The following is a 72,089-nucleotide window of genomic DNA, read 5'->3' as shown; positions in this document are numbered from 1 at the left end:
TCCCAAGTGGCTTGGATTACAGGCATGCACCATGGTGCCTAGCAACAATTTTGAGTTTTATCAGAATTTTTATTGGCTTAGAAGTAAATGGCTTTATGTGAGCATTTAATAATTTTTCCTAATGAAAACTGCAGTGAAGAAGATATTAGATTATCTGTCCAATAAATTCATTATATACATATTATATACTCATGAATTCATGTGAGAATGAAACAGATTAATCTTTACATTTATATTAGAGTTTTGTTCACTGATTGCACTTTTCCTTGTATTTTGATGTTCACTAAATTCATTTGTCTACTAATCAATTCTATCAGTTGGAAATATGATGTCATATATTAAAAAAACATTAAAAGGATTGGGAGTGTAGCTCAATGGTAGAAAAGTTGCCTACTATGCATCAGGCCCTGGGTTTGGTTCCCAGCATCACACACACAAAAAACCCCTAAACCTATACATTTAACAAGTTTAAATGATAATCTGTGACAGTCATAAACACATATTAACTGTGATAAACTCTGCTCATTTAATAATAGTTGAGACTAAACTCCTATTAACACACAAACAAGTGAAAGAATTGATCTTATATTTCAGCTGTTGAAGTCTATGTAGATAAAATATCTTTGTAATTTTCTAATCTGAAATGGCTAAACTCCCCACGAGCCTTTGTACACAATCATGAAGTAATAGTCTTCAACATATAACACTTGGGAATGCATTGGAATCTTTTTTTGTCTAATACTTTGGAGTTAAAAATCTTGCTATGAAATGTATTAGAATGGAATTAAAATGATTGTAGATATTTTGGTAGAATTTAGATCATGTTTTTCATAAAAGCTTTAACAGCTGTAAAAGAGAAACGCTGGCAGAAAATTTTCCAAGCTTGGAGAAAGATATAAATACCAAAGTACAGGAAGGTCAAATGTCTCCAACTGGATTCATTCCAAAGAAGAATACCCAATGTATATTATAATCCAATTGTCAAAAATCAAGGAAAAAGAGAGGATTCTGAAAGCATCAAGAGAAAAAAACAAGTGATTTAATAGGGAAGTTCCGATACACTTAGCAGCAGAATTCTCAGCAGAAAGCTTTTGGAAAGAGTAGGATGATATATTCAAAGTACTAAAGAAAAACAAATTCATATCAAGAATACCGTACCCATTAAAGCTGTCCTTCAAAAATGAAGGTGAGATAAAGACTTGTCCAGACAACCAAAAAACTAAATGAGTTTCTTACCATCTGACCTTTTCTATAAGAAATGTTTGAGGAGGCTCTTCCAGCTGAAACAAAGGGATGCCAGTGAGTAACATGAAAACATCTGAAAATATAAAACTTACTTACAAAAACACACAGTCAAATGTAGAATACTTAAATACTATAATGGTAGTGTGTAAATAACTTGTATACCTAGTATAAAGGTTAAGTGATAAATTAAAAAAAAACAAGTACAATAGGGCTGGGGCTATATAGCTCAGTGGTAGAGCACCTGCCTCGCATATGTGAGGCACTGGGTTTGATACTCAGCACCACATAAAAAATAATAAATAAAGATATTGTGTCCATCTGTAACTAAAAAAATTAAAAAAACAAGTACAATAATTTATTAAGTTATATGCAATATGAAAAAGTATGAATTGTGATGTGAAAATTCAAAATGGGGGCTGGGAGTGAAGTTCAGTGGTAGAGCACATATTTAGCATATCCAAAGCTCTGGGTTCAATTATCAGCACCCTCCAAAATTCCAAAATGTGAGGTGAATAGAATAAAATTATGGAGTGTCACGAGCCATCCATGGGTTGAGTGTGGGTCACCGCACATCAAAACTTTGTGGATAGAAACATCTGGTGTCTGGCAACGACGACCAGTGGACATTTTCTCTGGTCAAGTGCCCAGGGACAGTGTGAATTTCCATCCATCTCTGTCATGACCCACACAGCACCTGAGATGGGTGTGACCTGCCAAGATGTCAATCAACCTGTTGACTACAAGACATCATGAAGCCAGACTCCACCCTTGAAACCTTGTCCCTGCATTTGATGTACCCCCTTAAATAAACCATCTTTCATTTGTTTAGTTCCAGCATGTGGACTAGATCTATCAGGGGCTCTGCTTTTTATAAATATATTTCTGACTATTTGTGTTTTGCTCTTCACTAATTGTTTGAGACTTCAAGTTTTCAGGTGGCTTACACCCTCCTTGGGAAGGAAGAAGAACCTCACAATGAGAGTCTGGGCATTGCCCCTGTTAGTAGAGGTTTTTTAAGGTAATTAAAAAACCTCTCAAAATACAGTTAAAAATATAATTTTTGGTAAGGCTCATGATAACCATGAATAAAAAACCCATAGTATACACAAAAAATAAAAAGTAAAGAATCAAAATCTACCACTAAAGAAAATCACATAGAGGACCACCCCCGATGACCAGAAGACAGACCCACACCATAGCCCAGGCCCAGGCAGAGGATGGCCCCCACCAACCCTTGCAGGAACCCAGGCCCTGGCCCAGGATCACCACTGCTGAACTGCTGACTCACACCAGAGCCCAGGCTCAGGCCTACAACGGCCCCTGCCAACCCATGTAGGAGCCTAGGCCTAGGTAAGGCCCAGGACCACCCTCCTTCACCTGTGTGAGAGCCCAGGCCCAGGACCACCCTCATGCAGAGCAAAGGACCACAGTGGGGCTCCCCATTTACCAACATGTTGATCCAGAAGCTCGCTTCCATCTTGGGACACTGCAGTCATCCTATAGCCCTGCCCATATAGTAGCCTCTACCTTGGGACAACAGACAGGGCCTGGAGGTAGCTGCATCTCCCAACAGGAAGCCCAAAGCCATGGTAAGGTCCACCCTTTCAGTCCCATCTCTGAAAGTGGTTGCATCCATCTTGGGACACCCCCCACTGCTATTTTGAGTTACCTCCACTATAGCCACCAACAACTTTAGTTGCAGTAGCAGCCATCTTGGGACACTGGCCCAATACTAAGGGAAGGTACAGGTAATTTGCAAGTACACTACAAGATTACAGGATAGAAACTGTAATACTTCAGATCTACACTGCAAGAAAGGAAGACATAGACAATATGAAAAACACAAGAGAATAAAGTGCTCCAAACAAACCAAGATACTACAATAATGGAATCCATTGACAGTACAGTTGATAAAATGTTAGAAGGTACATAATTAAAATGATCTGTAAATTAAAGAATGACATGACAGAGCAAATACAGGCAAAAATTGATCACTCTAACAAAGCGATATAGGAGCAAATACAGATAGCAAAAGATTACTTCAAGAAAGAGAGAGAGAGATTCTGAAAAAAATGAGAAATCCTAGAAATGAAGGAAACAATAAACCAAATAAAAACTCAATAGAAAGCATTACCAACAGATTAGATCACTTGGAAGACAACATCAGATAATAACTGAAGACAAAATATAGAATCTTGAAAATAAAGTTGAGCACATGTAAAGATGGTAAGAAACCATGAACAGATCCAAGAAATATGGGATAGCATCAAAAGACCAAATCTAAGATTTATTGGGATAGAGGAAGGCCACTAGAGATTCAAACCAAAGAAATGCACAATCTTGTCAATGAAATAATACCAGAAAATTTCCCAAACGTGAAGAATGAATTTGAAAATCAAATACAAGAGGCTTACTGGACACCAAATGTACAAAATTATAACAGATCTACACTAAGGCACATTATAATGAAAATGCCTAGCATACAGAATAAGGATAGACTCTTAAAGGCTGCAATGCAAGAGAGAGGAATCAGATCACATATAGGGGGAGAACAATTCAGATCTCAGCAGATTTTTCAACCCAGACCCTCAAAGCCAGGAGATGCTGGATCAACATATACCAAGCTCTGAAGCAAAATGGATGCCAAACAAGAATCTTATATTCAACAAAATTAAGCTTTAGATTTGATGACAAAATAAAAACCTTTTATGATAAACAAAAGTTAAAGGAATTTACTGCAAGAAAGCCTGAACTACAGAACATTCTCAGCAAATATTCCAAGAGGAGGAAATGAAAAACAACTATGAAAATCAGCAAAGAGAGTAACTACACTAAAGGAAAGGCCAATCAAAGGAGAAACTAAGTCAAATTAGAAACCAAAAATACCCCAAAATGTCCAGGAATACAAATCGTATTTCTATAATAACCCTGAATGTGAATGGCCTACACTCATCAATTAAAAGACATAGACTGACAGAATGGATTTAAAAAAGACCCAACAATATTCTGCCTTCAAGAGACTTATCTCACAGGAAAAGACATCAATAGACTGAAGGTGAAAAGTGGGAAAAAAGTCCCACTCACATGGACTGCATAAATAAGCAGGGTTTTCCATTGTCCTATAAGATAAAGAGGACTTCAAACCAAAGCTAGTGAAAAGGGATAAAGAAGGACATTTACTGCTTAATGGATTCAAATATCAACAAGAAATAAGAATCATAAATATCTATGCCCCAAACAATGGGGCATCTATGTACATCAAACAAAACCTTCTTAACTACGAGAATCAAATAGACCACAAAACAATAATACTGAGTGACTTTAACACACCTCTCTCACCACTAGATCTTCCAAACAAAAACTAAAAAAACTATAGAACTCAATAAAACAATCAATAATTTAGACTAAAAGGCATACATAGAATATTCCATCCATCAATGAGTGAATACACTTTCTTCTCAGCAGCACATGGATCTTTCTCCAAAATAGACCATATATTATGACACAAAGCAACTCTTAGCCAATACAAGAAAAACAGAGATACTACCCTGCATTCTACCAGACCATAATGGAATGAAATTAGAAATCAACGATAAAATAAAAAATAGAAGCTACTCCAACACCTGGAGACTAATCAATATGCTATTGAATGATGAATGGATCATAGAAGACATCAGGAAGGAGATAAAAAAAATTCTTAAAGGTAAATGAGTACTCCAATGAAACTTATCAAAGTCTCTGGGACACTATGAAGGCAGGGCTAAAAGGAAAGTTCATTGCATTGAGCTAATTTATTAAAAGAAGAAAAAGTCAACAAATAAATGACCTGACATTACATCTCAATTCCCTAGAAAAAGAACAAACCAACACCAAAAGTAGTAGAAGACAGGAAATAATTAAAATCAGGGTGGAAGTTAATGAAATTGAAACAAAAGTAACAATTGGAAACATTGACAAAACAAAAAGCTGGTTGTTTGAAAAAATAAATAAAATTGACAAACCTTTTGCCACCCTAAGGAAAAGGAGAGAGAAAACTCAAATTACTAAAATTTGTGATGAAAAAGGACATATCATGAAAGACACTGTTGAAATACAGAAGACAATTATAAACTATTTTGAAAATTTATACTCCAGTAAAATAGAAAACCTTAAATACACCTACAAATTTCTTGAGGCATATTGATTAACCCAAACTGAGTCAAGAGGATGTACAGAATTTAAACAGATCAATTTCAAGCAAGAAAATAGAAGACACCACCAAAAGCTTTCCAACCAAGAAAAGCGCAGGACCAGAGAGATTCACAGCTGAGTTCTACAAGATCTACAAAGAAGAATTAATACCAATACTCCTCAAATTATTCCATGAAATAGAAAAGGGGGATCCCTTTCAAACTTATTCTATGAAGCTAGTATCAACCTGATTCCAAAACCAGGCAGAGATACATAAAGGAAAGAAAATTTCAGACCAATCTCCCTGATGAATATAGATAAAAATATTCTCAATAAAATTCTGACAAATTGCATACAAAAACATATTAAAAAATAGTGCACCATGATTAAGTGGGTTCATTCCAGGGATGCAAGTTTGGTTCAACATATGGAAATCAACAAATGTAATTCATCACATCAATAAACGTAAAGATAAGAATCATATGATTATATCAATTGATGCAGAGAAAGCATTTGACAAAATACAACACCCTTTAATGTTCAAAATACTAGAAAAAGCCAGGTGTGGTGGCACATGCCTGGAATCCTAGTGGCTCCAGAGGCTGAGACAAGAGGATTGTGAGTTCAAAGCCAGCCTCAGCAATGGTGAGGCGCTAAGCAACTCAATGAGACCCTGCTCTAAATAAAATACAAAATAGGTCTGGGTACATGGCTCAGTGATCAAGTGCCCCTGAGTTCAATCCCTGGTACCCACCCACCACCTTCCCCCCCCAAAAACACTAGAAAATTTAGAGGTAGTAGGAACATACCTCAACATTGTGAAAGCTATGTTAAACCCAAGGCCAACATAATTCTAAATGGAGAAAAATTGGAAGCATTCCCTCTAAAAGCTGGACCAAGACAGGGATGCCCTCTTTCACCACTTCTATTCAACACAGTTCTTGAAACTCTAGTCAGAGCAATTATACAGACTAAAGAATAAAAGGGATACAAACAGGAAAAGAACAACTCAAACTACCATTATTTTCTGGTGACATGATTATATACTTAGAGGATCCAAAAAACTCTACCAGAAAACTTCTAGAATTAATAAATGAATTTAGCAAAGTAGCAGGATATAAAATCAATACCCACACATCAAATGCATTTCTACACATTAGTCATGAATCCTCTGAAAGAGAAATTAGGAAAACTACCCCATTCACAATAACCTCAAAAAAATACTTGGGAATCAATTTAACAGGAGAGGTGAAAGACCTCTACAATGAAAACTACAGAACACTAAAGAAAGAAATTAAAGAAGACCTTAGAAGGTGGAAAGATCTCCCATGCTCTTGGATAGGCCATACTAACCAAAAAAACTACACAGATTCAATGTGATTCCAATTAAAATCCCAATGTCATTCCTTATAGAAATAGAAAAAGTAATCATGAAATTAATTTGGCAAAATAAGAGACCCAGAATAGCCAAAGAAATCCTTAGCAAAAAGAGTGAAGCAGGTGACATCACAATACCAGACCTTAAGCTATACTTCAAAGCTGTGGTAACAAAAAAGGCATGGTATTGGCACCAAAATAAACATGTAGACCAATGGTACAGAATAGAAGACACAGAGACAAACTCACATAAATACAGTTATCTCATTCTAGACAAAGGCACCAAAAACATACATTGGAGAAAAGATAGCCTCTTCAACAAATGGTGCTGGGAAAACTGAAAATCCATATGCATCAAAATGAAATTAAACCTTATCTCTCACCATGCACAAAACTCAAAGTGGATCAAGGACCTAGGAATTAGACCAGAGACCCTACACCTAGTAGAGACAAAAGTAGACCCAAATCTTTATCATGTTGGGTTAGGTCCTAAATTCATTAAGAAGACTCCTAAAGCTCAAGAAATAAAATCAAGAATCAATAAATGGGGTGGATTCAAACTATAAAGCTTCTTCTCAGCAAAAGAAACAATCAATGAGATGAACTGAGAGCCTACAGAATGGGAGCAAAATTTTACCATGCGCACGTCAGATAGAGCACTAATCTCTAGGATATATAAAGAACTCAAAAAAGTTAACACCAAAAAAACCAACCAAACAAACAAATAACCCAATCAATAAATGGACTAAGGAGCTGAACAGACACTTCTTAGAAGATATACAATTGATCAACAAATATATGAAAGAGTGTTCAACTTCTCTAGTAATTAGAGAAATGCAAATCAAAACCACTCAAAGATTTCATCTCACACCAGTCAGAATGGCAGTTATCAAGAATATAAACAACAATAAGGGTTAGCGAGGATGTGGGGGAGAAGGCACACTCATACATTGCTGGTGGATTACAAATTTGTGCAACCAATCAGGTAGCAATATGGAAATTCCTGGGAAAACTTGAAGTGGAACTACTATTTGACCCAGCTATCCCACTCCTTGGTCTATACCCAAAGGACTTAAAATCAGCATACTATAGTAATGCAGCCACATCAATGTGTATAGCAGCTCAATCCACAATAGATAAGCTCTGGAACCAACACAGATGCTCTTCAATAGTTGAATGGATAAAGAAACTGTGGTATATATACATGATGGACTATTATTCAGCATTAAAAGAGAATAAAATCATAGCATTTTCAGGTAAATAGATGGAGTTGGAGAATATCATGCTAAGCACAGTAAGCCAGTCCCAAAAAAACATAGGCTGAATGTTTTCTCTGATAAGTGGGAACTGATCCCTAATGGGGGTGGGCATGGGAAAAATGGAGGAACTTTGATTGGGGAAAGGGGAGGAAGGGGACTAGAGTGGGGATTGGGGAAGGAAAGATGGTGAAATGAGATGGACATCATTACCCTAGGTACATGTATGACTATACATGTGGTGTGATACTACATCATGTACAACCAGAGAAATGAAAAGTTGTGTTGCTATTTTGTAGAATGAACTAAAATGCATTCTATTGTCATATATATACATAATTAGAATAAATAAATTAATTAATGTAAAAAAACAAAATCACATTAACACAAAAGAGCACAATAAGAGAATAAGGAATGAACAGTGATCTGTAAAACAAATAGAGAGCAATTAACAACATGGTGCAAATAAGTCCTTACCTATGAATAGTTACCTTGAATATAAATGGATTAAACTGTCCAATCAAAAGACATAAAGCGGATTCGCGCGGCCTGCCCTGCGGCTACAGAAGGCGTGGCGCCTCAGTGAAGCCATTAATTAGCAAGCAGGGAGGTTAGGGACTGCCATTAGGTGGAATCCCGCCAGCCAAGCCTACACGGACCCTTGGGCCGAGCACGGGATCTCAGAAGGGGAAGGAAGCGGTACAGTCCCATCCCCCACAGCGGACACTCCACCGAGGCAGTCAGCGGCCACCATCCGGTAAAGCTGAAGGATACACCGCCACTCTCCTTCAGAGTGCAACATCAAAACAGGTTGGTGTCATTCAGCTCACCCCCCAGACAGCGGGAATTCGCATAAAATCTCTCCTAGGCTTGCCGGGAGAGGGAGTATCAAGCTGAGCCTCCATAAAGACTAGGGGGAAACTAGAGACACCTGACCTCCAACCCCTCCTCCCAGAAGTGGCCAAAACGAAACCTGGCTAGCCAGCGCTGGGGGAGGGGCAAGCAGAAAAAATCAAAGTGATAGAGTGCCAGGGATCCCAACAGCCTGCAGCAGGACCCGGGAGATCCAGGCCAACTGATTCGCGCGGCCTGCCCTGCGGCTACAGAAGGCGTGGTGCCTCAGTGAAGCCATTAATTAGCAAGCAGGGAGGTTAGGGACTGCCATTAGGTGGAATCCCGCCAGCCAAGCCCACACGGACCCTTGGGCCGAGCACGGGATCTCAGAAGGGGAAGGAAGCGGTACAGTCCCGTCCCATCCCCCACAGCGGACACTCCATCCAGGCAGTCAGCGGCCCCCATCCGGGAAAGCTGAAGGATACACCACCACTCTCCAACAGCTTGCAACATCAAAACAGCCAGCAGCAGGACCCCGGAGATCCAGGCCAACTGATTCGCGCGGCCTGCCCCGCAGCTACAAAAGGCGTGGCGCCTCAGAGAAGCCATTAATTAGCAAGCAGGGAGGTTAGGGACTGCCATTAGGTGGAATCCCGCCAGCCAAGCCCACCGCCCACGCCCGGAACAGGCCCAGCGACCTGCCAGCATGGTAGTCACGACCCCCCAATTGGAATAGGGACAGAGCAGAGCCGCCTTCCACTCCCGGAACAGGCCCAGAGAGACGCCAGCGTGGTAAACACGTCACCCCAATTGGAGTAGGGGCACAGCCGCCGCCCGCACCTGCAAGGGAGACTTTTCAACTATACAAGAGCAACATAAATAAATAGGGGGTAAATTTCAAAAACACAACAGTTGCACCAAGCAGAAAGAAACGCGAGCAGTATGAAAAGACAAGGAAAGAAAGGACCACAAGCAATGCAGGTCAACTCAACTTTAGAAGAGGTAATAGCTGCAACAGATGGAATATCAGATAAAGAGTTCAGGATATATATGCTTCAGATGATCTGGAGTCTCAAGGAAGACATGAGACAGCAAAATCAGACAATGAAAGATCACATTGACAAACAAATCCAGGAAGTAAAAGATCAATTTCACAGGGAGATAGAGGTAATAAAAAATAAACAAATAGAAATTCTAGAAATGCAGGAAACAATAAACCAACTTAAAAACTCAATTGAGAATACTACCAGCAGAGTAGATCACTTAGAAGAGAGAACATCAGACAATGAAGACAAAGTATTTCAACTGGAAAAGAACATAGACAGCTCAGCAAGTCTGCTAAGAAACCATGAGCAGAACATCCAAGAATTATGGGACAATATCAAAAGACCAAATTTAAGAGTCATTGGGATACAGGAAGGCACAGAGCTCCATTCCAAAGGAATAAACAGTCTATTCAGTGAAATGATACGAGAAAACTTCCCAGAATTGAAGAATGAGACAGAATCCCAAATCCTAGAAGCCTACAGGACACCGAATGTTCAAAATCATAAGAGATCCACACCTAGACACATTATAATGAAGATGTCCAACATACAGAATAAGGAGAGAATTTTAAAAGCTGCAAGAGAAAGAAAGCAGATTACATTTAGGGGTAAACCAATCAGGATAACAGCTGATCTCTCAACACAGACTCTGAAAGCTAGAAGATCCTGGAATAACATATTTCAAACACTGAAAGACAATGGGGTCCAACCAAGAATCTTGTATCCGGCGAAATTAAGCTTCAGGTTAGAAGATGAAATTAAAACCTTCCACGATAAACAAAAGTTAAAAGAATTCGCAGCTAGAAAACCATCTCTTCAAAAAATCCTTGGCAAAATATTACAGGAAGAGGAAATGGAAAATAACATTGAAAACCAACAATGGGAGGTAGGACAGTAAAGGGGGGAAAGTAGTCAAAGAGGATAACAAATCAGGTTTAGTAACATCAATAAACAAATATGGATAGAAGAACAAACCATATCTCAATAATAACCCTAAATGTTAATGGCTTAAACTCACCAATTAAGAGACACAGGCTAGTAGAATGGATCACAAAACAAGACCCAACAATATGCTGTCTACAGGAGACGCATTTGATAGGAAAAGATATACATAGACTGAAGGTGAAAGGTTGGGAAAAATCATATCACTCATATGGACCGCGGAAACAAGCAGGAGTGTCCATACTCATATCTAATAAAATAGATTTCAAGCCAAAGCTAATCAAAAGGGATATAGAAGGACACTTCATACTGCTCAAGGGAACCATACACCAACAAGACATAACAATCATAAATATATATGCCCCAAATAATGGTGCAGCTGTGTTCATCAAGCAAACTCTTCTCAAGTTCAAGAATCTAATAGACCACCATACAATAATCATGGGAGACTTCAACACACCTCTCTCACCACTGGACAGATCTTCCAAACAAAAGTTAAATAAGGAAACTATAGAACTCAATAACACAATTAACAACCTAGACTTAATTGACATATATAGACTATACCACCCAACATCAAGTAGCTACACTTTTTTCTCAGCAGCACATGGAACCTTCTCAAAAATAGACCATATACTATGTCACAGGGCAACTCTTAGACAATACAAAGGGGTAGAGATAATACCATGCATCTTATCTGATCATAATGGAATGAAACTGAAAATCAATGATAAAAGAAGAAAGGAAAAATCAAGCATCACCTGGAGAATGAACAATAGCTTGCTGAGTGATCAATGGGTTTTAGAAGACATCAAGGAGGAAATTAAAAAATTCCTAGAGTTAAATGAAAACACAGACACAACATATCGGAATCTATGGGACACATTGAAAGCAGTTCTAAGAGGAAAATTCATTGCTTGGAGTTCATTCCTCAAAAAAAGAAAAAACCAACAAATAAATGATCTCATACTTCATCTCAAAATCCTAGAAAAAGAAGAGCAAAACAACAGCAAAAGAAGTAGAAGGCAAGAAATAATTAAAATCAGAGCTGAAATTAATGAAATTGAAACAAAAGAAACAATTGAAAAAATTGACAAAACTAAAAGCTGGTTCTTTGAAAAAATAAATAAAATTGACAGACCCTTAGCCATGCTAACGAAGAGAAGAAGAGAGAGAACCCAAATTACTAGCATACGGGATGAAAAAGGCAATATCACAACAGACACTTCAGAAATACAGAAGATAATCAGAAATTACTTTGAATCCTTATACTCCAATAAAATAGAAGATAGTGAAGGCATAGATAAATTCCTTGAGTCCTATGATCTGCCCAGATTGAGCCAGGAGGATATAGACAACCTAAACAGACCAATAACAATAGAGGAAATAGAAGAAACCATCAAAAGACTACCAACTAAGAAAAGCCCAGGACCGGATGGGTATACAGCAGAGTTTTACAAAACCTTTAAAGAGGAACTAACACCAATACTTTTCAAGCTATTTCAGGAAATAGAAAAAGAGGGAGAACTTCCAAATTCATTCTACGAGGCCAACATCACCCTGATTCCGAAACCAGACAAAGACACTTCAAAGAAGGAAAACTACAGACCAATATCTCTAATGAACCTTGACGCAAAAATCCTCAATAAAATTCTGGCGAATCGGATTCAAATACATATCAAAAAAATTATACATCATGATCAAGTAGGATTCATCCCTGGGATGCAAGGCTGGTTTAATATACGGAAATCAATAAATGTTATTCACCACATCAATAGACTTAAAAATAAGAACCATATGATCATCTCAATAGATGCAGAAAAAGCATTTGACAAAGTACAGCATCCCTTTATGTTCAAAACGCTAGAAAAATTAGGGATAACAGGATCATACCTCAACATTGTAAAAGCAATCTATGATAAGCCACAGGCCAGCATCATTCTGAATGGAGAAAAATTGAAGGCATTCCCTCTAAGATCTGGTACAAGACAGGGATGCCCTCTCTCACCACTTCTGTTCAACATAGTCCTCGAAACACTGGCCAGAGCAATTAGACAGACAAAAGAAATTAAAGGCATAAAAATAGGAAAAGAAGAACTTAAATTATCACTATTTGCAGATGATATGATTCTATACCTAGCAGACCCAAAAGGGTCTACAAAGAAGCTATTAGAACTAATAAATGAATTCAGCAAAGTGGCAGGATATAAGATCAACACGCATAAATCAAAGGCATTCCTGTATATCAGCGACAAATCCTCTGAAACAGAAATGAGGACAACTACTCCATTCACAATATCCCCCCCAAAAATAAAATACTTGGGAATCAACCTAACAAAAGAGGTGAAAGATTTATACAAGGAAAATTACAGAACCCTAAAGAAAGATATAGAAGAAGACCTTAGAAGATGGAAAAATATACCCTGCTCATGGATAGGCAGAACCAACATCATCAAGATGGCGATATTACCAAAAGTTCTCTATAAGTTTAATGCAATGCCAATCAAAATCCCAGCAGCATTTCTTGTAGAAATAGATAAAAGAATCATGAAATTCATATGGAATAATAAAAGACCCAGAATAGCAAAAACAATACTAAGCAGGAAGTGTGAATCAGGCGGTATAGCGATACCAGACTTCAAACTATACTACAGAGCAATAGTAACTAAAACAGCATGGTACTGGTACCAAAACAGGCGGGTGGACCAATGGTATAGAATAGAGGACACAGTAACCAACCCACAAAACTACAACTATCTTATATTTGATAAAGGGGCTAAAAGCATGCAATGGAGGAAGGATAGCATCTTCAACAAATGGTGCTGGGAAAACTGGAAATCCATTTGCATCAAAATGAAGCTGAATCCCTATCTCTCGACATGCACAAAAGTTAACTCAAAATGGATCAAGGAGCTTGATATTAAACCAGAGACACGGCATTCTGATAGAAGAAAAAGTAGGGTATGATCTACATACTGTGGGATCGGGCTCCAAATTCCTCAATAGGACACCCATAGCGCAAAAGTTAACAACTAGAATCAACAAATGGGACTTACTCAAACTAAAAAGTTTTTTCTTAGCAAAAGAAACAATAAGAGAGATAAACAGGGAGCCTACATCCTGGGAACAAATCTTTACTCCACACACTTCAGATAGAGCCCTAATAACCAGAATATACAAAGAACTCAAAAAATTAGACAATAAGATAACAAATAACCCAATCAATAAATGGGCCAAGGACCTGAACAGACACTTCTCAGAGGAGGACATACAATCAATCAATAAGTACATGAAAAAATGCTCACCATCGCTAGCAGTCAGAGAAATGCAAATCAAAACCACCCTAAGATACCATCTCACCCCAGTAAGATTGGCAGCCATTAGAAAGTCAAACAACAATAAGTGCTGGAGAGGATGCGGGGAAAAGGACACTCTTGTTCATTGCTGGTGGGACTGCAAATTGGTGCAGCCAATTTGGAAAGCAGTATGGAGATTTCTTGGAAAGCTGGGAATGGAACCACCATTTGACCCAGCTATTCCCCTTCTCGGTCTATTCCCCAAAGACCTAATAAGAGCATGCTACAGGGACACTGCTACATCGATGTTCATAGCAGCACAATTCACGATAGCAAGATTGTGGAATCAGCCTAGATGCCCTTCAATAGATGAATGGATAAAAAAAATGTGGCATTTATACACAATGGAGTATTACTCTGCATTAAGAAATGACAAAATTATAGAATTTGGAGGGAAATGGATGGCATTAGAGCAGATTATGCTAAGTGAAGCTAGTCAATCTTTAAAAAATAAATACCAAATGACCCCTTTGATATAAGGGGAGTAAACAAGGACAGGGTAGGGACGAAAGTTTGAGAAGAAGATTTACATTAAACAGGGATGAGAGGTGGGAGGGAAAGGGAGAGAGAAGGGAAACCGCATGGAAATGGAAGGCGATCCTCAGGGTTATACAAAATGACATATAAGAGGAAAGGAGGGGTAAGACAAGAGAATACAAATGGAAGAAATGATTTACAGTAGAAGGGGTAGAGAGAGAAAAGGGGAGGGGAGGGGAGGGGAGGGGAGGGGGGATAGTAGAGAATAGGACAGACAGCAGAATGCATCAGACACTAGAAAGGCAATTTGTCAATCAATGGAAGGGTAACTGATGTGATACAACAATCTGTATACGGGGTAAAATTGGGAGTTCATAACCCACTTGAATCAAACTGTGAAATATGATGTATTAAGAACTATGTAATGTTTTGAACGACCAACAATAAAAAAAAAAAGACATAAAGCAGCTGAATGGATATAAACAAGATCTGACTATATACTCCCTTCAAGAGACATTTGTTTTAAGGACACACAGTCTGAAGGTGGAAAAATATACCACTTGCAAATGCCAACTAAAAAAATATCTGAATAAGTTTACTCAGATAAAATAGACTCTAAATCAAAAGATATAAAATGAGAAAAATGTCATTATATAATAAAGGGATCAATTCAGCAAGTGAATACAATTTTAAATATATATGCACCCAACAATGTAGCATCTAAATATAAAAAGCTAATATTAAAAGATATAAAGAGAAAGTTAAGCTGCAATAAATTAATAGTAGGAGAATTTAATACTCAATATTCAATAATGGGTAGATCATTCAGACAGAAAACTAATAAGGAAATATCAGAGCTAAAAGTATACTCTATACTGAACAAACCTATATATTTGCATAACATTTCATCCAAAAACTGCTGAGAACACATTTTTTTCTTAAGTACACTTGGAACAGTCTCTTGAATAAATCATATGTTAGGCCATAAGACAAGTCTTAATAAAGAAGAAATTTCTTCTTAAGAAGAAATTGGAATCATATCAAGTATCCTTTCTAACCACAATGTAGGAACGTGCAAATACATAAGAAGAGGAAAGTTGGGAGATTTACAAATACATGGAAATTAAAACACATACCTCTGAATAACCAATATGTAAGTGAACAAATTAGAAAGAAAATTAAAAATTTTCTTGAGACAAAAATGGAAATAGAACATACCAAATCTTAGGGGGGTATGGCAAAATAAGTTCTAAGAGGGAAATTTGTAGCAGTTAAATGTCCACATCAAAATAGAATAGATTTCAAATATCCAACTTAATATTACATCTCAATAAAACAGAAAAACAAGAAAGTACTCAGCCCAAACTTAGTGGAATGAAGGAAATAATAAATATCAGATCAGAACTACATGAAATATAGACTAGAAAAATATTAGAAAATGTCAAGATAAGAAAGAGTTAGGGTTTTTTTAAATGTTTATTTTTTAGTTGTAGTTGGACATAATACCTTTATTTATTTATTTTTATTGATGCTGAGGATCAAACCCAGGCCTCACATGTGCTAGGCGAGCGCTCTAGCATTGAGCCACAACCCCAGCCCCAAGAGTTAGGTGTTTGAAAAGATCAACAATATAAACTTTTAAGTAGTATAAGAAAAAGAGAGAAGACTCAAATAAAAGAGATGAAAAAGGAGACACTATAACATACCACAGAAATATAGGGATTCATAAGAGATTATTATAATCAATTATACACCAACTAATTGTGTGATCTAGAAGAAATGGACGACATCATTGATGTATACAACCTGCCAAGATCTAATCATAAAGAATTAGAGAGTCTGAACAGACCAATAGTGTTACAGTAAAGAGATTTAATCACTATTAAAAAGTCTTCAGATAAAGAAAATCCCAGGACTTGATAACTTCACTGATGAATTCTATCTAACATTTAAAGAATTATTACCAGTCCTTGTCAATATATAAAAAAAACTGAAGAGAAGGAAATACTTCCAAATTCCTTTAATAAGGTCAACATTATCCTGATACTAAAACCAGATATATCCCAAAAGAAAGCTTCAGGCTAATATTCCTGATGAGTACAGGAGTGAGAAAATTAATACCACATAAAATACCATAAGGGAAAATGAAACTAGCAGGGACACAGAAAAGCACAATATGTTGTTATAAATGTGTAAAACCTAAGAAACATGACAATTCCATTGCTGGAATTTCATGTATTTAAAATTCCAGCAGTGGAATTTCAAATACATGAAGCCAAAATTGATAAAACTGGAAGAAAGAAATCCACAATTAGGATTAGAAATTTAAAAACTCCTCTATCAACAACTGACACAAAATCAGCAAGGTTTAGAAGTACTAGACTATACCATTGATCAGCAGTATCTAACACACATTTATAAAAGCATTCCACCTACCAACTGAAAAAAAATCTTTTAAGCACACATAAAACCTTTATCAAAATAGACCATATGTTGGTTCATAGAACAAGTTTCAACAAATTCAAAAGAACTGAAATTATACAGCATACATTCTGATAATAAATTCAAACAAAAATCAATAGCATAAAGATGAAGAAAATTTCTTCATGAATTCAATACCCATTCATTATAAAGTAGCTCAGCTCATTAATATTATAGGATAATCCCTTCAACTTGATGAAGAACATTTACAAATACCCTACATGTACTATCACATTGTTATGGTTTGAAAATGTGGAATCCCCCAAAAGCTCATGTTTGAGACAATGCAAAAATGTTCAGAGCTGAAATGATTAGATTATGAGAGGTGTAACCTAATCAGTGGATTAATAATTTGAATGGATCACTAGATGGTGACTAGAGGCAGGTAGGATATGGCTGGAGGAAGTATGTCATGGCTGGGGATGGGGGTATGTGTTTGAGATTTATATTTTGGGTCTGGTTAGTTGAGTTCTCATGTTTCATGTTCTGAGCTCCTATCCTTTGCCATGCTCTTCCGCTCTAATGTTCTGCCTCATCTTGGGCCTGGAACAATGAAGTCAGCTGACCATGGACTGAATCTCTGAAACCATGAGCCCAAAATAAATTTTTCCTCTCCTAAGTTTTTCTTGTCAGGTTTTTTGGTCACAGCAATGCAAACCTGACTAAAATACATACTAAATGATGAAAGACCGAATCCTTTTGCTCTTAAGATCAGGAGAAAGAAAAGGATATCATCTCTACTGATTTTTTTTTGAGAGAGAGAGAGAGAGAGAGTTTTTTAATATTTATTTTTTAGTTTTTGGTGGACACAACATCTTTGTTTGTATGTGGTGCTGAGGATCGAACCTGGGCCTTACGCATGCCAGGCGAGTGCGCTACTGCTTGAGCCACATCCCCAGCCCAATCTCTACTGATTTTATTCAATATTTTGCTGGAAGTGCCCTCTAGTAAGGTAACAACAAAATAAAGAAAATAAGATGAAGGCATATATATTTGAAAAAGAAGAAGTAAATCTCTATATTTGAAGATGACATCTATGTGAAAGTTTCAAGTAATCTAAAACACATCCTTAGAAATGACAAATGAGTTCATCGATGTTGCAGGATAAAATATAACCATACAAAAATTATCAATACGATTAAAATTAATTGTATTTCAATACATGAGAAACAAATACAAAATTTAAAACAATATAATTTTTAAATATCTTGAAAAAACACTTAAATTTATATGTAATAACAGATGTATAGGATCTCTGTAAAATTAAAAAATTCTGATGAAAGATATAAAATGATTAAATAAATGAAGACATACTTGTTTATATACTGGAAGAATCAAAATTGTAAAGATGTAATTATATCAGAATAATCTATAATTTAATAAAATTACTATCAAAGCTCCAGAGAATATCTTGTAGAAATACATTAGTATATTCCAAACTTTATACAGAAATTTAGCAGCCCCTGGATAGCTTAAACATTTTTTAAGAAGAAAAAAGTTGGAGGAATAATTTTAGCTCCTGTAAGGCTTACTGTATCCCTACTTTAATTAAAATATCATGTAGAACTGATACATGGATAATTACATAGGTTAATGTAATACACAAAAATTCCCCAAATATTCATAAAGATACACCTCCTATGGTTTGAAGGATGGTGTCACCAATATATGCCTGTTTTGCCTATTGTGCGGTATGCTTATCACTAAAATGATGAATTTTATAAAAGAGAAAGGGTTTATTCATGAGGCAGTCAAATGAGAAGATGTGAGAGCAAGTTTCAAGCACACTTTGCTAAGGATAGGTTTTGGAGATATGGGATAAAGTAAAAGGGTAGTCTCATACGTGGGGAAAGGTGATTGGAGGAAAGGAAAAAATGAAATAATTGGTTGTCTGTTGCATGCTTATAGTTATTCATATGACACATTTTTTTTAATTTTTTTTAAAGAGAGAGTGAGAGAGGAGAGAGAGAGATAGAGAGAAAGAATTTTTAATATTTATTTTTTAGTTCTCGGCGGACACAACATCTTTGTTGGTATGTGGTGCTGAGGATCGAACCCGGGCCGCATGCATGCCAGGCGAGCCCGCTACCGCTTGAGCCACATCCCCAGCCCGACACATTTTTTTTTAAATGGCAATATCTGCATAATCTGAGGACAGAGTTTTCAGTCCTTTGATATAAAAAAGTTACCCATCAGACACGTGTGCAGGGCCACATAAAGGGTCAGTGGTTTGAAGTAGTTTGAGATAGGCAAAAGTGGTCTCCAAATTACTGAAAAACAACTTAGGCAAATATTAGCATCATGACCCATATGTCAGAGTTGTTATCTAAAACAAAGCTAGCAGGAGACTAAAAACATATCACTTGACCTCTCAAGTCAACTGAAAGAAAGTTCAGCAAGGTAAGTTTATGGGGTTTGTTCAGCTTTTCCCTTGGTCTCAGTGGTATTCTATCCATTTGTGTTGAAAACCTAACCCCTAGTGCAAAGCTATTAAGAAGTGGGGTCTTTGGGAGATAATTAAGTCATGAGCATTCCACTCAAAATATGGGATTAGTATCTTTATAAAGGGGGTCAAGTTTGAATGGAGATATCTCATGCTCTTTATTATTTTTCCATGTGAGAACACAACTCTTTGGGCCCTTCCATCTCTTCTTCCATGGGAAGACACGTGGATAGTGCTGTCTCTGAGGAACAGGACTTCACTAGACAATGAACCTACCAGCAACTTGATCTTGGACTTCCCATCATTGAGAACTGTGAGAAGTAAATTTTTACTGTTTACGGATTACCCAGTAAATGATATTTTGTTATAGCATTCCAAAGAGACTTTTAGAAATTGTTACCACAGAAGATGGGTGTTGCTATAACAAACATGTAAAAATATGGAAGCAGCTTTCAAAATGACTAATGGGTAGAAGAAGCTGGAATAGTTTTGAAGTGAATGCTGGAAAAAAGCCTGAATTGCTATGAATGGAGAATTAAGAACAATTTTTGTGAGATTTGGGAGACGAGAATTGTAAAGAAAACTTGTCTTACAGAATACCTAAGTAGTTATGAACAAAAATTTGGTAGACATATGGACAGTAAAGGCATTTTGAAATGACATTAGACAGAAATGAAAAGGAATATCTTAGAAACTGGAGGACTGGCCTTCCTTGTTACAAAGCAGCAAAGAACTTGGCTGAGTTGTATCCATGTTAGTCAACTTTCCATTATGGCAACAAATTGCATGTTATAATAAACTTACAAAGAGAAAAGGTTTATTATGGCTCACAGCTTTGGTAGTTCCAGTCTGTTCAATTGGGCCCAGTTGCTTTTGGGACTGTGGCATGGCATCACATTATGCCTGGGAGTGTGTGGTAGAGCAAAGTTGTTCACCTCATAGCTAGGAGCAAAAAAAAGAAAAAAGAGGAAGGGGCTGGTGTCCCACTATCCCCTTGAAAGACAAGCTCCAATGATGTTAGACCTCGCTTTTTTGAACCCAGAAATTAAACCCAGGGTGCTTAACCTCTGAGCCCTGGCCCTTTTTAATTTTATTTAAAGACAGGATCTCACCAAGTTGATTAGGGCCTCACTAAGTTGCTGAGGCTGGCTTTGAACTCAAAGTCCTTCTGTTTCAGCCTCCAGAGCTGATGGGATTACAGGCATGCCCCATTGCACTCAGCTTATACTCTACTTCTTAAATTACACTCCACCAACTCCCAATAGCACTGTGGACTGAGGGCTAAGTCTTTAAAACATGGGTCTTGGGTGGCATTCCAGATATAAACTATGGTAGTGTCCATTTGAGTCCTACTGCTTTGTGGAAGACAAAATTTAAGAGTGATGATCTAAGATATTTAGCAGAACAAATACCTAAGGAAAGCACACAAGGTGCTGCATGGCTTCTCTTAACTGCTTATAGTAAAATATGAAAAAAAATGTTTTGGATGGAAGTTACAATCAAAAGGGAAGCAGAATGTAAATATATGGAAAATACTTAGCCTGATTATGTAAAGAATTTTAAAAAAGTGTTTAGGAGGGAAAACCTAGGGTGTGGCCAAGTGACCTTTTAATAAGAAGATTAGAAAGAATAGAAGGAAGAGAGATGCTACACAAGACAATGGAAAAAGGACCACAAAGGCATTTTGGAGATCTTTTGTTGTTGCCTTGTCCAACACAGGCCCAGAGTACAGAGTCCTGAGGGCAGAATGATTCAAAGGGAGGGGCCCAGAGCACTGGAGGAGTTCAAGGTTATTATGTGACCTTTTTACTCACTGCTCAGTGTTGCCTCATGTCTCTGTTACCCACATTCTGTGGTGGTGCTCTTTGGCTACCATAGCTGTAGTTCAAGTAGGCCCAGGTAGTTTCAGCTATTATACCAGAGGGCCCAAGCCATAGACCTTCATGGCATTCACATTCTGCTAACTCTGCAGGCACACAGAGTACATGAGCCATGGAGGCATAGCTACCTTCACTGAGATTTCAAAGGATGCCTTAGAAACTTCTGGAGCTCAGACAGAGAATGCTGTAGGGGTGGGGTTATTACTCCAGAAATCCCCTATAAGGTCAATTCCTAGAGGAAACGCTGGATCAGTATTACCAGAAAGAGATCACACAAAGGCAATGCCTAGGGGAGTTGTTGTATCCCAGAACTCTACAACCACCAATGTGCAACTGCAGCCTGAGAAAGTTATAGGCATGAGACTCCCACCTGGGAGAGCTTTGGTGTGAACTCTTCCCTACAAAACTGTGGAGGTGGGGACCCTTGAAGCTTTAAAGACCTAACCCTCACCCCAGTGTATTCAGAAGGTGGGATACAAAGATTATTCAAGACTTAAGACTTATTTTGCACTGTTGAGTTTTGGACTTGTTAGGGACCTGTTCCTTTATTCTTTCTTTTATTTCTTTTTTAGAATGGGGATGTTTATCCAATACCTGTAACACTGTTGGAAGTATTTCGGAATATTTTGGAAGTATATAATTTATTTGATTTCATAGGCTCTCAGCTGAAGAATTTGTCTCAGGACAAACTGGACCTTAAGTTTCATCTCTGACTTTTATATTTAGATATGATTTTGGACTTAGATGTTAAAGTTGATGCTTAAACAAATTAAGGTATTTTTGGAGCTTTTGGGATAGAATGAATGTATTTTCGATGTGTGAAGGACATGAATTTTAGGGAGTCAAGGGTGGAATGCTATGGTTTGAATGATAGTGTCCCTTCAACATTAATATTAAGACGTAATCATGTTGACTTTCACAGATATTTTGTCACAGCAATAGAAATCTGACCAACACATCTCCCTTCTGCCATGTGAAGACACCTAGGCAGTGCCTTCTGTGAGCAAAGGGCCTTCACCAGACATTGAACTTACCAGCACTTTTGCCTTGGACTTCCCAGACTCCAGAACTGTGAGAAATAAATTTTTGTTCTTTATAAATTGCACAGTTTATGGTATTTCATTATAATAGCACAAATTAAGTAAGACAAAATGATTTTTAAATTTTGAAATAATTATGCTTTCATGGGAAGTGGAAAATATCCTAATAGAAAATTTTTATATAAACTTTGCCCAGCTTCCTCCAATGATAGCTCTTGCCTAACTATAGTACAATATCAAAGCCACCAATTGATATTGGCAAGCTCCACAATTTATTCAGGTACCATCAGTTTTACAAATGCACTCATTTGTTTCTGTGTTATGTATATATTTCTATGAATTTTATCACATATGTAGATTATTATAACTATATGATAAGATACAGAACTGTTCATAGTGCACTACTTATTTCCCTCATTACCATCCCTTTCCTAAACCACTATTTTCTCCATCTCTAAAGTTTTTCAATAAAATTATATAAATGGAATCATACAGTTTGTAATCATTTGAGAATTTTTTTCCACATAGTGTGGGGACAAGTGCATGGAGTACTGCATACATGGCATATGTTAGGGGTGCCTGAGTGGCAGATGACTCTCCTTGTGCTAGGTGTATTAGTGGCAAACTGCTCAACATGTACGCACAGCCCTGGGCATAAGACTACATGTTATATTCACAGCACTGTTCCATGGCTCACTCCTTGATTGGTTGACACAAGGACAGTTGGCAAGAAATTGTATTAATGGCTATGTATAATCTGCTTAGCTACTGCCCAAGTATATATAGATGGTAACTTCGCAATAAAATTAGACCTGCTTCCACCTTGGTCTCTGGAGGTCTTGATTTGCAACTCTGCAGCCACACTCTCCTCTATGCTGTTCTGTGGACCTTCTTGATGGACAAGAGAGAGCCCTTGCAGCAGCACCTGAACAGGGACCTGAGGTAAGCTTAAAAGACAGGGTGTGGCCCCTCACAGAGTATGAGGAAGGGAAAGATGGGGAACCTACATAGTTCCACCAAAGACTTGCAGTTGCAATTACTACGTACTTTTCTGGAAACTAGAGGTTTAACCCTGAATAAGAGAGAAGCCCACAAATTTTGGAACCTAGTGGGAGACACTAGCCCATGGATCAGTACTTCTGATGTTTTTGATCCTACTGTATGGGTCAAGATAATGGCAAACATGTGGTAAACTGAAGTGAGACAGGGGTATACTGAACCCCTACACCTTTTCCCTATTGTGACTGCCATTCAGCAAACCTTAGGGGGGCCTGTGACAGACCCTTGTCAGGGGACTAGACAATGGAAGAAAAACAAGTGGAGGAAATCCAGGGTGAAAATCTACTTCAAAGTAAGCAAATATAACAGGTGCAGGAGGGAGAAAAATAGGAAACGGTACCACTAGTTAGTATGGTACAGGAAGAGGTGATCACAAATGGTGCAAATGTACCTTCTACTGACTGGCAAAGATTATATCCTCCCCTAAGTCAATGGAAACTGCCTCCTTATGAGGCAATGCCAAAGCCAGCAAGGGACTGTGACAGCTTAGAAATAACCAGGTTGCCAGACAGGCCCAAGCCATGGTCTCCCAGAAACCCATTCCAAGAGACCAAAGATCCTTTTGAAGATCTGTGTAAGGTAAGAGATGAAAGTTGGTATAAGGGAATATAAGCCTTCCCAGTTGCTGCAGTCTGGCTAGACACAAAATCACGAGCCACTCAAGCAGGAACAAACTTTATTATTTGAAAATGCCGCCAATGCCCTGTACGCCCCCGGGAACAATCCCCATCGACCCACGCGTGTTCTCCTGGCACCCCAGAGGAAGTTCCTTCCCCCCCCCAATTCCCTCCTACTGTACTTCCCCAACCAATGGGAACTCTCCAGGAGTCCCGTAGCAGGCCAAGGTGAACAGCAGGAGTCCAATATCCATATGAATGCAAATCTTAACATAATCATATCATCTCAATGGCTAGCTGGCATCACCCTTCAACCAAAAATGCTATGCATCATATTACTTGGCTGTGGCTCTTAGCACCCAGTCAACCTGACCCCCATGCCACAGTGCCCAGATGCTTGGTATCTACACGCTGAAAGAGTTAAAAAAGGCAGTAAAAGAGGATGGGCCTCAGGGGCCATTTATAGAGCAAATGCTCGAATCAGTCTTGAACTTAATTGCCCTCAAGACTGGAAAGACCTAGCCAGAGGGCTCTTGAGCCTGCAACATTCTTGAAGTGGAAGGCATTTTTCTATGATGAATGTGAATAGCAGGGGGATTGCAACCACACTGCAAATGTTAACCTCCCAACTGAGTGCTTGCAGGGAGAGGGAATCTAGTTTCCCTGTGGTACAAGTTATAGGTCTGCCAAATTATTTCGATCAGGTGCAACTCTGTGCTTTGAGAGCCTGGAGGAAATTGCCAGCTGGGGGAGGTACAGTTTCTTAACAGGGTCTAAGGCAGAAAGCCACTGATGACTTGCTGCAGTTTATTGATAGAGTAAACAAGGCAGTGGAAAGGGAAATGTTTCAAGTAGGAGCTAGGGAAGCCCTAGCCAAGGAATTAATCTGGGAAGGATTAAACAAGGAGCATAGGGCTGCCATTGTGCACAGGCACAATGGCACCCTAGATGACTAGACTTTGGCCACCCAGGACATAGGAATACAAGAAGCTCAAGCTTCTCTGCTGGCCTCAGCCATGGCAATTGCATAAAAGCAGGACTAAAGAGGCTTTCAAACAGCTAGTAAGAGACTTCAAAAAATGTGCACCCTTTGTTTCCATTGTCCCTTTACAATCTGCTGGAATGAATCCCTAAGAGTTAAAATATAATGCTTTATGGCAAATGGATGTCACTTATTATGCACATTTTGGAACTTTAAAATATATTCATGTAGTCACTGATACCTATCCAGGCTGTATAATGGCCACAGCCTCCACAGGAGAAACCACAAAAAGGTCATCTCCCATCTATTTAAATATTTTGGAATTATGGATGTTCCCATGTCTATCAAAACTGACAATGGGCCAGCCTATACTAGCAAGACATTTCAAGCAGTTTTCAATGATTGGGATATACAGCACTTAACTGGGATCCCCTATAACTCTTAGACTCAAGGCATCATAGAAAGAAAACACAAGTAATTATAGACCATGCTATAAAAATAGAGGGGGGGGAACTATACCAAGTCCCCTCGCAATGTCTTGAACAAAACTTTATTGACTTTAAATTTTCTTTCAATTTCAAAATTTTCTACAGAAATAGCAGCCCATAAGCATTGGGGTCCCCTCATGGGGCCTCCCATCTACCTATGGTCTCATGGAAGGATCCCTTAACAAATGCATGGGATAGTCTAGGGTCCCTCCTAACACTGGGTTGAGGGTTTGCATATGTTAACAGGAGCCTCATACCATCTGGATGCTTGCCAGAAAGTCAAGCCATGGACCCCCAGAACCATCAACCAAGAAGATGAAGGAACTAACCTTGGAGGAGAAACCTCACAAAGGACTCAACAATGCAAACAAACCTCCCATAAAGTAACCTGGGGTGATATTAAAGGTCTTGTTGACCAAACCACCGGACTGGCCCCTTTGCCTGGTGGCAACCTCATCCCTGGGCCAATGGTAGTGGTTCTATTGTGTGTGGCACTCACTGCTAACAGTGAAGCCTCTCATCATGTAAATTGAGCTTTGGTCACTAGGCCACCACCTTTAGCAGTGGCTAATTGGGAAGGAGCCCTATCTAAGCTCTTTCCAGTAATTCCAACCTTATTTAACCTGAGTTATCCATCCAGGAGGTGACCATATCCTGGAACACCAGCATTCCCATGCCTACTCTGTCCATTTGTGTCTCTGTGGTTGATAATGAGACCTATAATCAAGGCAACCCTCTTTGCTTTGCTCTTGCCAATGAAACTATTGTAGATAAATATAACAAGTCATACATTGGTCTGTTTCTCACTGACCTTAGATTTGTAGTTAATGCTACCAATAGCTACAGACCCCTTCACAGCAAATGCAAAAAACCCTTGCTGCCGACATGTCCTAAGATGCTTTTTGGTAAGCCCCCCTCAGATAATGATACCATTCCCTGGAATCAATGCATTACTTCTGGCCTTATCTCCTTAATAAGAAGAATATCTCTGGGGAAGAACAATATTTATGCACCTGGGCAGGTGCAGCTCCCTGGAATCTCTCTGATGTGCCCACCCATATGGGCTATTGCAGTAACTGTGATACAGGACAATCTGTTACCAACCGTTAGTCAGGAAATCAATATGGCATGATGGATATCATGCCAATATTGCTGGCTGCTAGACCCATCAAATGGGCAGCAGCCGGCTGGATGAATGGGTCTATATTGAAACAAGGCCCTAACCATGGATTTACCTTTGTCCCAAATTATACCCATAACCACTATGCACAGACTTATATTATGCCATCATTTGCTATGATAATAATCAATGACACTGATGTCATAAATAACACTCACACAGAGGTCCCTTGTGCAGTCAATACATCCTGCTGGCTCACAAATTTACTAACTCCTGCTATAAAAGCTAAACATACATTTATCCTCAGAGTGCTCCCAGCAATCTGGCTTCCAGTGAACCTGTCCAGAGAGTGGAGAAGTCCATGGGAAATGGAAATGAAGAATCTTCTAAATGAGATCCTGCACCAGACAAGGTGTGCAATTAGCCACATCATCTCTGGGATTACTGCCCTGGTGACTGCCATCACTGCCACAGCCATTGCTGCTGCTTTGCTCACTCAGAGTATCCAGACCGCTCAGACTGTGAACAATTTGTTTACTGCCACAGCAGAAGCCTTTACCATTCAAAATGACTTAAATAAACTGTCCTGAGTTGCTATTTTAGTCATTCAGCAAGAACTAGACCTCCACCAGGAACAACTATCTAGTTGTTTATGTTACAAAGGCTCACTTGTGACCCTGAATTTCGTAGTATTTGTGTCACTCAATATTCTGTCTGAAAATGTAACCTTACACTTCTTTGATTTTTCTTGGTATATTAAGGGCACTTGGGATGCTAACTATGTTATGACTATGCATAACCTTACTAAGGCAATTGTCAGAATCAATGAGGCTAAGATGTCTATCTTAATGGCCTCCTCTTTCTTCTAGGGATTAACTGAAAATTGGAAAACCTGATAGCCAAATTAATTAATCCTTATAATTCTATTATCATAGCCCTACTATTTGTGATAATAATACTTTTTTCTTGTGTTGTAAGGTGCTTATGCAACTGAAGGCCGCCAAATGAAAAACAGCAATGCTAGCTGAAGTCCTTGCAGCACAGTCAGAAGGAGGAGATATGGGGACAAGTGCATGGAGTACTGCATACGTGACATGTTAGGGGCACCTGAGTGGCAAACTACTCCCCTCATGCTAGGCATGTAAGCTGCAAACCACTCACCCTGTAGGCACAGCCCTGGGCATAAGATTATGTGTTGCAGTCACAGCACTTGCTCCGTGGCTCACTCTTTGATTGGTTGCTGCAAGGACAGTTGGCAAGAAATTGTATTGGTGGCTGACTATAATCTGCTTAGCTACTGCCCGAGTATATATAGATAGTAACTACACAATAAAATTAGACCTGCTTCCACCTTGGTCTCTGGAGGTCTTGATTCGCAACTCTGCAGCCACACTCTCCTCTGTGCTGTTCCGTGGACCTCCTTGCTAGACGAGAGAGAGCCCATGCAACTTAGTATAAATCTCTTGTGACTTATTAAATTTGTTGATTATATCCATAGTTTTTTTTTATTGCTGAGTAATATTCCATGATATAAGGATTGTCAAAATTGGATCTTATTGAGGAAGTCTTCCGGAACTAGTGAGAATAAAAATCACTAACCAGATATTGAAACAGTGTATATGGTCAAGTTCTTTGATGTAAGTGATATGCAAACCATTACAAAAATCTGAAATGGAGAAGTAAGAAGCATTTATGGAAAGTGCTTGGTTATACAATGATGTTAGGGACACAAAAGACACTAAAATCATGGTAAACACTCAGTCCATATAATGGAGAAGAGAGTGTCTTGCAACAGATTGGGACAAACACCTGTCCTCCTCTGCCTATAAACAAAGGACACACAACAAACAGATTGATCCAGGACCCTCTTAACTGTGGGCTTCATATAAAAAGTGTGGTAGTGAGGTTAAAAAATAAAATGTTAAAGCTCAAAAATAATATTTAAACTATATTGCTGCTCCCAATTCCCCAGCTTAAGCCGCTTTAAGATGACCACAGGGATGGCGTGATCTCACAATAGATTTTATGATGTCAGACATTCTGAAACCTATGAACTCTGCCTCTAGACTACTAGAGCTGCTGTTGCCCTAGGAGCTCCACATCACATTTCTTCCCACTTGAGTCAACATGAAGCCTCTACTTTGGCTCTACCATGTTTTGTGTTTGGTTCCTTACTGCTATGCGAGTAAGTCATAGATATTTGGGCATCCTTATCTCTTTTTCTTTTCCTTTACTTTCCAAAGACCTACCTCTGATTCCTCTTCTCCATATTTTACTTACTATTCATTTCAGAAATATTTTGCCCCCATTATCCAAGTTCCTCCTCCTATTCTATTCCCCCTTCAGTTTTTACACTTCCTTTTCCCTCTTTTCACTACCTTTACTTTCTTCCTTGACTCTGTCCCTGCCTATACCTTCTTCCTCTCTTTTTATCTCCCTACATTAGATGGAAATATCTTTTGGTACTATCCCTTAAGCTAATTCTAGGTTTCCTTCAATAAATGTTCAGGGAAGACAGGAGGAACAGTAGCATTAAGTTGTGATCATGGTATATAAATACCACATTCATATCCACTGACACATAATCAGTCATGATGGAAGGTAGGTCATGTTGAGAGAGTATCAGAAACTTTATAGTTCAAATTGAATAGGTGAACTCAAAAATAAGAAATTTCATCAACACTGAAAGAAGAGATAGGTTTTCATGTTATTTTAACGCCTCCTTATTCATATCATACTTTGCAGTGCCCCAAATTGAGAGAAAGGGGTTAATCTCAAATTCATTGAACACAAGAATACCACCATTGGCTATCTCTCCTGATATACCATGGCTGGTGCCTTTGTCTGGAAGTTGCCAGGGCATTATCCTAAGTCCATGGTGGATCCTCTCTACAGCTAACTGCCTGCATAAAACGTGAGTAGGGGAAGAACCAATGTTTTGGGGGCTTGGGTGAGTTTTCCTTTTAGGATTCCTACTGGTTGATCCTTCCAGAGAAATGAAATGAGGGAAATGTTGATATGGACCCCTTTCTGGTACTGAAATCAGGTAATGGCTTTGTTACTATTCCTTAGTTGACTTTGTTTCCTTCTTCCCACACTTTTCTTATCCTTTCCTACTTTCTCCTTCATTATCTTGAAAAACATATTGAGTGTCCACCTTTGTCAGCTTCAAAACTAAGTTTCCAGGAGTCATGGATTAAAGATAGAATCTTTAATATAGGATATATTATATCACTAGGATATAGTATATCAAAGACAGAGTTCTTTTCTGTCATCTGAAGTGATTATATTTTATCACAAATATAACAAAAGTACAAGCTTTCTGTTTTCATAGTGGCAAACACTGCCCCAAACTGAGATTTAAACCAATATCTGCCCATGGGTTCAATCCCCAACACCACCCAAAACAAACAAACAAAAACCTAAGCAATAACAAAATCCAGTGACATAGGTAAGGGAATTATTTTTCAACTGGGAGAATGTTAAAGCTCAAATGGAGTTTGAAAAATAGTCCTTTTATAGAGGAGGTCACTAAAATCCCAGCATGCAAAGAAACTTTCTGGGGATCAATTAGTTGGTGGGGGATCAGTGGAGATGTTGAAGAGCCAAATTCCAGTACAAAGTCTTGCACAGGCATGGTATGGTATGTATCACAGACTATTTAATAATAGTTTCTGGAATTAAGATAATCTTATGTTGCCAAATAAGAACTTAGTCATTTTATAACTTTGATTTTGACATATACTGTTAATACATAAGGACATATAATGCAAAGTTTCTACTTTTATTATTGTCAGTTGTATTGTTAACAATTGTATTGTTAATCGCATCATATTTCCTTAGGAAACTCTCAAACCTGAACATCTTAGAAGAAGATGACCAGAAGAGCCCCCTACATGGCCAAAGAATTTGCATCCATCCCAGGTTTGATCCCCAAGATGAAGAAGACGCGATGAAAGCAGATATTGGCATGGTCCTTCTTTCAAAGCCAATCTATGGGGATGATGTGCCACTATCTCATGTGCCCAATGTATCCTTGAAGAGCTGTTCTAAATGCCATTATAGAAGCTGCCAAGTGTACCAACATCATAGTAAGTAAAATGAACCAAGCTACACTGCCTTGTGAGTTTAGTTTCAATAATTAGTTTTTCAAAGAAATTAAGCCTCTGTGAAGGTGGGAAAAAATCTGGAGGAAATATTGGAAATCCTTAAGTCCATACCACCCCAACTTATAGGAGGATAAACTGAAACATAAGAAAGGAAAGGGATATGCCCAGGTCTGAATCAGTGTTATAGAACTCTTTATATCCCCAGGTAAAGATTAATGTTAGTTTCAGAAAACACAGGGGAAATATATATGATCTGAATGGAGAAGAAAAAGATAAAAAAGGGGAGAATGTCTTGGGAAGTCCACGTGATTGGATCAAGAGAGGGATGTCAAATCAAGCCCAGATATTGGGTGGTCTGGGTCTCTGTATCACTCATCATCCCTCCCCTCAGGTGACCCGGAGTTTGGAGTCACAGGAGTGAAGAAGATATTAGTGCAGCTGCTGGAGCTCTCAGTATGCCACCCTCAATATTCCCACCATGAGAAGTCGGATTTCTTGTGTATTCTGAGCCAGCCAGATCAAGACTGCTGGGTAATTATGCATCTGGGAAATATCAAGAATGGGAGGGCAATGTGAAAATGTAGAATTCCATAGGTGTGCAAGTAATCTATATAATAGGCCATATGGATTTGTTCTTTTGTTTCCAGGCGAATAATGAATTTGGGATTTTCATTGGGTATTTGAGAGGTATAGATTATATCAACAGAGAAGGCCTTTGAAACCAAATGAGACCTACAGAAAAAGAGTCAATGGGCATGAAAAGAAATTGGAGCTTCCTACTTCCAATTATATTATAGCCTCTTTGTAGTCATTATAATGAACAGAGTATGGCCTGAACTTAGGTGTGGGAAGGTTCAATATACAAATACAACACAGTTTACCATCAACATACTACAAGATTATAGAAAATAAATCCTTGTATAGGAAAACTGTTATGTATTAGATAACTAGAAAGCATGAACACAAATCATATTTAAAGACTTCAAAGGAAGCCTTAACTAGAACTGTGGAGGTTGTGGACTGAATTATTGGAAGATGTGATAAGCTTTGAGAGCTAAGTCTTAAGAGATGAGAAGGACTCAATTAATCAAGCAAAGATGGTACAATATTTCAAATAGAGGTAGAGGAAACCACAAATGCAAGTTAAAGAAGTAGTATCTAGGGCTTGTGGTAGATAACTGCAAAGGATGGTTAATTATATGGTGGATAATTGCTGTTGGCATGGAGGGTAAAAGGAAGACTGAGTTAATTTAAAAGGTGTTGAAATTAATATTTGAATTAGTACTAAAAGATGAGTAGCCATTTAACGAATGAGATAAAAAATATAAATTAAGTGAGGGCATTTAGGTTAAAGGGAGCAGAGTAAGACAGGTCTGGGGCCTAAAAATACATTGGAATATGGAAGAAGTACTAATTTGAATGTGGGATAAGGGAGATGTTAAAGTTTTATTCATCTTATTAATATATACAGGATTTATTATTTAGGGAATGAGAAATCCTGAAAAGATTTTGAGAAAAGAATTGACATGGCAAATTTTACATTTTATGGATCACTCTGATGGCTGATATGAAAAATGGCCTAAAAGAGAAGACCAAAATCTGGTGCCATAATTTAGTATAGTGAGCCATTATATAGTCTCCATGCTGACATAATGATCTAATCTGAACTAGTGTAATGTCAATGAGGACAGAGCAGTTCATATTCCCATGGAGTTTGTGTATTTTTTATAGAATGACCCAAAATAAGCATATAATATTAATGAAAGTGTTGATAATGACTTTGAACAGAATACATCTAGATTACAAGCACAGGGCAGGGTTTACTATGACCTTGAATTCTGTGTGTAACCTGAAGTTGAAAAAAATCAGACTCCACATTCAATCTTAGTCTAAAGTACTTGTAATATCAGATAGGGGTTCTATATGGCTTTAAATACATTCAATAGGATTAGGTGATCAGGAGAGTCATTTTTAAAGAAGTAACATTTGAATAGGGTTGTAGAGGAAGTAGTGAATCCAGTCATGTGGATATCAGGAGAATAGTGTTAAAAGTACAGGAAAAGTCATTTAAAGTTTTTGAGGTATGTATTTTGGTATATTTAAGTAACAGGAAGGAAGCCAGGTGGCTGTTGCATATTGGACAAGGCAATAGCAGTAGGTGAGGTCAAGGAGGTAACTAGAGGTTAGATATGAGGGCTCTGTACATCATTATAAGAATAGTCTTGTTGAGGTTGGAAGGCATTGAAAGATTTTGAGGGGAAGGATGCAATACATTAGTGTGTGTGTGTGTGTGTGTGTGTGTGTGTGTGTACACACACAATTTCTTTTATTTTTTTCAGGTACAGCAAGCCAGTCCTGTCCTATGTCTCCTAAATAACAACTGGGAACTGGTGGGCCTGGTACGTAAAACCTCAAGAATATGTCGACATCCTACAGTCATCATTAGGACAGCTCCTTACCTTTCCTGGATCAAGCAGTTAATTAAGGCATCCAAGAAGTTCTTGAGTCCTACATCCTTCTTACATTGCAAAACATTTTTTGAGAATGTGCAGATTTCCCAAATAAGGCAGGGCTATAACTATGCCCCAACCCTTACCTCATATCAGCCCTCTGCACAGTCTTTGGAGGAAAATGTAGGCATTTCTCCAGAAACTAAACATCTAAAAATTTCTCCAGCAATCTATAATTTTAATGGAGCAGACTCCTTCACTACTAGTCATAAGTTTCCCCCTGAAAAAAGCCAGATCCCCCAAGATGACAATTTTCTAGTAGAGCAATTGGGCACTTCCTCTGATGACAGACTACCAGAAAATTCTAGAAATAACTCAGCTCAGAATCACCAGGATACCCCTATACTTGATACAGGCGATTCATGGGATTCCTCAGTAGTTTCTACACCTAAACCTTTTTTACCTCAACTTATTTCTGATACAACTATGTCATTTAATCCGCCTAAATCTTGGGATTTTCCATTAACTGATACAGATGAATCCTGGAATCAAGTTGTGGCTGACATAGTCAAACAATGGAGTCCATCTGTAGATGGTGCAGTTGAACCTTGGAACTCCCATGACACTAGATCCTGGGTTCAATCTACTGATTCTACAGATGGATCTTGGACAAAAGCCACTGCTAATGCAGAAGGACACTTGGAATCCTTTAGGCCCTATATGGATGAAATTTGGGATCAACCCACAACTACTACTCTGTCTAGCACATCACGAACTTTTCATTCATATGATAAAGAGGGACCCTGGGGCTCCATTACTTCAGGTGAAAACACTAAGGCAAAAGCTGAGTCCCAGGAGTCTCTAATAATCAATAAAGGTGAACCTATAGATCGATACCTTATTGAAAGCACATGGATTCCTCCACCAACTGGTACAATTGATCCCTGGAGTTCCCCTTCTGAATATCATACAGTGAAGTCCCAGGATCTATCTGTAGTTGATTCTGTAAATTCTCAGAATCATCCTCTAGCTGATATGAATAGATTCCAGCTTCTATCAATAGCTGACATGAGTGGGTCCTCAACTCACCCTAACATGGGTGCAGATGTTATCCCATACCAAGTTCAATCTAGTACAACCTCTTCATTTAGGGACAGGATACAGCATGTAGCTAGCATTGAACCCTTAAAAGAATCTGATATTGAGATAGCTGAACTTCAAGGTCAGTTTTATCCTACAGTACCAGTAATGTGATACAGCCATAGTGGGAATTCTTGTCTGGACTGAAGTGCACTCAGTTACCTTTACTTCTGGGGAACCATTTCTGGGCTTACCCTATTTAAAATATTATTTGTTCTAATGGGAAACTATGTAAAATTTGTGAATCTTTCACAAAATTAAAATGATAATCAACTAAATAAAATGTGTATGTGTTTTTTTGAATCAGATATTGTTTTGTGCTAGAGTTTGTCATCTCTAAGAGGATTGATCTTTTTTTGGTAGGCAAATAAGTTACATGTGGATCAGCCTAATCTTTCGAAGATTTGTGGTTTGAAATTTTATTCTGGGATAATTATAGAGCCAAGTGCAGTTAAAAATAATACAGAGAAGTTTGTGTGCCATTTATATACTTTCCCAAATTGGGAAATCTTGAAAAACTATAGTATAACATCATAATCAAGGTATTAATGTAGATACCATTTGCCCATCTGATTCACATTTATAATATTTTATTTGTACTCATGTGTATATGTGTATTTTTAATTCAATTTCATTATGCTTCCATAGTCAAGATGCAGAAATAATTCCATTACCACAAAGATCCCTCATGTTACTATTTTACAATTACATCCACTGCTTTCCCAACAAAATCTTGACCTTAACCTCTGGCAACCATTAAGCTATTTTCCATATCAATAATTTGGTCATTTTGAGAATATTATGAATGGAATCATATGGTACATAACCTTTTTGGACTCATTTTTTTCACTCAGCATAATTTCCTTGAGATTAATCTAAGTTACCACATATATCAATAATTACCTTATATTGCTCAGTTATATTCTAAGATGTGGATGTATCACAGTTTATCTATTCACACATTGAATGATATATGAATTATTTCTAGTTTTTTACTATTACAAATAATATTTGCATTGGATGTTAGTATATAGGCTTGTGTGTGAACAAAGATTTTGATTTTCTAGGGTCCAAGAATGCAATTACTGATCACATGGTAATTATATGTTTAATATATTATTTAAATTCTTATTGACTTAATTGTAGATTTGCATCTAATTGTCAGAAGTTATACAGAGATATCCCATGAATAATTTTCTCAATAATAATGTTTTGCAAAACTAAAGTACAGTATCACAACCAGGGTAGGGACACTGATCAAATCCACCAAACATTCAGATTTTCCAGTACTTATTCACGTGTATGTCTTAAATTCCAAAAATTTTATCACTTGTTTAGGCTATTTTATCAAACATCATAGTCAAGACTGTGAATACTTCCATTTCCACAAGGATCCTACATGTTGTCCTTTTATGACTACACCAACCTCCTTCCCATTAAGCCTCTCCAGACTCCTGGGGCCTCTAACCTGCCCTACAAATTTCTAACATTTGATCATTTAAATGCCATAGAAATAACCTTCATTATATAAATTTTTGGGAATGGCTTTAGTTTTTTCCCACTAAGCAAAAATAATCCTCTGAAGATTCAATCAAGATGATATGTTCAACAAGAGGATTTTTCTTTTTTATTTTAAATGTTTAATCATTCAGTTATTGAACAGATACCAGTGTTGTGTACAGTTTTTGGCTTATACAAGTAAAGCAGCTGAAAATTCATTCATAGGATTTTGTGTAAATATAAGCATTAATTATTCTGGGGAAAATGCCCAAGAATGCAGTTCCTAGGTCATATGGTAATTATAACTTTGGTTTTAGAAGAAATGTCGTGACTACTAAGAAAAATGTCTAAAAACATGTAGTGAAGAAATGACAAAGACATATTGATAAAGTAGAAAATATCTAACACAAAAGAAGGCAGTAACATACAAAATGAAGAACTAGGGCTGGGGTCATGACTCAGTGGTAGAGCACTTGCCTAGCATGTGTGAGGCACTGGGTTCGATTCTCAGCACCATATATCAATAAATAAAATAAAAATCCAACAATCAAAAATATATGTATTTTAAAAATGAAGAACTAAAAAAGAATGACAAATTGTAGAAGTTCCTACTTATAAGTAATATATTACATGTGAATGAATTAAATTATACAGTTAAAAGTTATGGATTGGGAGAACTGTTAAAAAGAAAAGAAAGAACATTATATGCTATCTATAGAATTTGAAAGTTACAAATAGGTTGAAAGAAAAAGAATCAAAAAATGATATAGCACATGAAAACCAAAACAGAACTGGAGTGTTTATAGTAATACCATATAGAGAAGACTTTAAGAGAAAACACTGTTAATAGAGATTTTATAATGATGATCAATCCATCAGTAAGATATAGCAATTATGCACCTAATGTTAGATCTTTTCTTTTTTACAAAAAACCAAAGGCTGAATGTTCTCTTTGATAAGTGGATGCTGATTTATAATGGGGGGAGGGGGATGGGAAGAATGGAGGAACTCTGGATTGGGCAAAGGGGGGGTGTGGAGGGGTTAAGGGGGTAGGAAAGATGATGAGATGGACATCCTTACCCTAGGTGCATGTATGATTGCACAAATGGTGTGACTCTACATCTCTCCAAGAGAAATGAAAAGTTGTGCTCCATTTGTGTATAATGAATCAAAATGCATTCTGCTGTCATATATAACTAATTAGAACAAATTTTAAAAAGGAAATGGAAAATTAGATACCAAAATATATGTGAAAATGCAAAAAAAAAAGAAATAAAAAGAAAATGCCCTTGAAAAAGAATAAAATTAGAGTATTTACAACTCTGGATTTCACCACTTGCCATAAATTTACCATAAGACAGAGTGGTACTGGTGTACACGCACAACAGAGAGGAATTGTGAATCCAGGAAAAAACTCATATATCTATGGTTGATATATTTTAAACAAGGGTGCCAAGGTGGGGGGAGTCTTCAACAAAGAGTGTAGGACAAATGAATGTCAATATGCAAAAGAATTTGTATTGCTACCATGTGTGACATATAAGAATTAATTCAACTGGCTTGAAGACTTAAATGTGACCTAATGTTAGCTCTTTTCTCTTTTACAAAAAAACCAAAGGCTGAATGTTCTTTTAGAAGTTCTAATATTTTAGAAGACAACATGGATGCAAATCTTTCTGAATAGGCTATAGGTTTTTATGCAATGAAAAGCAAAATAAGCTGAAGAAACATAAATTGGTGGCCTTCTAAATTAAAAAAAATTCTTTTATTTTCAAAGGATATTATTGACAAACCAAAGTTTCTTCTAGACAAAAAATAACCCTATTTTTGGTATTTGTTGCTAAGTTGGGGATCAGAAACACTCAGTCTCTTCTGATAAATGTAGAGTCATAAGCACTGACTATTGCTATGTTATTCCTTCAATTCTGGGATCCTCGGCAGATGTCTTCCTCTTCTTTCAGAGTTCTCCTTTTGTTGCCTCACTTGCATTGATTACAGGGCTTGTAGTTTTACTTAGCTAAGCAATAGCAAGTCTACTGCATCTTGGTTGGGATGTTTAAAGGTCTATTTTTAAGTTTGGTAAGGCAGGTCTAAAATCACTTTTAAGAATAGTTTAGGATTCCTGTTAAGTTGTTAGCTTTCCGGAGCATCTATTGTATGCTTCTGCTATGGTTCGCATCCTAAATGCTCCCCAAGTATCCATGTATGTTGAAGGTCCAGTCCCTAGCCTGTGGTGCTATTTGGAGGCAGTAGAACCTTTAAGGGATAGGGCCTGATGGAAGAAAGTTAGGTCATTGAGGGTATGCCCATGAAGGGGATATTGGAACCCTAACCCCTTCGTATTTCTCTCTTTCCTTTCCGGCCACCATGAGGTAAATAGTGTTTTTTCTCCTCATGTTCCCAAATCCATTATATTGTACTGCTACAGTCCCAAAGCAACTAGGCCAAGTGACCATGTACAGAAACCTCTGAAACTATGGGCCCAAATCTTTCCTATTTATAAGTTGTTTACCTCGGGTATTTTGTCACAGTGGTGGAAAGTTAACACAGCTTCTCTAATATAAGGAAATCACTTGTATCACATTAACAACAATTATCAACTTTTTAAATGAAAAACTTTAGAATACATATTGTAAAATTAACATGTAATTTAATTTTATGGTAAAATACATAGTGTAAAATTAACATGTATCCATTTAAATGTGTACTTCATTAGTGTTAGCCATACTCCCATTGTTGTGTAACAGATCTCTGCAATGTTTCATCTTGCAAAACTGAAACTCTATACCCATCACCCAATTCCCCATCTTCCCTACTATCCCCTGGAATTGACCATTCCATGTCCTATTCCTTTGAGTTTGATTATTTTGGTTACTTTATTTTTTTAAAAAAATTTTTAGTTGTAGTTGGACACAATACCTTTTTATTTTATTTATTTACTTTTATGTGGTGCTGAGGATTGAACCCAGTGCCGTGCATATGCTAGGCAAGTGCTCTACCACTGAGCCACAACCCCAGTCCCTGGTTACTTTTTTATAAGTGAAATTGTACAGTATTCGTCGTCTTGAGACTGGTTAATTTTGTGTTACATAACATCTTTAAGGATCATTCATATTGTAGCATATAAAAGGTATTATTCATTTTGAAGGCTGAATACGATTTTATTGTCTGTATATATCACATTCTGCTTATCCATTCTCCCATCATTAGACATTTAGGTTGCTTCCATATCTTGACTATTGTGAATAATAACAATGAGCATGGGTCTATCTCTTCAAAATCATGCTGGCAATTCTTTTGGATATATATCCTCTAGTGAGATTGCTGTCTCATATGGTAATTCTATAAGTACTTTTTGAGGACCCTCCATAATATTTTCCTTAACTGCTGTATCATTTTACATCATCACCAAAAATGGCAATAAGGGTTCCAATTTATCAACATCTTTGACAACACTTGTTTTTTGTTAATAGTCATTATATTAGTGTGAGATAATATATCTCAGTATGGTTTTGATTTGTGTTTACCTCATGATTAGTGATGAGTTTGTTGACTATTTGTATATCTTAAGAAATGTCTATTCAAATCCCTTGCCCAATTTTTGTTCAGATTGTTTGCTATTGAGTGGAAAGAGTTCTTTACATTTTTGTAAATTAACCCTTCTCATGTATATAGTTTGCCAATATTTTCTTCTACTATGTGTATGGCCTTTTCACTTTTATTAATTGTTTTATTTCCTATGTACTTTTATTGTTTTATTTCCTGTGCAACACCTTTTAAGTTTGATAGTCACATTCTTACAATTTTTGCATTTGTTACCTGTGCTTTTGATGACATTTCCATTAAATCACTGCCAAGATCAATGTCATGAAAGCTTCCTTCTTAGTTTTCTTCTATGGAATTTTACTATTTTAGATTTTATGTCTATATTTTTACTCCATTTGAGCTGATTTTTGTGTATGGTGTAAGATAGAGATCCAACTTCATTCTTTTGCACATGGATATACAGTTTTCTCAACACCATTTGTTTGAAGTTCTAACCTTTCCCCATTATATACATAAGTCTTAATTTTTTCTTGTAAAAATGTCCAAGAGTGCATGCAATTTCTGGGTTCACATGATAATTATAAGTTTAATTTTATAAGAAACTGCCTGTCTACAAAGAAAAAAGAATTCATATATATGAAATTTTAAAAATGACATAGAGAAATAGAAAATCTCTAACATGTCAGAACTTCAATGATAACCTAAAGGTCTTGAATGCTGTCTTCATTCTTTCTTCTTTTTTTTTTTAAATCACTGTCTCAATGTGATATTTCAAAAACCTTTCTTTAAACTCCAACATTCTTTCTTATGCTTGATCTAGTTTGTTGTTGAGACTTTCAAATGAGTTTTTTTTAAAACCTGACTTATTGAGCTCTTCATGTCCAAGAGTTCTGATTGGTTCTTTTTCAAAATTTCTACCTCTTTGCTGAATTTTGCATTCCTATTCTGTGTTGTCTTCCTAATTTCATTTAACCATTTAACTGTATTTTCTTAGATCTCACTGAGCTTTTAAAAAATCTTTTGAAATTCTTATCAGGTGTTTCATTCACTTTGCTACCTCTAGAATCTATTACTAGAGGTGATTCTTAGGACGTGTCTGATCACCTTGTTTTTTCATATTTCTTGTGTTCCTATGTTGAGATTTGTGTATCTGGTGGAATGAATATTACATTTTTTCATTATCTTTTCAAAATTATAATAATTAATGCATATTAGTCATACAAAATAATAAGATTTAGTGTGACAATTTTATACATGTGTATAACATACTTCAATTATATCCACCCTCCCTATTTCCCTCTTTCCTCCTTCTCATTTCCCTGGTCCTCTTCCACTTCTCTTTCCTTAATGGTTCCCCTTCTACTATCATATTGTCCTTTTTTCTAGATTCCACATATGAGAGAAAACATATAGCACTTGTCTGAGTCTCATCATTTTACTTAACATGTTAGTCTCCATTTCCATCAATTTTCCTGCAAATGACATGATTTCATATTTATGGCTGAATAATGCTCAATTATGTATATATAAACCACATTTTCTTTATCCATTCACCCACTGGTGGATATCTAGGCTGATTTTATACTTGGCTATTGTGAATGGTGCTGCAATAAACGTGGATATACAGGAATCTCTATAGTATGCTGACTTTGATTGTTTCAAATATATACCCAGAAGTGACATAACTGGATTATATGGTAGTTCTATTTTTAGTTTTTTTTAAGAATTTCAATACTGTTTTCTATAGTAGCTGTACTAATTTATATTCCCATCAACTTCAAATATGGGTTCTACCACTTCTATGGGTTGGCTTTCTTAGTAAGTGGTTTTCTCCTCAAGTTGTGTCATAGGGTATTGTTTTTTATGCAATGTTGAGTTTCTTTTCATCTGGGCACTGTAGTGAAATCTCCCTGTAACTTTTTGCCTGTGATTATTGAATTTGGGCACAATGCATACTGTATTATACAGACTCACTGTTTCTGTGGATCATACAAATGTAGGGACATTCCAGTAGCTTAGACAGGTGTGGAATAGACAGCAGAGTGGGTGAGATGCATCTTATGTGGTTCCTCCTACAATGGGGGTTTCCTGAAGCACAGTTGAAATCCGCTCTGTTACTTGAAAGAGTCTCTGGTACTGGCTGTTACAGAGGATCCTGAAGAATTTATCCTGATTAGACAAGGTGTAAGTCCAGGTTTTTGACAGAGAGGGGAGGGAGCAGGAAAGCATTCTGTGACACTCAGACCCAGTCTTGTGAGCAGTGCATAATCAGACAAAATGTGGTTTTGTATGTCTGACCTTTCAAACATAATATGATATTTTCAAGGTTCATCCATAATGTATCAGTAACTTATTCAGGGGACATGCATGGATGTAATGGGAGCAAAATTGTTATACCTGTCTGTTGCTACTGTGGCATGCCCATCCAGGAGCAGGATCTCAGGCTCTCCTATCTGTGCATGCATGGGGATGGAGCAACTGATGAGATCTATCTCCCACCCAATTCTTTCAATTGTAGAGCCTACAGGGATCAAGTGGAAGTGGGTTGCAGTGGGGGTCAGGAAAAATTATTTTCAGCTGAGACACTTGCAGGAGCAAGCAAGAGCAGAACATGTCCAATGCCAAGCAAATTTTCTTTCTGGACCTTCTTAAGTTGTGTGCTCCAGGGGAAGAGTGACAGCCAGAGCCATGGTGGCATTGCTTGAGACCTCCACAGCATGATTCTGTGTGCAAGGGAGCAGTAGTTCCACAGAGTTCATTCTCCACTTTGTTAGTGACAGGCACCTATACACAGCACTTAGGAAGGGGTGGTGGGAAATGTGTGGGCAATTGCAAAGAATCAATCACCAATTGGAAAAATGCTCAACAGGAATGGTCATTAAAGAAAAGAAAAAAACAAAATATAATAGCACTTAAAAATTTCTAGGATGGCTATAATGAATGAAAAAGGAGAAAAATAAAAAGTTTTATTGAGAGTATGGAAAGAAATGGAAATCATTGTACATTGTTGTGAGGTTGTAAAATGTATAGCCACTGTGCAAAAACACTTTGTCAGATCCTCAAAGAGTTAAATATATCCCCAAAGTTCCATTCCTAGACACATTCCTTTGAAAATTGAAAATATATATTTTGTGATTAAATGTTCACAACAGAATTATTTATAGAAGTCAAGAAGTAGGAATGATCCATGTGTTCACCAGTTGATAAATGGATAAGCAAAATGTGATATATCTATATAATGGGATATTATTAAACCATAAAATATATGAAGTATTGATTTGTACTTCAATATGGATAAATTTTGAAAGCATAGGTAAGTGAAAAAATACACTCAAAAGCCACCTATTGTGTGATTCCATCTTTTTTAAATGTTCAGAATATGCAAATTCATAAAAGAAAGTATATTAATACTTGCCAGGGGACCACAAAGAGGGAAATTGGGATGAACATGAATAGGTCATTGCTTCTTTTGGGGATAATAGAAGTGTTCCACAATTAGATATTAATAATTGTTACACAGCATAATGAATATACTAAAAATGAATTGTGCATCTAAAAAGATTAATTTTTATGTTATGTGATTTATAATTTAAAAATCTAAAAAGGAATAAATTACTGATACATTATGGATGAACCTTGAAAATATCATACTAAGTTTGAGAGGTCAGACACACAAAAGCACATATTTTATGATTTTGTTTATACAAAATTTCCAGAATGGGAAATCTATAGACAAAGAAAGTAGATTGATAAAAGTTTGGGATGGGACAGGGAGTGACTACAAATGATTGTGGACTTTATTTTCATAATAATGAAAATTTTTAATATTGATTTTGGTAATTGTTGGCATAACTCTGTGAGTTCATTACAAACCATGGAATTATAAATTTTATGTGGCTAAATTTTATAGTATGTGTATTGTATCTCAATAAAGTGTTTAAAATGAGGCAAGGCAATGGCAGATTGAGTTGGACCATGACTTTACTGAGATCGGTTTTGTGGAAGTTGTTAGCAATATAAAGAACAATGATATTACCTGACTTATATTTTAACAAGACTACTTTTAACACCAAAACATCTGTGTTTAGAAAAGTTTTTCAAGGAGTTAGGGCGGAAGTAGAAAATGAGAAATTATTAAAATAACCTAGGTGAGAGATGATTCTGACAAGGGTGCCGAAAATGGGGATGTGAGAAGGAATCTAGTTCTGGATAAATTTTTAAAGATATATTTTGAAGACAGAATAGACTGACAATTATATATGTGATGCATGCAAAGGAGTTTTGATCAAGACAATTGGAAGAACAGTATTATCATTAACTAGGATGAACAAGACTAAGAATGGAGCAGGTTTGAACATAGAAATTAGGGGTCAGTTTTAAACATGCTATTTTGAGATGCCTACTGCACACCTAAGTAGAGAATAGACATACAGGAATATGAAGTTTAGAAGAAAGGTCTCATCTGGATGTATGAATTTAGAAGTCCCCAGTATATATGTAGGTACAGATGGCCCCTGATTTATGATGGTTTGATTTAGAATTTTTAAACTTCACAAAGATGTAAAAACATACAATCATTTTGTTTTTCACTTTCAGTATTCAATAAATTATATGATATTCAACACTTTATTATAATTATGCCTTATATGAGATAGTTTTGCCTAATTGTAAACTAAGTATTCTCAACATATTTAAGGTAGGCTATGGCTAAGCTATGATGTTTAGCAGATTGTATGTATTTAATTCATTTTTCACTTACGGTATTTTAGTTTTTTATAGTTTTATCAGAATTTAACCCCATCATGAGTCTTCTAGACTCACAGGTTAAGTAATATTAGAATGGAAAATTGACCACCAAACTTAACATTAATAACCTAAAGAATAGCAAAGATCTAAAAGCAGAAATTAGTTGGGCAAAAATATTATGAATGAAAAAAGTGTTTTAAGCATAAAATGTTCTACTTTGTAAATAAGTAAGTATATTAAAAAGATTTTTTCATCCCTTTTATCCATGTCCTTTAAAATAAACCATAGTTTAAAATTGGTAGGTCTGTATATAATTATATATTAAAGAGCAAAGACATATATTTAAAATAATCATCCAAATCTTCTTTATTAGACTATAGTTCATTTATTGAATAGAAACTGGATTTGGCTTTACATTCTTAGTGTACCTTTACTTTTCCTCAAGATATGAATTTATTCTCTTGAACTTTCTTTTATTACTTAAATCATGTGTGCATATATAGCAAATTATGACCAACTTTTATCATACTGCATACAGTAAATTAAAATACACATTTGTACACTAAGAAATAAAAAGACTCATTTATGTTGTTGTATATAACTGTCATAATTTATTCATCCACTCTCCAACTGATGTTCATTTGAGTAGCTTCAGCTTTTAGACATTATTTATAAAGATGCCAGTAAAATGGAGAATGGGATGAATACACTTTTACATAAAATTGACAAAATACTTTCAAAATAATTAAAAGCAAGCATTTAAGAAATATGAAAATTAACATTAAAAACCCCAAATTATCCAAAGGCACAGAGAAACTAAAACATGTTTATTCAAGAAAAATTAGTGAACTATCATAAGAAAGTAGTGTTTGTGGCATTTTAAGTTGGAGCTGTTCTTACCCCATTCTCCTTCCCAGCTCAATGGTAGAATGAAAAGTGAACAAGTTTTCAGACAAGTTTCAGAACAAGTTTCAAAGATTACGAGACTAATCTTTTGAGTTCCATTAAAAATGTCTAATCAGAGAAAAGTCAACATTATGTCTAAATGAGCACCTCCTCTGGAAAATCTCCTTTCCCAGGCACTATTGCTGTTTGATATGACTCAGAGCTCAATCCTATGAAAAAAGAGACTTCTACACAAAGTATTATCAAGAGCAGTAGAAATCTGGTGGTAAAACCACGGATGCCCAAGATAATGATTTCAGTTGAGGCAAACAATAGTCTGGACAAAATTTTTAATTATCTGGAAAGGTAGAAAACCACTGAGAACTGTGAAAAGTTCTGACATAATCCTGCGGGACTCAGAAACCTGCACACATGCAAAGGGCTGAGTGTATGCCCAGGAAGACCTGGCAAAGAAGGTTTTAGTAACCCACCTTGATTGAACTTGAGGCTCTGCATGTATAGGAAGTGAAAGCTGAGACTAACATGTATGCCACCTGAAATTTGCAGATCAGTTCCGTAAAGGGTAGAAGACATATCTCAACAAATTTATGTTTTACCATTATCAGTTGACCAATAAACAGTACCAAGTGGAGGTGACCCCTAGGAAACCATAATTACATGTAAGTCAGTGACTTAACCAGCTAAAAGAGACTCAATGGTTATATCCCGCAGAGAATCTATAATCTACAGAATTAGTTCAGGAAAAATTACTAAGAAAATAAGTAACATCAAGAAAAAAAAAACAATAAAGGCTGGAAGTGTGGCTCAGTGGTAGAGTGCTTGCTTGACTTGTGTGAGACCCTAGGTACAATCCTCAGCACCACAAAAAGAATAAAAAAGAAAAGAAAAAATAACAAGAGTAAAAATAAAACAATGACTAGAAGTCGTCCTATGTTAGATAATATCAATCAATTTTAACATGTCCAGTCTTTAACAAAAAATTAAGAAACATGCAAAGAAACCTGGAAGTATGCCACATATACAGAAAAATATTCACTTAACAGAAAATGTCCCTGAGGGAATTCAGATGTTGGATATAATAATTATTTCAGATCAGCTATATAAACGTGGTCAAAGTACTAAAAAACTATGTTTAAATAATTAAAGGAAAATATCTTACTAATTATAATATACCAATAAATGTCCTGATACCACTTTAAAAGAACAAAGAAGAAATTCTGGAGTTGGGAATTTCAACAAGCAAAATGAAAGATTTACTACAGGAGTTTTAATAGATATGAACTGGTAGAAGAAAAAAATCATCAGTGAACTGGGGGATAGATCAATTGAGTTATCTAGCCTGAGGAACAGAAAAAAGGCATAAAGAAAAATGAACAAAGCTTCCATGGCATACCATAAAATGTCCCAAAATGTCCATAAAAGTTGGAGGAAGAAAAAGACACAGAAAAGTACTTGAAGAAATAATGGCTGAAAAGTTCTTCAATTTAGTGAGAATCCATTAATCCACAAATCCATGTGGTTAACAAATTCCAACTTGAACAATCTCAAAAGAATCCTAACGATCCATACTTTTATCAGAGTCAAACTGCAAAAGGCAGTGACAGAGGAGAATCTTAAGGGCAGCAAGTGAAAAAGAACTCATTGGAGGCTAGAGAAGAAAAAAGGAAAAGAAGGGGGGGTGTCTGATGAAAATCAAGGGAGATTAGTAGAGGAAAGGGACTAGGGGAGGAAGAAGAGGAGGAAAAGGTGAAAAACTGAGGAGGGATACTGGCCAAATCAATTTGTTTATTGTGTGGATGTACTATATACATAACAGAAACCACACCATTATATTCAATTATAATGTACCAATAAAAATATGGAAAAATGAAAAAGATTTATCATATAAAAGGAATTACCAAAGCATTGACAACTTATTTCTCATGAGAATCCTTGAGGGCCATGAGGCAATGAAATAATACATTTAAGTACTAAAAGAAAAAGATTATCCACTAAGAATTTTATGTTCAAAAAAATTATTCTACAAAAACAAAGGAGAGGGCTGTGGCTGTGGCTCAGTGGCGCTTGCCTTACACGTATGAGGCACTGGGTTTGATCTTCAGCACCACATAAAAATAAATAAGGCCAGGGGTTGTGGCTCAAGTGGTACAGTGATTGCCCAGCACACAGCACCACATAAAAATAAACGTTGTTTTTTTTTTTTTTTTTTTTTTTTTTTTTTTTTTTTTGAGAGAGAGAGAGAGAGAGAGAGAGAGAGAGAGAGAGAGAATATATTTTTTTTTTTTTGTAGATGGACACAACACAATGCCTTTATTTTTATGTGGTGCTGAGAATCGAATCTGGGTCATGCCCGTGCTAGGTGAGCGCTTTACCGCTGAGCCACAATCCCAGCCCAAAAAATATATTTTTTAAAAAAATAAATAAATAAAATAAAGGCATGCTGTCCATGTACAACTACAAAAAAATTAAAAAACAAAAACAAAAACAAAGGAGAAACTAAGACACTGCCAGGTAAGCAAAAACTGATAAACACTAAAAAGGAGACATTCAGCTTGAAAAGAAACGTCACTAGAGGCTAATTCAAATCCTCAAGAACAAATAAAGATTACAAGGAAAAATAACTACATAGGTAAATATAAAAGACAGTATGAATGTATTTTTGTAATACTTTTCCTATCTGAAATAGAAAAAGGAAATAATAAAGATTAGAAGAGATAAAATAGAGGTTAGAATAACAATAGAGAAAAAATCCTTGAAACCAAAATTTGATCAACAAAACTGACATATTTAGATATACTGACCAATGAAAAAGAGAAGACTCTACTAAAATTACAAATGAAAAGGGTGATGTTGTTAACAATTTTACAGAAATAAAAAGGATTATAGATAAAATTATGAATATCTGCATGCTAACAAAATGTATAACTTGAATGAAATGGGGAAAATTCCTAGACACACCAAACTGAATCATGTAGAAATATTAAATATGAAGATAACTATAACTCAAAGGGAGAATGAATAAATAATAAAAACCTTCTAGAACAGAAAATTCCAATTATCAGATGACTTCACTGGTGAATTCTATAAAATATTTAAAGAATTAACACCATTTTGCAAAAAATTGTACTAAAACATTGAAGATAAAGGTACTTCTTAACTCATTCGAGGAGTCCAGCATTACCACTATACTAAAACTGGAAAAAAACAAAACCAAAATTAAATATCAGTGTTGCCTATAAATTTTGAGACAAAAATCCTTTACCAATTATGATATGCTCTGACAGCAGCAATGACAGAAAACTTATAGCAATAAACATAGTACAAAAGAAAAGATCTCAAATTATCAACCTAACTTTACAACTCAAGAAACTAGAAAAAGAATAACTAAACTCAAACCACTAGATTGAAATAACAAAGACTAAGCCAGATATAATCAAAATAGCTTTTTTTTTAAAAAAATAGAGAACATTAACAAAACCAAAACTTAGTTCTTAGAAAAGATTAACAAAATTGTTAAACCTTTAACTAAATTTACAAAGAAAAAAGAAAAGAGTCAAATTAGTAAAATCATTTAAAAATGGAGACATTAATACCAATTCTGCAGAAATGAGCATGATTATAAGAATGTGCCATGAACAAATGTACACCAACACATGATAACTTTGATGAAATGGACTAAGCACAAGGAACATAAAACATGCCATGACTGGCACATGAAGAAATAAAAAGCCTGAATAGGTCTACAGCTCATAATGAGATTGAATTGGCAATCAAAAATTTTGTGATGAATAAAAACCCTTAAAACTGATGGTTTCACTGATGAATTCTTCCCAACATTCATATTTTGTTTTGTTTGCAATACTGGGGATCAAACCCAGGGCCTTGTACATGCTAAACCACTCAGCCACAACCCCATCCCAGACTCTATAAAATATTAAAAAAAGAATTAATAATACCCCTTCTCAAATTCTGTTGAAAAATTTAAGATGAAAGAACATTTCCTAACTCATTTTATGAGGCCAGGATAGCCCTGATACCAAAGCCAGTAAAGACAATGCAAAAATAGAAAGCTATAGCCTAGTATTATTTATGAACAATGATATAAAAGCCTTAGCAAAATATCAGCAAACTTAATTCAGCAACATATTCAAAGGTATATGATTCATGACCAAGTGAGATTTATTTCTGAAATTAAAAGATGGTCAACATAAGGAAATCAATCAATGTAATATATCATATTAACAGAATACAGAGAAAATCCTCACATGTTCATCTTAATTAATGCAGAAAAGATATTTGACAAAATCCAATATTTATTCATGATACAAAAAAAACACTTAACAAACTAAGAATAGAAGGAAATTACCACAACATAATAAAAACACAAGCAGAAAATCCACAGTTAACACCATGCCCAATGGTGAAAGATTGAAAATTTTCCTTGAAGATAAGAAATAAAGCAGTGATGCTCACTTTCCACTTCAACATAGTTACAGGCAGTTCTACCTGGAACACTTAGGCAAGAAACATGAATAAAAGTCATCCATACTGGAAAGAAGTAAAATTAATTCATATTCACAGATGATATGCTTTTAGATTTAGAAGAAATATTTCACAAAAAACTGTTAGAACTAATAAATGAATTCAGTACAGTAGTGAAAAATAAAATTAGCAAACAAAAATCAGCTACATTTCTATATACTAACAGTGGGAAATACTAAAGGGAAATTAAGAAGAGCATTCTATGTATAATAGCATCAAATATAATAAAATTGGGGTTAATTTAACCAAGGTGAGAGAAATGTACAATGTAAACTTCAAAATACTGCTGAAATTTAAAAAGACAAACCACATGTCACAAATTCTTGATGGTAAAATTTAATATTGTTAAGATGTCAATACTAAAAGCAATCTGCAGGTTCAATGCAATCATATTAAAATCACAATAATGTTTTTGCATAAATAAACAAATTCTTAAATTCATATGGAACTACAAAATATCCCAAATAGCCAAAGCAATCTTCAGCAAGAACAAAACTGGAGTCATTACATGCCTTCATTTCAAAATATGTTACAAAGATACAGTATTCGAAACACAATGGTACTGGAAAAAAATAAATAAAAAAGAAGAGAAAAAAAGAAAATAAAAAGAATCACAGAAATAAACACATTTACATACAGTCAACTGATCTTTGACAAGGAAACAAAAAAATACAATGGAAAAAAGATGGTCTCTTCAATAAATGATGTTGGGAAAACTGAATATCCACATGTAAAAGAGTGAAATTGGGCCATTATCTCACACCACCACCACCAAAAAAAAAAAAAAAAAGCTCAAAATGGATTAAAGGCTTAAAGAACCAGAAACTTAAAACTCCTAGAAAAAATATAGAGAAAAATCTTTGAACTTGACAATGATTTCCCGGACATACACCAAAGGTACAAGAAGCAAAAACAAGAATAGGTGAGTGGGATTATGTCAAACTAAAAAAAGCTTTTGCAAAGCAAAACAACTAAGAAAATTAAAGGGAAACCAATAGAATTGGAGAAAATATTTGCAAGCCAGAGCTCCTATAACACAACCATGCCTATACGCAAAAAAATACTCTATTAAAAATGGGCAAAGGAATTAAATAGACATTACTCCACAGAATATATACAAATAGTTAATAGACATAAAAGTGCCCAACATGCATAATAATCAGGGAGATGCAAATCAAAAGATGCTAAGATAATTTTTATTTTAAAAAGATAACAAATGTTGGCAAATATAAGAAGGAACCCTTGTACACTGTTGGTGTGAATTTAAATTAGTGCAGACATTATGGAAAACAGCATGGAGAGTCCATAAAACTTCAAAACCATGGCTGAGAGCATAGCTCAGAAATAGAGTGCTTGCCTAGCATGTGTTAGGCATTTTATTTTAATCAGTTGTTTTGCTGTTGTGATGAAAAGATCTGACAAGAACAATTTTAGAGGATGAAAAGTTTACTTGGTGCTTAGTGTTTTATAGGTCTTAGATGGCCAACTCCATTGCTCTGGGCCCAAAGTGAGGCAGGACATCATCTCAGAAGAGTATGATGGATGAAAGCAGCTCAGGACATAACAACCAGGAAGCTGAGACAGCACCCTTTCCATTCATGAGGGATGAAATATAGGCTCCAATGGCACTCCCCCAATGACCCACCTCCTCCAGGCACAACCTACATGCCTAAATCACCACTCAGTTAATCCCTATCAGGGGATTAACACACCAATTGGGTTAAGGCTCTCATCATCCAATCATTTCACCTCTAATCCTTCTTGCATTCTCTCACATATGAGCTTTTGGGGGACACCTCATTCCCAGTACCACACACACACACACACACACACACACACACACACACACACACACAAATATAAAATTAGCAAACTACAGCTACAATATTCTCCAACAATCTCACTTCTAGATATATCTGTAAAGGCATTGAAAACCGGATCTCCCTCCCACCCCTGCTGCTCCTCCTTTGCCTGTCCCACCTGCCACTGTTGCTGCTTTGGCTGCAGCTTCACCCAGAAGCCAGTTTCCCGGCTGTCTCACTGGGGAACCAAAGAGACACTGGCATGACTGACTGATTGACCTCCTGTACCAGAGAAGCTGTGTTCAGCCAAACCAGATAGACTGGGTACCTGAGACCAAGTCTTGGTTATACCTCTTGCTTTCCTCCTTTCTATTCACTGACCACTGGTAAGCCTCACAGCTCTCTTTTGGCTACCCCACAGCCACAGCCCATTCCTAGAGACAAGGGGAAATCAATGAAAGCACTTTGAGTTAAAGACTATTAAGAAAACATGAAGGAAATTCTGGTTCTGCAAGGAATAGAACACAAGTGAAAAGTCAATTTTCTGTGGAAGATGAAGTTCTGAGAAATATTGCTGGAGAGGGAAGGCTGGCAGTAAAATAGGCCCCCTGGACAGGAGCATGAGATATATGCATGAGAGAAATGTGACAAAAAATGAGCTGGATGAAAAACCTGACAAACTGTAGGCTGAAAATGACACAAGGCCTTCAAGTTGAAATTCTGCTTTGGCAGCAAATCTCTAAGTGGAAACTCATCCAGATGAGGAAGTGGTGACACCAACAGCTTCATAGATCCAGACACCTCATTAACTGAATTACCATAGTGTTTGAAGCACAGGAAAAAAATCCAAAAAGGTATAGTTTTCAGTGAGCATTTAAATCAAGAAGAATAATTTTACCAACCAGGTAGACATCCTCAAGAATGTTACTGAAGAAAAGAGGAGCAGGTGATAGAATTCTATTGAGAAAGGAAAATCAAAGGATTTACAAAGCAGAAGCATGTCCAGTTTGTTGCAATATAAAAGGGATGAACTTCAGTAAAGGGAGGAGTTTATTGAGAAACATGGGTTAGCTATAATCCTCAATGACAACACTTCTAATGGATATGGATCACACACCAGTGGTTGGAACCATTAGTATTGTGTCTCAGTGAACTACCAAAGTCTTGGATTCAGTCGGAGAAGGGCTGCTTTTTTTCAAAGGGAAAGCTATGAAAACTTGATGGAGAAAAGGAAGAGCTACTATCATTGCTTAGAAAACTGATGCTGCAGTTTGAGAAGGAACAAGAGAAGTGCTATGCCATCATTCTTGGAGCACTTTTCCTGTTCTTTCTCTACGTATGAGAAAGTCTTTAATGCCTTAGGTTAGGTGGAGTGTTCTTAATTATGACACTAAATATGATCCATTAAAAATGAAAAATCGTATCTTATCAAATTTCAAAGCTTTTATACTTCAGAAACACCATGTTAGTAGGTGTTAAAAGACATGCAACAAACTGGTGGAAAGTACTGCAAAACATATTTCATAAAGACATATTTAGCACATACTTAGAATTCTCACACTTCAATCATGAAAAGATAAGCCAGTTTAAAACTAAACAAAAGATGTGAAGACACCATACCAAAATATGTATGAATAGCTAAAAAGCATATGAAAAGATGGTCATTAGGGAAATGCAAATTAAACCACAATGGAAAAGCATTTCATACACACTAGAATGGCTAAAATTAAAAAGACTTGCACACAAAAGTTTATTGCAACATAATTCATACTAACTAAATTTGGCAATAGCCTATATGTATATCAACTGATGAAAAATTAAACATAATGTGCTATATCCATATAGTTAAATATTAATCAAAATTAAAAAGGAACCCACTATGGAGATATGCTGTGACGTAGGTAAATCTCAAAGACCTTTATTCTCTAAATAAAAGAAACTGGGTGTACAAGACTGTACATTGTGTGATTGCATTTATATGAAATACCCAGAAAAGGCAAAGTTGTGAAGACAGAAAGTAGATTAGTGGTGCTCATAGCAGGAGTTAAGAGCTGCAATGGAAATTAAGAGTAACTGTTCATGAAAGATGATAGTGGGACAATAGATTCTAAGACTAATTTATGGTCATGAATGTACAGTTTGCTAAATATTAAAAATCCTAGATTTGTACACTTGATAAGGGTGTATTACATGTGACACAATATATGTTTCAGTAGAGTTATTTTAAAAATAAATAAATGTGACATAACATTGTACATGCCTTTTGAGTGTATGCCTAAATGTGAAATTGCTAGGTCCTAGGGGAGGCCTGTGTTTAGATTTAGTAGATTCTGCCAAACAGTTTCCAAAGTTTTTTTTAATTGATTTTTTTAAAAAAATAAATGACAGTGGAATGCATTACAATTCTTATTACACATATACAGCACAATTTTTCATATCTCTGGTTGTATATAAAGTATGTTGACATCAATTTGTGTCTTCATACATGTACTTTGGATAATGATGTCCATCACATTCCATCATCTTGCTACTACCCTGCCCCCTCCCATTCCCTCCCTCCCTCTACCCGATCTAGAATTCATCTATTCCTCCCATGCTCCCCCTCCCTATTCCACTATGAGTCAGCCTCCTTATATCAGAGAAAACAATCCGCATTTGTTTTGGGAGATTTGCTAACTTCACTTAACATTATCTTCACCAACGCCATCCATTTACCTGTAAATGCCATGATTTTATTCTCTTTTATTGCTGAGTAAAATTACATTGTGTATATATGCCATATTTTTTAAATCCATTCATCCACTGAAGGGCATCCAAAGTTTTAATAACAATTTTTTGTTCAACATCTATGCATCCTAATTTCTCTACATCTTTGCCATAATTTAGAACTGTTAGACTTTTAAATTTTAGCCATTGACAATGATTTTATATGTTAATCACTTACCAGTTTTGCATATATATTACTATATACATAGTTTGCTTAGTTCTCATTTTATTTATTATTTATATCTGTGTTGGTTTTTATCTCAATGTTTTTATTATGGTAAATTATACATAAGATAAAATTTACCATTTCAACTATTTTTAGGTTTGCATTTCATGGACATTGAAGTATGTTGTGACCCATCATCATCATCTATCTCCAGAATGTTTTCATTTTCTTGAACTGAAATTCTCTACCCACCAAACAGTAACTTTCATTCCCTCTCTGCCCCTATACTCTGGCAACCATGATTCTACTTTCTGTCTCTATGAATCTGACTAACCTAGGAAACTGACCTAAGTGTAATCATATGATATTTGCTCTTCTGAATCTGGCTTATTTCACTTAGCATAATGTTTTCAAGGTTCCTCTATGTCATACCATATGTCAGAATTTAATTCCTTTTTAAGGATAAGTAGTATTCCACTGCACAGGGCACATGAATGCATGTACACACACACACACACACACACACACACACACACACAATTTGCCCAGTCATCTATCACTGGACATTTGGGCTGTTTCTAATTGTTGGCTATTGTGATGCTGCTATGAATGTGGGTGTCAAATATCTGTTTGAGACCCTGCTTTCAAATTTTTGGATATTCAACCAATTCATGTTGAATTATATGGTAATTCTATGTTTAATATCTCAAAGAACTGCCATACTGCTTTCCACTATTCACATTATTACAGCACTTCCACTTTCTGCATTTTTAAAAGCTATGGATATGATATGAAATAGTATTTCATTGTGGTTTTTATTTTCGTTTTCTCATTAGTGATATTGATCATTCTTGCATATCCTTATTGGCCACTTGTTTCTTTTTAGAGAAATCTCTATTCAGGACCTTAGTCCATTTTTAAGTTGCTTTTGTAGTTTCTTGATTATTGATTTATAGCTCTTTATATATTTTAGATATTGATCTTCTGTTACACACATGATTTGCAAATATTTTCTCCCATGTTGTGTACAAGACCACACATTGTGTGATTGGATTTATATGAAATACCCAGAAAAGGCAAAGTTGTGATAGTAATGTCCTTTGATGTCTGTTGATAGTAATGTCCTTTGACAACAAAAATTTTAATTTTGAAGAAGTTCAAATTATCTTTGTTGTTGTTGTTGTCGTTGCCTATGCTTTGGTGTCATATCTTTTTGTTTTATGTAATGAAACACATCATTCCCCTTGTGGTTTCTATGGTTACATGTATGACCCTGAGGGCTCATCAGTCTTTTTTTTATTAATAAGAACATTAATAGATGATTAAAACTTTTCATCAGTCTTAAAATTAAGATACTTTCTCTTTGTCCTTTATAGTAGTTTAGTTTTACTACGTAACATATTTAAGTAACAATGAATTTTATTTTAAAATCACATTCTTGGAGAGTATTTAAGGACATTGGGATATGGTAATAAGAAAAAGTTTATAAACTAGTCTATCTAGTTTTATTTTTTAAAACCTTCAGCCTAAACACAAACATATGTATAAACAAATTAAAAAGAAAAGGTCCACATTGGTATTCTAAGGGTTGTGAGATTACTAGTGTTGTACCCTAAAAATGTCCTCATTTTGCAAATTTTCTAAAATGAACATATCTTTATTATCAGAAAATTACAGGGAATGTTGCAACTATAAAACCAGAAAAGGGAATATTTTAATGGGTGAGGCTATAACCACAGAACTAGCAGACTAAGCAATAAGCCTAAAAATTGAATTTTATAAATACTGTAATGTTATGCAGTACACAGAAATATAATAAGTAAAAAACAATGTGATTATAAACTGACAGAATCTGGAAATAAATAAAATATATAAGTAGTGTTCATCTCTGATAGGAATACAACCCAAAGTATTATTTAAATCTGAAAAATAATAGACACTTAAAAATTTAAAGCATGTTCAAATAATAAATAGTCAGCAGGGAAAATTTTCACAAAATGAACACCACCAATGATTCCTACGTAGAGGAAACTTTTAGTTACTGCGCATTATACCATCTTATGAATGAATAATCTATATCTCTTCAATGCCAAGATTAAGATTATTTTCCACTAACTTGAAAATGTCAAAAAAGTGATTTTTTAAAAAAAATATTACTTCACATTTTGGCTTTTCCTTTTAAAATTCTCAATGGCTTTTAAAGCAAGATCAAGAAAGAGGAAGTAAAATGTCAGTTTAGTACTGGGATTAGTGATAAACCAGGCAATGGTAAACTTAAATCTTGTGTGTCCACTAGTCATGTAGATGGATACACTACACTGACTCTTTATCAAAGGATCTTCACCTTCATCTGTATCTCACCTCCTCCTTCTCCCCCTCCCCACCCCGCAGAAAATATAAAATAATTTTCCGATTTAAAAATCATACAGCTTCTGGAAAATACAGAATATTGAATATTTAAGTCACTGGTGGTTACAGCATCCAAAGTCCAACAATGTTAATTTTTGGTATTTTTAAACCTCCTAGGGTCTCTTTGTAAGTTCCTCTACCACGCACCTCTTCCGTCCTCAGAGCTCCAGGCTAAAATCAAAGGGATGGCTTTAGGAGGAATGTGTGCCTTGCCTTCTCCAGTTCTGACATTTTTGTTATTGTTTTCTCTAAGCGCTTTTGAAATTATAAAATATAATAGCCAAAAGCTGAATGAATAAACTAATGAACATTGGGTTTCCAGAAAACTCCGTGGAGAAATGGGTTTGAGGATGACTGGAAATTGGATGAATCAGCCATATTAGTGAACCTGGGAAGGTAAGAGGAGTTGGAAACATGATAGATCTAATAATTTACTGGCTCAGGGTTTGTCAATCACTACATCCCGACAAATAAGATTAGAGCAGAGTTGTGGGAGGGGAGAGGGTGACGCAGCAAGCTGTATGCACCAAGAAAATTTAGCCAAGAGACAGCTGCGTAATCATATTGCGGCACCGTTTTTATTTCTTTTTTCTTGCTGCAGCAGCTGCTTGCGGAATACGTCTCCTCACTGCGGCTCTCTGCAGTCTCTGGCCCGCTCCTTCAGGACCGGTCACTGCAACCATCGCCACCCTCTGCAACCCAGCCCAGGCTGCCCCTGCTTCAGTCCGGCTCTCCAAACCTGAGCACCGCCTTTTATCCAGCCAGCGCCCACTGTCGCTCCCGCAGTTCGGCCACCACAGCTCATTCCATCTCTGCCCAGGCCACAGCCGCTTCTGACATTTTGGTGAGTCTTTTCCCAAGGAGGTGAGATCTAATCTCGTTGATAGCCACCTTAGGCGTGTCCGGTCCTTTGAAAAATGGCCGAGTCCGCCGACTACAAGGATCTGTCAGGATCCAGTCCAGAAGAGGCTGACAGTAAGATAATAATGGAGGCACCTGGGGAACCTCAGGAGTGCGGTGAAGATGCTGCCGCTGGGCCTGGAGATCAGGGGGAGCGTGGTGAAGAAGCCGCTGCCGGGCTTGGCGTAGAAGGGGGAAAAGGTGAAGAGGCTGCTGCAGGATCCGGGAAAGACGGGGAGAAAGACACTGAGGAGAACCCAGACCCAGATCGTCCAAAAGGGCTCATCGGTTATCTTTTAGATACAGACTTTGTTGAAAGTCTACCTGTGAAAGTTAAGTACCGAGTGTTAGCCCTTAAAAAGCTCCAAACTAGAGCCGCCAATTTAGAATCCAAATTCATGAGGGAATTTCATGACATTGAAAGAAAGTTTGCTGAAATGTATCAACCCTTACTGGAAAAAAGACGACAGATCATCAATGCTATCTATGAACCTACAGAAGAGGAATGTGAATATAAACCAGACTGTGAGGACTATGATGAAGAAGACATGGAGGATGAGGAAGATGTGCATGATAATGAGGAAGGCATGGTACATGAGTATGGTGATGAGGATGATGGTTATGATGACTATTATTATGATTATGCCATTGAGGAAGAGGAAGAGGAGGAAGCAGATGATGACACTGAGGCTACTGGAGAAGAGAATAAAGAAGAGGATCCTAAGGGAATTCCAGATTTTTGGCTGACTGTTCTAAAAAACGTGGAAGCACTCACTCCTTTGATTAAGAAATATGATGAGCCTATTCTGAAGCTCCTGACAGATATTAAAGTGAAGCTTTCTGATCCTGGTGAGCCTCTCAGTTTCACACTAGAATTTCACTTCAAGCCCAATGAATATTTCAAAAATGAACTGTTGACAAAGACCTATGTGCTGAAGTCAAGGCTAGCATATTATGATCCCCATCCTTATAGGGGAACTGCAATTGAGTATTCCACAGGCTGTGAGATTGATTGGAATGAAGGAAAGAATGTCACTTTGAGAACCGTCAAGAAGAAGCAGAAACATCGGATCTGGGGAACAATACGAACTGTGACTGAAAGTTTTCCCAAGGATTCATTCTTCAATTTCTTTTCTCCTCATGGAATCAGCTTAAATGGAGGGGATAGGAATGATGATTTTTTACTTGGTCACAATTTACGTACTTACATAATTCCAAGATCAGTATTATTTTTCTCAGGTGATGCACTTGAATCTCAGCAAGAGGGGGTAGTTAGGGAAGTTAATGATGCAATTTATGACAAAATTATTTATGATAATTGGATGGCTGCAATTGAGGAGGTTAAAGCCTGTTGCAAAAATCTTGAGGCATTAGTAGAAGACATTGATCGTTAAAGCAGGGTATATATGGCCATGAAATCACATGCCCTAGAGCTACTTACTCAAGATATAAGAAATTACAATTTTGTGGTCTGTATTTTTCTTGTAGTGTCAGTTAAAACATATGTCTCAGAAATATAAAAAAGGTCAAATAGTAATTAATTTGACATTGCATTTTAATAGTAGAATGTTTTCAAGACATGTAGACTGTGGTAAATGATTTAAAACATTAATATAGTGTTGTGTAGTTTAATCCTTCTGAAGCCCTTTTGTCATGTAACCATGAGACTGTGAATATTATCTGAAATGCTAAATAAGATCAATATTTGTTTGGAAAGAAAATCTTGGGAACAAACCCAAGGGTTTTTGCTGCTGTTGTGTTTTGTATTTTTGTTTTCTTAGTCCTCTAGCTAGTGGATTTAATTTTGTTGTGACTGCTTCATTTTGCAGTAGAAATAAAATAGAATTTAAAACTTGAATGCTTAAGAAGAGGCCTGCATATGGTTAAGAATTTCAAGCAAAACCACATTTATTGTTAGTAGCAGCTTGTGCATAGGCTCTTGAATATGTGACTGTGATAAATAATGAAACTTAGTTGTATTGGTATTACTGTTTATCAGTAAAGTGTTAGTCACAGTATTTTCAGAAGTTTGCCAGTATTGTTCTGTGTAATTGTGTAAACCATGATCCCTTTTCCTATAGTATATTGAATCATTCAAAGTGATAACTTTACCATTTCAAAAATATATTTCATGTTCCTTCCCTGCAAAATAAAATGAATAAAAATTTCAGGGTGTTTAGAAATTTATTTTTTATTATAAAAGTAATATGTTCATTAGAAGACATTTGAAAAATAAAAATATACATCAATTAAAACCAGAAGTAATATACCTACTTTATCAAAGGTAAGTACAGTTAATGTTTTGATATATTTTCTGCATGCAGTACATTTACCAACAGTATACTAAAATGTGCAAAGAAAGTATGACTTTTTGTTACTTATAACTGATCTAATTTTAATTTTAATTCTATCTCCACTCCACAGGCTTGCAGGAAAACAAAAACCTCAATTTTAATCCAGTAAATTTATTATTATTTAATAATTTAAATATTCTTTATAAATAACAGGATCCCCTGTGTTAGTCTATATTTCATATTTCTTATCTATCCTTTCACAAAGTCATCTGGATGTGCAGAACATACATTATTATATCACTGGGATGCAGTACTGTGGACAATGGGATGTGGTTGGTCAGACCTTGTCCCAGAGCTGAATTTCTCTTTTTCATACATGGCAACTCAGAGGCTTGGTTTCTCTCTTTGGCAAACTCTGTGATCCCATCCTTATAGGGGAACTGCAACTGAATATTCCACAGGATATGAGATTGAAAGTCACATTTATCCCCCTACAATAAGAGAAAATTTCTTGGTCCCTAACATACCACATAGGAGCAGAAAGTGTCTGGGGAATGCTAACTGTCTTGTTATTACTGCCTATCTAGTCTTTCATCCCATATGGGTATGATGTAATATCACAGAATTATAAAGCAAGTGGAAATAAAGCTCCTCTGCTTGTGACTTAATTCTTACACTATTGAACATGCCTCCTTTTTTGGATTTTGGCCAAGAGGGTTAGGTTTATAATACTGCCACTTTTTTTCCCCATTCTCTACTATTAGCTGAGGAGGAAAGTATGAACCTATTCTTTCCTCTTCCTGTTTGGACAAAACACTCCTCTAATGTCAAATCCTTCTCCCAGGGATGATGGCAGATATTTACTTGCTTTTCTTTGGGGGTAGAAATAGTTGACAGATTATAGGAAATAGGCAACTATTATAAAGGAACCTAAATAGGAGATACTGCCATTGTTAACCTGGTAAATACAGACATTCTCACATGTTTCACCATCATTAGTCTTGACCTCTGAAATTCCTGACTCCTTCCAAACTCCTCCCACACACAAAGTTGGGGCCACTTTTAACTGTGGCTACTGTTATTGTACATAAAAAAATTAGAACATGGGTGTATCTCTTTAGTGGGCTTGTTTTTATGTGCTTAGACAAAAGTAGGTGGCTTTGTCTCATTTTGTTATAATCCCAGAGTAACCTTGCCTGAACTCAGTGTTCTTTGAAGAGGTTTATATCCAATAGGAAAATAGCATGGCCTAGCTCTGAGTGCCAGGCCAGCTTTCTGATGTCAGGATTGTTTTTTTCTTTCTCTTTTGTCTCAGGGGAAAAATTTGAGGCTCTCTTTGCTCCAATAGCTTGAGATTGGAGGGAGGCTCATTTGATTTAGATTTAAACTAATGTAAGGGTTCTTTAAAGCTTGAGGGTAGGCCACCAGCTTCAGTCCACATACCAGACAGCCCAATGTTGGGGTTTAGGAGCCAAGAGTGACACAAATAGAAAATAAAAATTACATGTCATCCACAGATATATGACAGATTTGATTTTTTAGCACACAGATATATGCAACATGAACCTATTTTAAAGCAGAAAATCTTTTAAAAATTAAGAGGGCTGGGCCTGCAGCTCAGTGGTGGAGCACTTGCCTTGCGTGTATGAGGCACTGAGTTCAATCCTCAGCACCACATAAAAAATAAATTAATAAATTAAATAAAGGTATTGTGTCCATTTACAACCTAAAAATATTTTTTAAAAAAGAGAGCAACTTTACATGAAGCACCTCTCTGAAATATATTTTCTTTATTTGACAATATAGCTTTTTAATGTAAAAAAGAATGTTCAAAATGAAACAATCTCTGCTATTTAAACCCCTCATTAATGATCCATTTGTTGATTTATTCTTAGTGCATTTTAAAGATAGTAAAAACTCTTGAGGTCACGTAGATCCAATTTCCCCTCACCCTGCTCATTCACACACCTCCACATTATCACTGCTCTCTGCATGTGTGTCTATTGTGTGTGCGTGTGGGGAGATGGACTATGAAGAGGGAGTGAATGAGAAAGGGCAGGTGGTCACAATCCCAGCTCTTCTAAAAAATTCTCTGTGTGCCTATGTTCTGAGAATGAGAGGTGAGCAGAGAAGAGGTTGAATCCTTCCTCAAGGCCCACTTGCCCTAGTGTAAGTCCAATAAATATTTGGCTTTAGAGCCCAAGGGTGTGAGTATATGGGGGCAGGTGGGTTTATGCATGCAATAATCAAAAGGAATGAGTGAATCATCATTCTGGCCCAAGGTACTTTATGAAGCCATGTTCTATGTGTAAGGGTGAGAACAAAGGAAATTTTGGTGGAGGCATACAGGGGTCAGGTTCCTTAAGTTGCTTTCAGTAGGTCAGGAGTAAGTGTAAGTCGCCCACACTGAAGTCCAAGTGGTCTCCTCTAAGGGCCAAAGTGACTATACACTACACAAAGTGTATGGAAAGACAGAGAGCAGGGTACAAAGAGGTTCCTAACTTGATTAGCATCTGACAGATATCCTGGGAAACAAACAAGTGGATGGTGAGAGAAGAATACTAGAAATGGACAATGTAAAAGATTTTGTATCCTTTAAAAAGAATAAGTATCCTTATGGTTAATGAAATATAATGGCATCATGGGCCTGGGACAGATTTGGATCTCAGGTGTACATAAACATAGGTAAGTATAAGTATACAAGAAGTGGTGCATATAATGGGAATGTTAACTAGTTTTGACACCTACTGAACACTTACATGTCAATTCTAATGCAGGTGTATTTGGAAGAAGAATATATAATACGCTAATTATCTACTTATATTTCACTACTTCTGTAAAATAGAGAAGGCATTTGTTAATTTAAACCTTATACCAAAGGCTCTACATCCCCATCAAGTGTATCACTTGACCATGGAAAAATCATTTCCAAGCAGTCTTATTTAGTAAAATTTGTTACAAAATAAACCTTTCATAAGGCAACTTCATGAAAATGGTAAAAGGAAATTCCATTTATATTAATTTTTAAAAATTTCACATTTAACTTGCTTCCTGACTTACACACACACACACACACACACACACACACACACACACACACACATACACACTCACAGAGTCTGAATGATCCAGGATGAGAGGGAAGCTCAAAGATTCACAGATTTCCAGGAGGTGGAACCAATATTGATGAGTGCTTTATTATATAACATTTCTCCATTAGTTCTCAAGGTAAATGGAGTTAATAAAAAGTGGTATTTTGTAGATGTGTACATGTTCACATCTGTATGTTTACATGCATGTTTTATTGCAGAGTACACTAGTAACAAGTGGAAATAATATTTAGACAATAATCTTTGTTGTCCAAAATATTACCTAGAGTTTGCCAGAAATCTTATGGATAAGAGAAGAGTCAGTGATTAGTGATTGAGTTAGTTCCTTTTCCCATAAGACAAGGTGCTTTTCATTTTACATGTTAGAGGAATTGAAAAGGTTTTCCTTGTCAAGACACATATTGGATAAAATGTGTCAATTAAAAATATTTACATTTCATGTTCAGTCACTAAACCTGCATATTCTTTTTTGTTTTTTGGTAACCTGGACTGAGCCACATCCCCAGACCTTTTATAATTTTTTGAGACAGGGTCTTGCTAAGTTGCTTAGTGCCTTGCTAAATTGCTGAGGCTGACCTCAAATTTGTGATCCTCCTTTCTCAACCTCTCAAATTGATGGAATTATAGGCCTGTGCCACTGTGCCCAGTGCATATTCTTACTATAAGTTAACATGGTATTTGCAGAGTATTTCAGCATCATGTCCTCACTGTAGTGAGTCTGGATAGGGATGGTACAAATTCATCCTTTTGCATGCGAATATCAAAATTTCTGGCACCATTCATTGAAAAGATAACTTGGCCTTATATGTAAAGATATATTTCTGGGCTTTCTATTCTATCCCACTGGTCTGTAAGTCTGTCTTTATGCCAGACCCACATTGTTCTGTTTAGTATAACTTTGTACTAAGTTTTGACATCAGGAAGTGTGAGTACTTCAATTCTATTCATTTGTTTATTTATTTATTTAGGTAATAAATTAGGGATTGAAACCAGGGGCACTTAACCACTGAGCCACATTCCCAGCCCTTTTTATAATTGTATTTTGAGATAGGGTCTCACTAAGTTTCTTAGGGCCTCACTAAATTTCTGAGGCTGGCCTTAAATTCATGATCCTATAGTCTCAGTGTTGGGGCAGGCCCCAAATGACTATAGTTAGGCTCCCTTGCTGAGGCTTCTGGCAATGTATGTTATGCTTTTAGTGTATGACCATGGCCATGAATTGGCTATGTTATGGTCAATATGTAGTCAAGGTCATAAAAACTCTGATTCAGTGCATGAACTCAAGGTTATAAACATTTGCTTATGAGCATGGTTCCACTGATGTAATCTGTTGGCAGTGGACCTTCTTTGTGTGGCCTGGATATAAAAAAGGCCCAGGGAAAGGACACAGAGGAGTGAAATGAAACTGGCTGGGGGCTAAAACTGAAGTTGGGGGCTGGCTAAAGGCTATTGCCACTTCTGAATAAAGTATATCTACTAACCTAATTGTGTCTTGCATCTTCTTCCACCTGCCAGGAACCCGAATCTGTTTACTGGGTCTGAGCCTCACTCTACACTCAGTCTCTCCTGAGTTGTTGGGATTACAGGCATGTGTCACTGTGTTTGGCTATATATAGCTCTAACTTGATTTATTGAGTGCTTTTGTTAGAAAATGCGTTGAATTTTGCTAGAGACTTTTTCTGCATCTACTAAAATGATAATGTGATCTTTGTCCTTTATTATTAATGTGATATATTACAGTGATTGATCTTCATATGATGAGCCATTCCTGTATTCCAGGAATAAATCCCACTGGGTCATAATGTCTAATCCTTTCCATGGCTGCTTCATTCAGGTCACTAATATTTTGGTGAAGATTTTTACATCAGTACTCTAAGGGACACTGGTCTGTGGTGTTTCTCTTTTAGTATCTTTTTTTGTTGTTGTTGCTTTAGTATTAGAGTAATGCTGTCCTTATAAAATAAATTAGAAAGTGTTCTTTCTTCTTCATTTTTTGGAAGAATCTATTTTGAAAGCTTGATAGTACTCATAGTGAAGACATGTGGTCCTAGGCTTTTTTCATTGAAAGTATTTTGATTATTGATTCAATTTCTTTATTAACTAGGTCTTCAGATTTTCTATTTCCTCATATCCCATCGTAGTAGGTTGTGCATTTTGAGAAATTTGTTTTCTTTCTAGGAATTTTTCCACTTCACCTGGGTTATCCAATTTGTTGGTGTACAAATTGTTCACAGAACTCTTATAATTATTTTCATTTTTATAATCCAGTGCTAATGTCACCACTTTCATTTTTGATTTTAGTAAGTTGAGTATTTTCTTTTTTTTGTATTCAATATGTCTGAAGGTTGTCAATTTTTTGATCTTTTCAAAGTTCAACTTTTAGTTTTATTAGTCTTATCTATTATTTTTCTATTATCAATTCACCTCTGTTCTAATATTTATTATTTCTTCCATATACTTGTTTTCAGGTTCAGTTTGTTCTTATTTTTCTAGTTCCCTTTTTTATATTTATTTTTTAGTTTTTGGCAGACACAACATCTTTGTTTTTATGTGGTGCTGAGGATCGAACCCGGGCCACACGCATGACAGGTGAGCGTGCTACCGCTTGAGCCACATCCCCAGCCCTTTTCTAGCTCCTTTAGGTATAAAGTTAAGTTGCTGATTTGAGATCCTTTTCTAATGTAAGCATTTATAGCAATAAATTTCCCTCTTAGCACTGCTTCATTGCATCACATAAGTTTTGATATGTTTCTTTTGCTCATTTTTATTGGTTTGTTATTATTGGATTTTATAAGTCCTTTATACATACAAAACATCTCTTTTGCCAAATGTATTATTATTAGGAATACTTTCTCCAACTTTGTGTATTGATTTTTAAATTTGCATTATTTTGTACTTTTTATTTTTGTAAAACTTTTATTTTAAAATTATTTTAAACCAATGGGGAGTTAAAAAGTAGTACAAAGAATTACATGTACACATTATCCAGTTTGCCCCAATAGTGACATCCTTTATCACTGTGGTGTACAAACAAAGCTAGAAAATGGATATTGGTACATTATTATTAACTAGACTACCCATGTTATTTAGTTTTCAACATTTTAACCTGTGTTCCCTTGTGTGCATATACATACATTTTGATAAAATTTTATCCAACGTATAGATTCAAGTAATTACCACCACAAGAGATATACAGAATTATTCCATTACAGCAGAATTCCCTTGTGCTAAAACTTTGTATTTGCACCCCATATTCCTCCTTTCCATATTCCTCTCTCCTGGCAACTACTAATCTATTATCCATCTCTATCATTTTGTCACATTAAAGATGTTATATAAGTAGAATCATACAGTGTTTTGGTCAGTTTTTTTTTTCTTCTGTGACCAAAAGACCTGACAAGAACCATTTTAGAGGAGAAAACTTTTTTTGGTGCTCATAGTTTCAGAGGTCTCAGTCATGGACAGCCAGTTCTATTGCTAGGGGCCAATGATTTGGCAGAACATCATGAAGTAAGAGTGTGGTGGAGGAAAACACCTCAAGACATGGCACCAAGAAGCATATATATATATATATATATATATATATATATATATATATATATAAAGAGAGAGAGAGAGAGAGAGAGAGAGAGAGAGAGATCACCTCACCATGAACATATGCACAAAAAGTATGCTCCCCAATGACCCACCTCCTCCAGCCACATCCTACCTGCCCACAGTTACCATTGAATTAATCCCTATCAGGGGATTTATGTACTGATTAGGTTAAGGTTCTCATAACTGAATCATTTCACCTCTAAATCTTCTTACATTGTCTCATAAATGAGCTTTTGGGGAACACCTCATAACATGCTACATATGAACCTTGAGACTGACTTTAAATTGTGTATAAATGACCTTGAGATCCACACAGGTTGTTGCATAAATCAATAGTTAATTTTAGTTTATTTCTGGATAGTCTTCCACTGGATGAGTGTACATTAAATGTTTATCAATCATTTACCCATATAAAAGCATTTGGATTTTTCAGTATCTTAATGTGAATAAAATACCTATGAACCTTTATGTACAGGTTTTCATGTTTACATAAATAAGTGGTTTGTATGGTAATTGCATGGTTAGTTTTAAGGACACTGGAAAGGTCTATCATTTGATAGCCTAACAAGCAATTTATAAAAAATCCAGTTTAAATGTATCCTTTGTTATAATGATTTAGAATTTAGCTTTTTACCAATGTTTAGCTATATCTCATTATAGCTTTAAATGACATTTATATGCTGTGTGGCTAATGATTCCGAACTTTTTTTGCATGCTTATATACCATCTCTGTTTGGTTAAAAACACATTTTCCTGTTCTTTCATGCCACAAGAATTAACACAGAAGATTTCTGTGACTTCAAAAGTTGTGGGATATCTCCCCACCAGCAAACAATCAATTATATGGCAGACTCCCACTGAGTGTCCTCTAATACAATTCAATTCCGATACTGTCTACCTGTAGATGCTGTCAGATCCCATGGGTTGAAGGCTCAGCTCCCAAGACTATCCCCCTTTTGAAGCCAGTTGTAAGCCCCAGGTTGTTTAGCTTGTGCTTCTAACTGATTGTCTATAAATTGGGGTTCCCACAAACCCTGCTTCTAGTTTGCTTAATTTAATTGAGAGGCTCAAAAAAGCCAGGGAAACATTTTTACTGATTTATTGTAGAGCATACTAAAAAGGATACAGCTGAAAAGATGCATAAGGTGATGAATCATGTAGGAAGGGGTACAATGCTATGCCCTCTCTGATTATGCCACCCTCCAGGAATCTCCACATGTTTGGCTCTCTGGAAACTGAAAGTTCTCTGAACACTGTCTTTTAGGGCTTTGTGGAGGTTTTATTGTTTAGGCATCACTGATTACATCACTGGCTATTGGTGATCAATTTTATCTTTAGCCTCCTCCTCTGTAAGGTTGGGAAGTTGGGAGGTGGGACTGAAAGTCCCAACCCTCTAAATATGCCTTGGCATTTCTGGTGACTAGCCCCCTTCCTGAAGCTACCTAGGTACTACAAGTCATTGGGACTACTCATTAGCACACAAAAGACACTGTTGTTTTCAAGGTCCCAAGGATTTTGGGAGTCCTATGCCAGGAAATAGAAGGAAGACCATATATATATATTTCATAATATCATGTCACCTGAACCATCTCTTTGGTGAAATAGCTATTTGCCCTTTGTCCATTTCAGAATTTGATTATGTTTTTACTTTGGTTTTAGAGAATTTATTATATATTTTTGGTATAGGATCTTTGTTGGATTAGTACTCTGTATACACTTTATTCCAGCATGTAGCTAGTAATTTCACATTCTTAATATTTTCACAATAGGAAATTTGTTAAATTGATGAAGAAAAAATTTTCCTTTTATTGATTTCACACATTTGATGTCATCTAAATATTCTTAGCCATAAGTCTCAAATATTTTCTACTATTTTTTCATCTAAACATTTTGTAGTTTTACACTTATATTCTTGATCCATTTTAAATTAATCCTTATATTTAGTGTGAAATTTTACTTGAAGATTATACTTTTTGTCTATGGATGGTTAATTGTTCCAGCACCATTTGTTTCTTCATGAGATGAATTTGCACCTTCATCAGTCATTTGAGGATTGGGGAGAAAATGTTTACTTAAGTAAATTTAGAACCAAGCAAATACTATAATATCAAAGGTAAAGGAATTATATATAAATATTGTTCTCTAAACCGTATAGTGATTTTTCATAAGAATATGTTGCTGATTCTCCCTGAAGGATTCCCCTGCAAGTGTTGCTCATTCCAATAGAACAAACTTGGGGTTTAGCAAAGCAGAGAATAAACTTTATTCTTTGGCTAAAGAATGGACAAGGGAGAGCTTGTCTAAAGGCACCTCCTCCTTGAGATGGGACAAGTGTGACTCCTTTTATGGGGGAATGGGATGGATGTCATAGGTCCCTTGTACATGTTACCCCATTGCCATCTTGGATTTTTATGTTTCAGGCTAGTTTTGTGGTTCAGATATTTCTCAGACCTTTTGCCTTGGTTCCTGTTGAGCAAGCACAGCTTAGAAGAGCAGACAGACATGGTTAAAACCAAGAAAGAATTATGATGGACTCTTTAAGTAAAAAATTCCTTCCTATATGTCCTATTCCTCATTCCTGAAGGGTACTAAGGGATAGTGATCTAAAAGCTTCTGTAGCTACTTCCTTCTGAGGGTAGGCTTCATCATAGGGCTCAGAAGGGGATTAGAATCTTTCCCCAACTGGCTTAAGATAGGCCTGATTGTCACCAGGTTAAAGTCACAGTTATTCATATCCCCAAGCCACAACCATTTTAAGTTTAATGAATTTTAGCCTTTTGTTTACAAAGGATACAAGACAATTAAGAATAGGTGGTCCAAAGATTAGTAAGAGAAGGATGAAAATAAAAGGGCCCACAAAGGGGTGGAACCAAGTCAAACTAGGGATAGTCTTCTTTACCATCTCTCAAATTTCATAGGCAGTGTTTTCACTTTGATAGATTCCATGTGGCAATTTGATTTTCTCATGACTATTATGCTTACATCTAATTTTCCTAAGATATTGGCCCAGGTATAGCAGGGGGTATTAATAATTGCACATAACCCTCCTTGTTCTTCCAGTGGATAATCCATAGCTACCCTGGTTATTGAGAATTACATGGGCAAGGGAAAGTTTTTAGAGACAAAAATGAGAAAGATTACATCAGATATTCTGAATAATCATCCTTGGCCACAATGACTAATAATGAGTCCAAAGGTGATAGACAGTTGCTGGGCAGTCAATGGAAGTATTTTCTGCATAAGGTTGTGTAGAATATTTTGTAATATTTATTATAAAGGACAATAAGGATGTATAAGGATCCTTGTTTCATAATATCCTAGCTTTACCTACTTTTTCGCACAAGTGATACAAGTTACTCCATTTTGATTCCGACAACTTTCACACTTCTTCTACAGGGCCCAGCCTTGTTTTCTGAAAACACTGCTGATCAACGATCTTACAGTTAGGTTTTGATTATCCCTCATTTCCAGGATGGAGCCGTTCCAGTTGTTAGAGAGGAAGTGGATGATGAGTAGTAGTCAGTGTCATAATACTTTTATCCAATTTTGAACAACAAATTGACTTAGGAGAGTTGTTCTCAGACTAAGGTTACCTGTAATCTATTGTTAAGTTTAACTCTATATGTTTTGTTTAACTCTGTAAGTTGTGATGGGTATCATCTCAAAACACTGGGCCAGCACTAGGAATTCTACTTCTGTAAAATTTTGATGGGCAACAGGGACAAAGTTTAAAAAGGAAAATACAAAACAAAACCAATAGGAGTAAAATATGAAACTTAACACCAAAAAAAAAAAAGCCCACAAATAACCCAATCAATAAATGGGCTAAGGAACTTCACAGAAGAAAAAAATATAACTGATCAACATATGAAAAAAATGTTCCTCTTCTCTAGCAATTACAGAAATGCAATTTAAAATTAAGATTTCATCTCACTTCAGTCAGAATGGCAATTATCAAGAATACAAGCAATAATAAGTGTTGGCAAGGACGTGGGGGATAAGGTACATGACTCATACATTGCTAGTGGGACTGCAAATTGATGAAACAACCATGGAAAGCAGTATGGAGATATCTCAGAAAACTTGGAATGGAACCACCATTTGACCCAGCTATCCTACTCCTTAGTCTTTACCTCAAGGATTTAAAATCAGCATACTACAGTAATGCAGCCACATCAATGTTTATAGCAGCTCAATTCATAATAGCTAAACTATGGAACCAATCTAGATGCCCTTCCACAGATGAATGGATAAAGAATATGTGGTACATACACACAATGGAATAATACTCAGCCTTAAAGAAGAATGAAATTATGATATTTGAAGGTAAATGGATGAAACTAGAGAATATCATGCTAAGTGAAATAAGCCAATCCCAAAAAACCAAAGGCTGAATGTGTTCTCTGAAAAGTGGATGCTGATCCATAGTGGGGCAGGGGATAAAGAAGAATGAAGGGACTTTGGTTTGTGTAGAGGGGAGGTGTGGGGCTGTGGGGATGGGAAGGATGGTAGAATGAGACAGACATTATTACATGTATGATTACACTACTGGAGTGACTCTGCACCTTGTACCACCAGAGAAATGAGAAGTCGTGCTCCATTTGTGTACAATATGTCAAAATGCATTCTACTGTCATGCATAACTGATTAGAACAAAAAAAGAGTAAAAATGCAGATTGTAAAAGTTTTGAATCAAGAAACATCATTTTCTATAGTCATAACACTTTTTACCAAAGATAATCAAAGAATTAGCTTTTTTGTTTATAAAATTAGTTTAGTTTAATAGCACTCGTGTTTCATAAATATGACTGCAAATGCTTTAGAGAAGAGGCAAAACTGTGAATTACAAGACTTGAGAATATCCCTGATTAAAACTGATGAAAGTTCAGCAATTGACACAAGTTATTTTTACTGTGTACAGTATTTTAAAATAACAATCACAACTGACAGCATATACCAGAAACATCAAACTTATATAAGTTTTACTAAGAACAGGTCAGAATTCCAAGAAACCTTTGTTAATTTGAGCATAGAGAATTATATTCTGTATTTAAATCCATGTATTAATGTTCAATTTTTAGAAAAAATATACTTTTTCTAATTATAGTCATCTCAATCAAACGCAAAAAGTTTCTTTCATAAGACTCATCCTTTACAAATCTGTTACCTACTCAGACCCTCTGAAATTTTCTTAAACCTTTAGTTTCTCCCTTTGTTTCTTTCCATTTTGGAACAATTCAATAATTTTACTTTAGGACAAAATTTTATACTACACAAAATCCTTTTTCATAAA

At 36.2% G+C, this 72,089-nt stretch overlaps 2 protein-coding genes across 2 annotated transcripts; both read left to right on the top strand.

Moving 5' to 3' along the window:
• The first annotated feature begins 28,940 nt into the window (after positions 1 to 28,940).
• Positions 28,941 to 57,763, top strand: LOC144250687 (trypsin V-B-like). Its single transcript, XM_077793642.1, has 6 exons — positions 28,941 to 28,998; positions 29,559 to 29,727; positions 30,657 to 30,904; positions 31,314 to 31,453; positions 33,262 to 33,555; positions 57,497 to 57,763. Exons 1-6 carry the CDS (start codon positions 28,941 to 28,943, stop codon positions 57,761 to 57,763), a joined length of 1,176 nt encoding a protein of 391 aa, XP_077649768.1.
• Positions 57,764 to 57,812: 49 nt separating this feature from the next.
• On the top strand, positions 57,813 to 59,189 carry Nap1l2 (nucleosome assembly protein 1 like 2). Its single transcript, XM_026379678.2, has one exon. The coding sequence runs from the start codon at positions 57,813 to 57,815 to the stop codon at positions 59,187 to 59,189; it is 1,377 nt and encodes a 458-aa protein (XP_026235463.1).
• Positions 59,190 to 72,089: the final 12,900 nt, after the last annotated feature.

Source organism: Urocitellus parryii, chromosome X (genome assembly GCF_045843805.1).
Source record: "Urocitellus parryii isolate mUroPar1 chromosome X, mUroPar1.hap1, whole genome shotgun sequence".
NCBI classification, from domain to species: domain Eukaryota; kingdom Metazoa; phylum Chordata; class Mammalia; order Rodentia; family Sciuridae; genus Urocitellus; species Urocitellus parryii.
This window is presented reverse-complemented; position numbering and strand designations above follow the sequence as displayed.

Bases quoted from the DNA above. Each gene is read 5' to 3' on its own strand.
- Nap1l2 (XM_026379678.2), top strand. From the start codon at position 57,813: ATGGCCGAGTCCGCCGACTACAAGGATCTGTCAGGATCCAGTCCAGAA.
- LOC144250687 (XM_077793642.1), top strand. From the start codon at position 28,941: ATGAAGCCTCTACTTTGGCTCTACCATGTTTTGTGTTTGGTTCCTTAC. The intron at 29,728-30,656 runs GTGAGTAGGGGA...ATATTTCCTTAG, and splicing joins GCTAACTGCCTGCATAAAAC to GAAACTCTCAAACCTGAACA. The intron at 30,905-31,313 runs GTAAGTAAAATG...CCCTCCCCTCAG, and splicing joins CCAAGTGTACCAACATCATA to GTGACCCGGAGTTTGGAGTC.